This window comes from Protopterus annectens, chromosome 7.part1 (genome assembly GCF_019279795.1).
Source record: "Protopterus annectens isolate FY-2018-M chromosome 7.part1, PAN1.0, whole genome shotgun sequence".
Taxonomy (NCBI): Eukaryota; Metazoa; Chordata; order Ceratodontiformes; family Protopteridae; genus Protopterus; species Protopterus annectens.
In genome coordinates, this window is record NC_056740.1 from 172,744,511 (window position 1) to 172,816,599 (window position 72,089).

Consider the following 72,089-nt stretch of genomic DNA (forward strand, 5'->3'; position numbering starts at 1 on the left):
CAAACCTCAGTAAAAAACGAGTAATTTGGTATGGTTGGGAGGTATGACTTTAAGTATCCCTTTATAAATAGGGAATCCTTCACAACCTCAAATTTGCAGGTGAAGAGATTCATAGACTTTGTAAGCACAAACATCCTGGACCAGTTAGTGCATACACTTACTAGAGGTACAAACATACTAAACTTGGTACTCACAGATATGGGATAAAGTTGCATTCCCCTCAGTGCTGTGTCCCCTTTGATAAGGTCAGATGACAAAGCAGTGTTTTAAGAAAAAATAATTAATTCTGTAACACCAGCAAACCCTGTAACATATAGAAACTACTCCAAGGCAAACTACTTTTCATTAAGTGATAACTTGCTAATATTTCAAGCCCTTCCAAACCCAGACAACACAGCAGCTTATACAGAATTATTGACAGATGCTCTCTACAAACATGTCAATGACTGCATAGAGACTATTGTTCCTACAAGACATAAGCTCAAAATTAACTAAAAAAACAGACTGTCTTATTAGAATCCAGTATTAAACAGGCTATACAACAAAAGAAAAAGTCATAGCCAAAATTAGGAAGTATAATATGAAAAATGATAAAAACTTTCTCATCAACTGAATAAACAACTAAGAGGAGTAATTAAGTCAAAAAAATCAAATTTTGAGATAAAAATTGAGCCCTTGGCCAAGGACAACTATGAGACCTTCTTTAGCTATGTCCAATACCTCAAAAGCAGCATACAACAGTGTGCCAAACTGCTGGTAAATGGAGGCATGTTCATAAAACTGGGAGATATAGCAAATCTTCTGGCTGACAAATTCAGCTCCAACAACTCATTAAACAAACACACAGAACTTTTGATTTTTTAGTGGTAATTTGTGATCATAAATATATGAAATATCCTTCCACTAAAAATCTTTTTAAGACCCATTTTGTCTAACTTTAAATTTTTTTTCAGGATTTCAAACACAATAAAAACAATACGATTATTGATTCATCTCATAATCTATGTGAATTGTTCCAGCACTGCAGGAAGATGTATCCCACAGCAGCCTCAGTGGTCTTTCTATGTCACAATATATGACTAAGCAGTACATGGAAGCATTGGCTTGAGACTTCAGAAGTCCTGTCTTGAGCTGGATTCCATTGTCAGTTCACATCTTTTCATGGCAAGATATGCATTGGATATAACAAGTTAAAAGTGTTAGTATAAACTTATAACTGTAGTTTGACAACTGAAGGAAACATTTGATTCTCTCAGAATCTGCAGTTTTGCTGCTTCTGAATTGTTTGCACTTTCTCAGTAACTGGATTTGTTTGCACTTTCACCCTGACTGGATGCACACTCTTGGCATCTGCTTTAAGATGTAGAAATGTCGCTTAATTAACAAAAAATAAGAACTTATTCATTAACATTTCCTAACCTGGCTAGCACAACTATGCCTACACTATGCACATACTTATGGGTCTAAGTATATTTCGAGTAATATATCACTTAAACAAAACTGAAAAACTTCCCTGATGGTAATTTCAGAAGTTGGAATATCGACTAAGTTGATCCAAGCAGAGCAGGTATGAAGGACTTGTCTATTTACTTTACCCAGGGCTAATGTTTTTAACTTTTATTTTTCCAGTGATAAAACAGATTCAGAAACATAAAGTAGTAGAAGATAAGATAGGAGATGAACAGTTTAGATTCAGATTAGGTGCAGTACGACTGAACCAATGCTTAAAGTGAAACAGACAGTGGAGAAGAAACCAAAGATGAGCGAGTCCATCTGGATACTCCTTGTATTGAGAAAACATGACAAAGTCCCAACATAGCTGATTTTGGTAGCTCTGTAATGGTTTATGTCTTAGAAACACTAGTAGAATAAATGCAAGCTATGAACAAGCACCCAATGACACAAGCACAAACAGCATTTGGACTAACAGTGGGTTTCCCAGTGGGATTAGGTCCACATCCAGTTCAGCTCTGAAGCCTGCTAATGTTCATACTGGTAACCAGTTACATTAGTATACAGGTAATAGAGGACAGATCAACAGAGGTGATGTAAGTAGATGATGTGGAATGATAAGCAGACTCTGAACAGGGATAACAGTACATGGTAAGGGCCCGGAATGCAAACCTGAAGGCACACCATGAAACCAAGTAGAGACATGACAGTATTCATAGCCAGAAATGGAGGAAGTCAAGAGGAAATGAGCATTATGATAAGGGGAAAACAGAGTAATAGGTTAATAGCTTCAATTACCTGGGAGCTGTGTTTAAGAAGAAGAGAAATTTGAATGCAGAAGTCAAAGCCAGAATTAGAACTGCTATAGCCAAAAGTGTAAGGAGTAGTGTTTGGTGGAAAAATGCAAAAGAAGTTGAAAAGAAAGGTGTACAAAACTGTGATGTGTCCTGTGCTTCCATATGACAAAAACACCTGAGCAGTAAAGGTAGAGCAGTTGAGGAAGTGAGGTGATAGAGATGAAAGGCTTTAGATGGATAATAGTATGCACACTATGGGACAGACAAAGAAATGATGACATCAAAGCACAAGCCATAGGAGACCTCAGTTACAGTGAAGGTCAAGTAGAACACATTACGGTGGTTTGATAATATGTGTGGTAAAGCAGGAGATGACTTGGTAAAACAAATTTTGAAAAGGTAAGAAGGCAAGGGGAAATGAGGATGCCCAGCTGAGAGACGGCAATCATATGTGATTGCCATCTATCACTTACCAAAATTAAATGCAGATAAAATTCAACATTGTAAGCACCTTACAATATATATACTCCACTATTCTTATAACTATAGCATGGTTCTAAATGTAGTATACTTGTAATCATGATTTAATTTATTACTTATAATCCCACAATCTATTTTCTTACAATTATCTTATTGATGTAATGAGCTATTCTACTCAGGACTCCACTGAAGATGAATCCTCCCTACTTGGCATTCCCAACCAAAACATGTAGTCCAGTCCTGGGCCTCCACAGAAAATGGGGTTTTACACCCAGCCAGCATTTCCTGGTCAACAAAAACAAATAAATAAAAAATAAATAAGAAAATGATGTCCGTTTTGAAGGATGCTTTGAGAAGTAAACTGTTATATCTGAAAAAGCACTTATGAGTGCATTGTAAACATTTTTTCAAACTTTTTACTTAATATAATTTATCAATATGCATTGATTATATACAACTAAAAAAAAACAAAAACAGATTATAACAGACAACATCTAAAAATATTCCACTGCTGTTGTAAATGCCATAACACCTGTCATCTCAGTGGTAAATATTATAAATAACAGCTGCCGGTAACTGAAATTGTATTAAAAGTATCTGCTTCTATACCTTTCAGTATGGGTATTGATAGAGTCATTATATCTTCCACCTACTCAGTTATCAAGTAAATAAATAAATAATGTCCACTGCAAGCTTGACATCAACTTAGTGCTTGAAAGATCCATTGCACTTCATTTTAGGAATTATCCGAACACATTGCAAGTGTCTTTTTTTTTGAATGACATGATTTTACACTGCTTCTTCATGTCTTTTCAAAAGACTTATCTATTTATACAATCTAGAGAGCATAGTATTAGCTGCACGCACCACAGGAGAGGTCTGACTCTTTAGGAGAGAGAGTGCACTTTTGACTGCTTGATCTCATCAGTGTGTTGAAGAGGGGATGTTTCTGTAAAAAAATGAGATAAGAGAACTATGTGGAAAGTTGTGTGTTCTCCTCACATGAATTAGATACAGCAGCAAATGTTATGGACACATACACACACAAGTTTTCCATTTTGAGCATTAGTTACACACTCTAGAGAGCACAGTATTAGTCACATGCACCACAGAAAAAGTCTGATTCTCAATGGAGAGAGTGCACATTTGATGAGATGACCTCATCTGTGTTGCAAAGTGGATATTTCTGTAAAATGTTGGATAATGTAACTGTGTGGAAAGTTAAATGTATTCTCCTCACAGGAAGTGGATAAAGCACAAGCATTACACACACACACACACACACACACACACACACACACACACACACACACACACACACACACACACACATGTTCCAGTATTGAGCATTGAATCTCTTACCTATCTAGCTACACAATCTAGAAATTACAGTATTATTTGCAACTGCCACAGGAGATGTCTGACTTTAAGGATGTTGAAAAGCATATTTGTCATTTTTAAAAAGCCACTGTTTGGAGCAGAAGGCATGTGCATCACAGGTTTTGGAACAAATGCATATGTGTGCACAGGACAATGTAACATTACTGTAATTGTCTCATGTAATTACATACTTCCCTACTAAGATTTAGATACTGCCCTTCATGTACATTGCATTACTATGAGGGGCACATACCTGTTTCACCATATAGGATGCCAAATATATTTACAGTTGTAAATTAGTGGATTATCAATAAAACTTTCCTGCCACTTCATGATTGCACAGTTGTCTTGTCTCATACTTGCACATTGTGCATTGACAAGACAGACAGGTAGCTCCTACATAGGACAGTTCACTGCAGCATAACAGTGCTGGATTATGTGTGAATAGATTAATCAAAATTGATAGTGATGTGGTAAGGAAAGGTACAGCCAACAATTACAGCTACAGGAGTGTGACAAAACATTCTGAAACAGTTTTTCATCCATCTGTATTTGAACCTTTAGAAAGGTTTTTGAAACATGTTTTTGATTTTGAGACATGCTAATTATCTTGACATATAATATAGTAACTTATATTGTATTACATTTTAGTCTGTCCTTACTCTGTAGCCTCACAGTGTAGTGGATTTAAGCACATTTGCTCACTGCTCGCTGAGGATTAAAATGAAATCATATTTATTTGCAATAAGAAGTTAAACAGCATTAACTATCACACAGCATCATTGCATTATGCCAATCACTGCACAAATGCCAAGGATGTAAAGTGAAGTTTTTTCCATGGGACATTTCTGGCTGAAGTACTTTGTTCTCACCTTCTCCTTCTACCCCCTCCCAGCCTGTGCAAATGATAATGACTGTGCCCTGTCCCTTGCATGTGGCTTTATGACTTAGAGTAGTATATATGTCTGATGCACATAGTGGATAGCTAATGCTTGCTTACTCACAAGCTTGCATATGTCAATATGTATTGCAGAAGGAAATGTATTGTTTTCTGGTTCCTATTTATTTGTGAATGATTGCTTAAATTATTTTTGAACCTAATTCTCTTTTGGTTAGTATTGCAAATAAAGCAGGGGAAGCATCAGGTGCTTCAGTATTGCTTCTTGATATAGTTGTACAAATAAGAGTATAATTGACTTGTTCCATTTTTTATAGACAGTGATCAGTTGAAATGCTTAATGCACAGTATTGGTTAGAATAAGTAAATGTTTATCACAAAAAATCAGACATCAGGTATATTACTGACATAAATGTACACCTCAAGCAAATGACCTGGTTAGTGGCATATACATATTTCCATATGAGAGTTCTCTGTCATTTAACTTTCTTTTTTCTTTACAGGTTCCACACTTAGCCTGTCATTACTGCAGGAAACAATTGTGCTTTTGGGGGTTGTCACTGTATGATACTATCAGAACACAGCCATTACATGGTTAAGTAAAGGTTGTGAAGTTTGACAAGCCACAGTTGTCTTATATGTATGCGCACGGGATCCAAGACTTTGACTTAGGTAGCAATTGTGTGGGCTACCCTTTGCCACTTAGAGATGTGCACAGTATGTCCTGGCTCTGGCTATCTGCAAGCACCATCTGCAGCTGGTGGTTCTCCCTCAAATTCCTCATCTGTACCTGCTGCTGGTCCTGCCTGTGGTCCTTGAAACTGTGGTCTAGCCCCTTGCTGTCCTTGTCGAAGTAGTTTCCTTAGAGTTATATTGTGTAACATGGCGCACAATCTAAGTATTTTGGCAGAGGTACCTGGGTCATATTGCAGTGCACTTCCTGATGTGTCTAGACACCAGACCTTGACTTAAGCAATCTAAACACATGTTCTGTGACATTCTTAGTTTCAGCATAAGCTTTTTTGTGCCCTTGCTCAGTGTGGATGTGTGGGTTTTGCATGGTTGTCAGGATGAGCCAGGGTTGAGTGGATAACCTGCGTCCCCCAGTATATACCACTGAGGAATGTCACCCCTAGAAAATCTGGTGTACAGCTCACAGGTGTGCCATATGTCAGTCATGGAAACTGCCTTGGCTACTTGCACATATACTATAGATAATCCATTGGGCATACCAGACAACCTGACAGTTTATAGAATGGAAAACTTTTCTGTTAATGTACCTCCATCCCTGTTCACTGGGTGGAGCTTTTATTTCTATGTGTGTGAAATCTATGGCTCCCAAACACTGCAGGGAAGTGTGCAACTGCATGGAATTCCTGCATTGTTCTAACTCTTTCCTATAGAGTGCATGGGAAACAAATATGATCCCCTTGCATGTATTAGCATTGCATTTGATAATCTATAGGCTGATGCCTGTAATACCCCAAGTATATCCACTGTGGATCTCTGGAATGTACCAGTAGCTAGTGCATATAATGCTACACATACTTATATTTCCACTGGTGTGGGTTCTCCATAATTTCCCCAGGGTCTGAGGTGGGGACAGCAAAGGTTAAATATTTCCTCTAGTGATTCCCTTTCAGTAGTTCTGTGTCATGCAGTCCATGATAAGTCAAATGGAGTCTAAACACCCTTCTTCTTACTCGAGGTCTGGTAGCAACAACAACACTTTGATTTAAAGACTGTTGGACATACAGCATTATTATAGCAGTAGTTATCCCTAACATGTATTTTCCTCCAAGTGTAATCGTGCCTGTATTCCAAAGAGTTTTGGTGATTGGGGCAAATGGTTACACAGAGTGTGCAGAATTGCTTTATAGCTTCCTGAATAGCTCTGTTATATTGGATTGGTTAATTAGCATGTTAAAGCTGTTTAAGCTTTCTTTAGCATAGTCTGCTATTTCTCTTTGTTTTGCAGCTCTACACATCATGTAGACAATGAATACCAAATTGTACATTATCATGTTGGTGGCAGGGAGTACTACCAGCACAATAGCAGCACTTTATGTGGCTCTTAGTGAATCTGGCCCTTTGACGTTTTGTAGCAAACGTTTGTGAGACTAGCCCTTTATTGATCTGTGTAGTCCTCCTACTGAAATATGTATTATTTTAGTTCACTTGAGAATCTGCATTTACTTTCATGGATTTGCAGTTTGTAAAAAACTTGTTTACATTCCGGCTGCTGTAGGACTAGTATTAATGACAGACTATGAGCGCACGTGTGCATACGTGCACACACGTGCTCAGACAGACACACACCCAAACACACCCATACACACCCCCCCACCCTCCCACACACACACCCCCCCCCACACACACACACACACACACACACACACACACACACACACACACACACACACACACACACACGCGCGCAGACACAGTCACACACACGCACACACACACACACACACACACACACACACACACACACACACACACACACACACACACACACACACACACACACACATGTACATGCACACGCACACATACACACACACACACACACACACACACACACACACACACACACACACACACACACACACACACACACACACACACACAATTTTTTTATAAAATGCTTTTTGTAACATCATTGAGGAATGACTTACAAAATCTTGATATGTAAACAGAACATCCTCTATTTGTCTTCCATTTATGTTGTTGGTTATGAATCAGTTTTAAAAGACTCATGACCTTATGTGTATCCTAATACGCTCTATTAAGAAACATGAGATGAAGAGTCTAGGGATGAGTTACAAACTAAAAGAAAATAAGTATATGATGATGGGACATTTCCCAGTGACACTTGTGTTCACTACTACTATCCTGAAAATTATTTTACTTATTTCCTTTTAATATTGAGGTAGTCAATATGAGCAACGGGATCTTATACAATTGCTATACTTTTTGAGCTTTCCGACCTTTGCATTGTTAAATACTGGAACGCAGGAAAATCAAGTGCTCTTTTTTTTTCAGCTACATGTTTAGATATTGGATATAACTGTATTTTATTCTAATTACCATTTTATAAGTGTGATTTTCTTTCTTTCTCTTTTCTTTTGTTGCCATCTTCATTCAGAGCTGCGATTGGCTGGTACAAAAGCATGTGTGCTGTTACTGTCTTATGGCTTAATGGTCCTACAGAGCTACTGAATAATGCTAAAAAATACTATGCCAAAGCAGCACAAAACTTTTTAGTATGTTAAATTAAGATGAATTATTTAGACATGGGTTTGAGCAAGTAGGTTCCACATCAGAGATTAAAATGAATGCATAATGAGGTTACATAAAACATTTATAACATAAGCTGCTTTTTTATGCTGACACCCATAGTCTGGCTTCCTTGAATATTATCAAAGTCATTGATGTATATGATCTTACTAAGAAAAGATTGCCAGAATATCCAAGATAAAAGCAGCATTCCACACTGTAACACTTGTGAAACATAACAACATGAAATCTCAGTTATGGAGAAACTCTTTACAAAATACCGTTTACCACAACAGCAACTCTGAATGAATAGAACAAGGTCTTTAAGCTAATCATGCATCACAGCATGAAAAGAGGCATTTATAAAACTAATTTTGTTTCATGCATCTAAAACAGGAAATAAATACATATGACAGTATTATAACTTGCACCGAGAACTCTGGCTGTATTTGCAAGTTAAATGTAGTAGATCCGATGCTTTTAACTTGTGTCATTTTAGATGCATGGTTTAAAATGTTTGTTTTCCAGTTCATCTCAGATATTAAATTATAAAAGGCTATACATTTGTATTATCTATTTAGGGTTACAATATCTACTGTTGCAAATTTTCTTATTAGCACTTACATGTGAATGCAGCTCAGACCTGTCAGGCACTGTCTGTCAGAAGGAAGCAGGGCAGAGTGTAATGTTAAAGTGGAGGCACACCAATAATACAAGGCATGAGAGCCAGCTCCACTGGTGTAGAGGGTAAAGTGATGAATATAAATTGTGGTTTGGTCATCTGTTGGAGAGGGATGCTGGTACATCTCAGACTACTCAGGTCTCTCTTAGTGGAGGGATGAAGCACATCTGTGGGCACACATATGCACAAATTAACAAGTAGATACCAGCAAAATGTCCACAAGAGCATGATCTGTGCAGGTGTGGGTCATATGCAGGTTTATGCTACTTCTGGAAGTAGTCAGCAGTCTTGCACTTTGGCCATTCTTGTATTCCGGTATGAATGTCTACTTAGCATTTGCAGGGAGTTAGAGCTTAAATCAAAAATACCAATTCTTCATGAAAACAGCTCCACTCACAGCTCCAGGTCTAAACTTCATTAAAATGAAAGAGCTGAGGTTCTTTCACCTGGAGGGGAACAAATGAGTCTATAGGGTATAAGATGTATCAGGCTTGATGGTCAAGGGAGGAGAGGGAAACAAAAACAAAATGTAGGGGTATTGCTCTTATATAGTCTACTCCTTTACAGGTGTATAGCAAGATAATTAGCATCAAGCAGTACAACTTTTACATGAAACCAGCTAATCCCCCCAAAACATTCACATTGCTAAATGTAATGATAGAAAAACGAGCAGAATAAATATTAAATTTACATAACCATACAGGTGCTTTTTGAAGTTCATTCTTCTGTTGACTTTGTTTCCCTTAGTACTAACAAATCCATTTGCCTTCTACAGGTGCTTTTATAAATCATGTTGGAAATAGACCAAGCACACTGAGGAGCTGGTCAAATGCTCAGTGATATCTGTCATGACATTAATATTTCTCAGCTCTCACAGTTTACACTTAGGGCTACAATCTGTGGCTTTAACTTTTTATAACTCTGTAGAAATGTATTAATGTTTCTGTAATTTATAGATACTTTTGAGCATCATATGAAACTAAGTCAGCATAAAGACTTTTTATTAGTAAATATATGGGTCCTAAAAGTGCATTAATGTTATTATTACTTAGAATAAGGGTTGTACTCAGACAGAAATATCATTGGACCATGCTGCAGTAAATAGCATGTCTAAGATAGCATAACACAGCCTAAGAGGAATCCGTTATGAAAAAGTTCTGATGTAGTGCAGGCAGGGTGGATATAGTGGTACATAATGAAGCCTCATAGCCACAAAAAAGGCAAATATTAGGCAGGTGAATGAATCGTACTAAGTGACATGAGACCATTGGCATGCAGGTGGTGTACCTGATTTTATGTGCAATCACACATAAATAGGATCACCATAGAGCTGCAACATGGGTACAAATGAGACCCATACAAAGGCTACTCAGCAAGCTGTCAACTGCTTTTACTATATAAATGAAAAGAAAAGGGGGTGATAGGACAGTAAAAATGGGGGAAAAGCAAGCAGAAGAAAATACATAAGGGCAACAGGAAGGACCAGAATGGAATGTGGATGGAAGAAGAAGGATCTTTTTAGTGGCACAGGTGCTCATTCTTATTTTTGTAAGAAGGTAGATGGGGAAAGGTAGTATGAGTAAGTTATGGGTAGGAAGGAGGGTACAGAGATAGCAGTAGGGGCAGAAACATAGACATAAAATGCAGATAAAGACTGACAGAGAAGGTATCAATGCTAACGGAGGGAAGACAATTGAGCATAACCATTTGTAATGTCGGAAACTGCATGAGTGAGTCCTGAAATATAGAGACTGAATGGCTGAAAAAAGTACTTCCATATAACAAATCCAAGATGGCTATTTCTCCAAATATTCCCTTTTCTCCAAGGTATGGTGATCACAGAGTTGGTATATATAAGTTCAGGGGGAGTGGGGGATTGCTGTTCACAAAGTGGGAGATGCATGGGTCTTGGATCCATGCAAAAAAACAAGTTTAAAGGAGAAGAGTGATGTTTGAGATATGCTCGTCTGCTTTTTTGGCCTTTTTTTCAGTGTGTTGGAACTCAGCATTACAAGTGCCAGCATCTCAATAGAAAGTCCAGTGGAGATATACAGACTGACATTAGTGATAGGGATGATTAGGCTATAAACATGGATATGGTGTGACACACAAGGAAGCGAAGCACCATGATGAGAGATACAGTGAGATAAGAAAGGACAACCTGTCCAGAAGTAAGTGACCACTATGGTTGATGTCATCAGCAGGCTGTGTCTGTGGTAGCTTGATGTTGGGGACCAACCGGTTACATGAATCTATCAGCCACATGAGGAGGTGCTTCATGGTATCAATGAGAGTATTGAGTTGCTGGTGTAACTCAGTTCTTACCAGCTGCTAAGGTTTACACCAGTTGACCCAGGAGGGCCTTGCTGTACCTGTATCTTATAACGAGTCTGTGTTACACACCAATGCCTAACCAGTGCCTGTTCCACAACTAATCTTGCAAAAAAAGAAAAAAAAAAGAAAAGAAATGTAGAAAAACAAAAACAACAAGGTAACATAAAAAACAAACACAAAAGGGAGGAAAACAACACACAAATGCAATGGTCAAAATGATGTGGCAGAGTTGGACCTGAAGGGTGAAACAACAGCTAGTAAAGCAATGTAAAATTATGACAATAGAACTCACTTATCATGCAAACTATGATAACATAGAGAATAACAAACAGATACAGCTGGAACCATACCTCTCAACTGTACAGGTTTTCACAGACTGTCCAGATTTTTGTCTCATATTTTTGGTGTGTTCCTCCTAAAATCTGTTTCTTTCTGGCACATAGGTAAGGATTGTAGTCATTAGATAACAACAAACATTTGAGTTTAAGACTCCACATCCTTCCAAAACTTCATGCTAATGCAAAACCTATTATTCAATCAAATTTCTAAGTTTGTAAGAGCAATATTTAAAATCTGTCCCTATTTGTCCCCCCATTATTTTAGACTTTGTCCATATTTTTTGCTCTAGAAGGTTAAGAGGTATGGCTGGAACAATGTAAAACAGTAGCACAATAACTGGAGTAAAAATGAATTTGCAAAGCACATGAATAACTAGCAGGCATGAAACACTAGCATGCTTAAGAAATACTCCTGCTCAAAGATATGGTAAACAGGTTAAGCATGGTTATATGGTAATGGCAAATGCAGATATAACTGGAACCATTTAAGACAGTAGCTCAGCATGTGGAGCAAAATTATTTACAAAGCCAGTTAACTAAGTTATGGTTAAATACTAAAATGCAATAAAAATGCTCAGTTATGAACAGTTACATGTTAAAGCCAGCAGCAGGGTACATTTACCCTAATGTCCGGAGAGCCTGGCCTGCCACATATGGCAGGCGATCCTGTTCTCTGATATTTCTTGCTCTGCTGCAAAACAGCAAAATACATTAAAGAGAAAAGCATACCTATGAAGGCAGAAGATATAAACAGTTTTATTGTTCAGGCCTATTGTACAGTAACTCAGGAAAAATTGATTACTTATTGAAATGTGGAGGCTCTCTATCCCTAATCTCTTCTTCCCTTTAGTGAAGGTTTGGGTGGAACCTCTACAGATCACTATACTTATGCCAGTACTCCTAACCAGATCAGGTGATTCCATTGGCATCAGTCACTACCCTGGTATGCATGTGTCATGTGTCCTCTTTGTATAGAGGACTCTTATAATATCTCAGCAGGCACATCATGCTGCACTATGCAGGAGCCCTACCCAAGTCAGATCCTGTTAGGGGCATGTCCACTCAATAGGTCAATTTCAGGTGTGAAAATGAGTGCTGGGGTACATTGCCACACCTCACAGGGAACACATGATAAACATTAACAGGCACTATAGCACAATGCCAATGTATGGTAACATAATGTGTATGGTCAGTAGGGAAGGGTGACAGTATTGAGGCCAGGCTCCACAGACACGCACATTCAACATGATCTCCATGCCTAAGCGCAACTATGATGAGCAGCTATGTAGCAAGTTGACCATGTTCATTAGCATGATGCAAATCTGTAGTAGCATGATTGGGCTCCATAGGTGCTTGCATCGCATGAGACTTCAATGCCAGTACACAAACCAGACTAGGCCTCATAGTTCAGAATAAGGGTGACAACACACTATTTACTGGCATGATTCAGAGACAATTGCACAAAAATCACATCATTAGCATAATAGCTGCACTACAAGCTGCAATACAAGATCCATTTTATAATGATAAAAACTGTGGTTGACAATTTGTGAGAGATTATAGGTTCCTTACAATAAGGAACAGAGAAAATGTAAGGAAAGGGGATAGTAGAATGTAGTGTCATATAGGGAAACTGACATCAGAAAGGATGAATGGTAATGTATCCCAGCTGTGCAATCATTACTCAAGGGGGCATGGCTGTTAAAGACATTGTCACACAATGGTGCAGTATGTGTGGTTACACTCTACTAGACCTAACAGGGGTCTGACAGACTGGGGGAATTAAACTAACAAGGCACAAGGAACACAAAGGACAAACTGCAGTCCCAAGGGGGTCATCCTCCTTTGACACAGTAAATGGCCAGGGAAGGTCACAGCTCTGGGGGGCTGTTCATGTGACCAAGGCACAGGGAACAGGTAGGACAGGTTACAGTCTGGGGGGGGTGCCTCCAGCCAGGGCACAGCGAACACACAGGCTCGGTCATGGTTCTGTTGCATCACAGTCTTGCATATAAACACAGACAATAAGACATGCTACTAGGGATACCTCACCTCCAGTACACTACATACTCTGCAGCCTATTGGAAGAGGTGCATAGGACACCATATGTGGCACATGTGCCCACAGATGTGACACTATGGAACAGTGGAGGAACAGTCATTCTGCAGCAGCATCCAGGACACTGCCCACCGCAGAGACGTTAGAGACAGTGAAGAGGCAGCTGTTGTCCAAAAGTCAGGGATGGCGAGGAGGCAGGTGCTGGGTGGCAGGGATGATCCTGCATATTCGCACTGACCCCTATGTTTACCCAAAGGTATATCTAACTGATTTTGGGACAAAAAGAACAGCAATGTTTGAAAAAAAATTCACCACACATTCACACAGGAGACTGAGGTGCTCTTTGATACCCTATACACATGGCAGGCATATCCCGGATAAAAGAAAATTAGACATGTTTTCTTAGGACCAGATGGGGTAGGGATTGGAGCAAAATTTCAATGCAGTGGGTTGTCACAAGTGGATATTAGTACAGGTACCTGATCCCAAATGCCAAGAAAAAGGCTCAGAATGTAGCAAGGAGCAGGTTGACCACTCGGGCTGACACACAACACTGTGGCAGCTCATGGACATTGAGGGATTCCTGGCATCTCTTAGTGTTGACATTCAGAGAATCATCATGCCCAGTGGTGGATTGGATGTAGGAAAAGGACTTGTGAGAATGTCCCAAGTGTCTGTAGATGATTTTTCAGGTCAGTAGTGGCACATGACATTCCTGTTGTACTTTGCATAGCATTTCTACCTGGGCTACTCACCTAGGGATATAAGGGTTGCAATACAGAAAACCTGCACTACAAGCTATGACTGCCCAAATGTCTGTAGGGAAAGCCCCATGTAAATATTGGGACATGCCAATCCTACTACAGGACACTGCCTAGCAAATCTTCATGGTTTACTTTAACACACATATCTGAGTTTCTGCCACACAGGAACATCAGGGCTGAAATGAAGACAACCTTCACTACAAGTTACCAATGTAACTCTACAGATTGTATGTTCTTGGCATGTAACTGTCTATGTGTGGCACAGTGATCTACTAGCTTTAACACTGGTACATCACCTATATCTGTTTACAGGTTCCACTAAGACAAGATATGTCACAAGTTGGCACATGGCTGATGGCAATGGGTCAGTAAAGGCTAATGATGACTGCACCATGCATATGGCATAGTCTGGAGACACAGTGGCACTGTCGGAATTTCCATAGTGAAAGGCACACTCCCTTTTCCTATACCTGAGGAGATTGTGGAAGTTCAGAACAAATTGTGGATATCACCTTTGTTTAACATACCACGTCCTCTTCATGTCAACTTCAAAAGCACTGCCACAGGTGACAGCAGAGAGTCACACTATCTGCAAAGTGCACACATACATCACTGGAGAGAGGCACATATGTTGACTTAGGTGCTATGAGTCCCGAATGTTCTTTAACACAGATGTTACCCTTGACATCAATCAGCAGATATGCAAGTCTTTAATACAGGCACATACAGTCACAAATCAGACCATGAAAGAGGCTATCACTGTATTCTTCTCTCAACCGACTCTACCTCTTACAGCACTCTCTCCTTCTCCCACCTCTATTTTAACATATACTAGACACCTTACCTCAACTTACTCTACCACCTTACCTTCACATCCAAATGGCCCTAACACGCAAATATATTCACACAAACATACTACTCTTAACTACTATTCTAGTTTCTCTTACTCTTCCATACACACTAACCTTCTTTGAACATTTTTCTCTTCCTGAACACCACCACCCCTACCAGCAAACTCTACCAGTTTCTCACATACACTCCCTCAGCCGCATTAATATAACCTCCACTTCTATCTACATACTTCCAAAGTACCACAGATCTACCCATGTTACTAACTTCCATGACAAGAAAACCCCATACAACTACTACAAAATCCTAAAGTTAATACAATATCCTCAAAAACACCCCCTATTAGATGGTGATATTCATCCAAACCCCGGCTCCAATACAGGTGTTCCCAGTAACCCAAACAACCTAACATATCATGCTACCATTACCCCAAAAAGACCATCTAACTCCCTCTTGATAGTTCACCTCAACATCCGTAGCGTTAACAATAAAATCACCCACCTACATGCACTCTTAGAAGTGCATGCATTCGATATTTTCTATATTACAGAAAAATGGCTAAAGCCCTCAACTCAGGACCATGAAATTACCCCTCCTGGGTATAATATCCTGAGATGTGACCATAAAACTAAAAAGGGTGGAGGTGTAGCCATTTTGTATATATCAGAACTCCACGTTTCACTCTTCAATGTGCTTTTGCCCTCAAATACTAATGCAGAAATCCTTACTGCTAAACTTCAAATCAACAACTCCAAAGCTATCTAATTTGTTCCTATCTCCCCCCTGGAAACAATATCAATACTCTTGAAAACATACTTAGTTGCCTCTCTACCCACCTACCTCAGGAAACCATTGTGCTAGGTGACTTTAATATAGACTGGGCAACCTGTAGCTCCCCTAATCCTATCAATCACATAAATCTTTACGGATTCTCACAAATAATAACCACACCTACTAGAATCCATAAACAAAGCAGCAAGGAAACCACCCTAGACTGGATCCTTCCAAACAGCCATCATGATACTTATAAACCAGGAACCCTTCCAGATGATATCAGTGACCATGCTCTAACCTATATTATTAAACAAAGAGTTCATAGCCCTAATACTAATATTTTTAAAACCTCACATTCTAAAAAAAACTTTAAACCAGAGACCTTCCAAAATGAACTGAAAGCATGGGACTGTTCACCAATGCATCATCTTCAACTTGAGGAAGCAGTGACCTACTTTAATACTAGATTCCTACAAATCCTAGATTACCATGCCCCCTATCGCTCTTCCAGAAAAAGTACCAAAATTGCCCCATGGCTCACAAAACAAACTAGGCAAAAGATCCTCTTAAGAAATAAAATGTGGTCCAAATGGAGAGCCTCTAAAAGCCCATCAGATCACCTTTACTTTAAACAGTTAAGAAATTCCACCAAAAAAGACATTCAACAAGACAAAAAAAAAACTATTACCTCCACCTCCAACAAACCCACCAACAAAACCCACAAAAGTGCTGGTCAGGCATCAACAAATTACTTCAGCTGGGCCATTCTAAAACTCCTGCACCATCAGGATTCAACCATAATAACTCTAACCAAATTCCTGATGCCTTTAATAACTATTTTAGTGAAGCCATTCAAGCCCTAGCCAATACATTACCACCTATTACCACTTCCTCATTAAACACCATGAATAGTCCTGCTCCAACCTTTCATATACAACCTGTGCCTACATCCCTCATTTGCAACCTCCTTCAAAAAAGCAAACCATGCACCCCTTCTGCTGACTGTCTTCCAGCTGAATACCTACAAATCGCAGCTAAAGCCATTGCCTATCCCATCTCCATCCTTATAAATAGAACAATTTTAGAAAGCAAAATCCCTTCCATATGGAAAGTCTCCAATATCATCCCTCTACATAAAGGTGGGACATCTACTGAGCTTTCCAACTTTTGACCAATCGCCTTACTCTCTCTCCAATAGCTAAAATAATGGAAAAATGCATCCACAGACAACTACTTGACCACCTTCTCCATAATAATTTACTTGCCAACTGCCAGCATGGCTTTAGACCTTTCCATAGCACAACAACTGCCCTGCTATCCTTTTCTGACTGTATAAACAAAAATCGTAACAATAACTCTCTTTCCTCTGCACTATTTATTGACCTTTCAAAAGCCTTTGATATGGTTAACCATCACATGCTTATTGATGTACTAAAAGCCCAATCACTGGACCCGCAAGCAGTACACTGGTTTAAATCTTATTTAGAAAACAGACAGCAAGCAGTGCTTTGGGATAAAAATCTTTCTACACCCCTCCCTGTGAACATAGGAGTACCACAAGGCTCTATTTTAGGGCCGCTTCTCTTTTCACTGTTTATTAATGATCTATATGCAAAAATTCCTCAAGCCACCTGCATACAATATGCAGATGACTCTACTTTAATATGTTCAGCCAGGTCCATAACCTCACTCCAGACCCTCACCCAGACAGTATTTAACACTGTTGAAAACTGGTTCATGCAACACTGCCTCCTTCTGAACCCCAAAAAAACAAAATTATTGCTGTTTGCTCCTACTCAAAAGTCATCACAACTTCACTTCACAGTAACCTCTAACAATGGAACTAATATATCCACTGACATTACAACTCGTCTCCTGGGAATAACAATTGACAACAACTTTAGCTATGATGACCATATTAATACTACTATAAAGTCTGTCAACAAAAAACTAGGCACCCTTTATAGAATCAAACCCTTCCTTACCCCTATAGCCAGAACCACTATTGCCCAGACCCGCCTGATCTCTACCCTGTTCTATGCTTCTGCAATATATACCAATCTTTCTAAAAACAACCTTACCAAACTTTCAACCAGTTACAATAACATAGCCCGATTTGCCACGGGCATCCCTTTTAGAACTCACCACTGCCACAACCTAAAACAACTGGGATGGTTAGAACTGCAGAACCAACTACTTTGTCAACAACTTCTTATCACCCAAAAGATCCTTTACCACCCTAATAATACCCCTATCCTCACTAATCTGATTACCCCCTATAAAAATCTTGCAACACTCTGCTCAGCTAATAAGCTTCTAGTTTCCATTATTAAATCCAACCACAAAGCTGGGGACTCACTTTTCACCAACACAGTGGGAAAAATCTGGAACCAGCTTCCTAGTGAACTTTCTACCCTTGCTTCCACACTGCGTTTTAAAAAAACATCTTAAAGAATATCTTTAAACTCACTGGCTTTGTCCCTGCTCTAACCCTGACTGATATCTCATTTCCCCTTCTTCCTCTCCCAATGCTTCTCTACTCCACTGTTCTTTGTTGCCTACTTGTAATAAAGATTTCTTAAAAAAAAAAAAAAAAAAAATTTTGGAATCTCCATATATTTTTTTCTCTCTGTATGTGATCTTGGCTTAAACACACTGAAGAACTCTGTACAAGTTTATCGTACCTATAATTTAAACAATGTACTATAACTCATTTTACTATTGATATATATTGTATGCGTTGTCACTGCCGATGTTTGGAACTTTTCTCCCCGGGCCTCTACTGAAAATGGACATATATCCAGCTAGACTAGCCCAGTCAACAAATGTAAAATTAAATAAATAAAATAAATATATAGGCTGCAAGAAAGCCATCCACCATTTCAGGGACTATGTGACATTCAACACTGCAATTAGAGTGACACTGTGTATAAGGGCATGGAGCAGACATGCCTGTTGAGGATAGGGGCATCTGACTTGGAGCCAGTTAGTGCATCCATGTATCTGCATGCAACTGTTTGCTGTACCTTTGCTGGGGGTGCACCGTAGGTGTTCAGAGCAAGTTAACACAGAGGGCATATGACTTACAAGAGACAGACATACAATTTCCATGGTTGCCTCCACCACTAGCCATGGTCACTTAGCTAACCACGGCTGACACTTATCCAGTTCTACTATGGTCACCACACCTGGCTGTTGATGTTAACATTGATATGCCTGATGTTTATCTGGGTCCACTCTCCTGACCATATGCAATGCTTGTCTGCAGTGGCAGATTATAGTGGGGCAAAATGGGCCATCTCCCAGGGTCTACAACTTTTAGGGAGCTCATGGCCATCCAACGCAACAATGCTGCAGAACAAAATCTTAAAAAAACTCTTTTCCCTATTATTTTTTTCTCAACCCCCCCCCCCCCCTGCATTCCAGATTATGTACAGGAAAGCATGTGATCCAGATCTCTACCTTCCATGTACAGGAAAGCCCTGAATTTACTTTGGTGGATCCACCGGGAAATTAAGTAAGCTGTTTGCCAATCCAAAATCACTTCTTTTAAGTAAAGAGGTGTGTGTGTGTTTCTGTAATGCCACAGTTAGGGAGCACTATCTGTTTAAGTGACTTGCTCATAACACTAGGTAGAATCAATGCCTGTACCTTAGATAAAGGAGGAAGGAGCCCTTAGTACTTTACACTAACTGGCAGACCACAAATATTTGTTTTTCCTTTGGCAAATCACTGGTGATTACAGTCAGTCAGTGTCATTCATTAGATTAGCGTTATAGTTTTTGTGATTCACAAAATGCATCCAGATGCAAACCTGCTGTTCTGTTAATTTGTTAACTAATGTAGAATAGTCTGCTCTTGTCTGTCTCCAATTCTGCAGAACATCTCTACTGTTACCTCATAGTTTGCCCAGTTATTGAGCAAGTCACTTAACTAGACAGTGCTTTAGCACAACCAGAAATTGGAGCCAAGCTCCTCAATAGTCCCGTAGACTGCAAGCGTGGTAACTACCTATGAACCGGAGTAGTTATAGTGCAAGGAAGGAAACTGATTATTGAAACAAGAGCTTCATTATATGAGCTCTATTCTTTGGATGTAATCTTTGGTTTAAGTCCTTATTCCGTTGAATGTTTACAGTGTCTTTATTATTTAGCTGTGAATAAATTAGACAGCATGACATCTATGAGTTTCGTGTTAATATTTTAAATACGGATATGTTTTTAATTTAGCTTGTTTTTTGCAGGCACACAGATGTAAAATGGACTGTTTGGGCAACCACAGTTTGTCTACCACCTAGTGCAGATGAGTAAGGTTATTTGCTGTTAAAGAACTGCTTCCTGTTGTGCAAGGTTTGATTCCCTCAGCCTTTATCTGTCTTTTATGTGCCTCTGGGCAAGTTATTTAACCTGACAGTACTCCTTGGTTGTTCCTGAAAATGGACACTTGTCCAGTTGGCTGTCCCAGTCTATAAGCAAATGCATCACACTTTTGTCTCTTGAAGTCCTACAGCTTTCACATAGCTGGTAATTAGTACTTCACTATATGCTATTTAAGTATGGATCTCATCACATCTCTTAAAATTTAATGGATTGCCAGATACATTTCCAAGCAAAAAGTATTTTGTTTTGTTCAGAAAATGGCCATCAGTTTTCTTCTGTAAAATTTGAAATAAAAGTTTTAAATGAAATCCAGATCTACATGATAGTTGTAAAAGTAAAGAATAAAATAGTACGTACACTGACAGGTTTGTACAATGTTTATGCTGATTGAGGAGAGACAGACAAATAATGAGATATTTGTATGGCTGGCCTCATTTTGACTGTAGAGGTGTATGAAGAAACAGCATAACATTATCAGAAATGCATGTAAGTAAGACCTGTACTGAGTGATATCAGATGGCATAGCTCTATTCCTGATGACAGGAAGGACATAGGAAGATCAAAATGAGATGTAGGTGTCCTGCAAGCTTTTAAGCTCACCCCCACATGCAAATAAATAAATAAATGAACAGCATGCTATATTCAGTAATATTTCTGATTTTGTATATGTGGTTGTGGGTTGTTAAACAAAAGCAGCTGAATCATTTATATTGTCTTTAACTGTTTTGCTTTATTCATTGAACTAAAGAATTAGGTAATTCATTAACAGGCCTGTACTGTGCAATATAGTCTAAATATGTTGCATTTTAGTTATATATTTTTGTAGTACCTTCTTTACAGTCTCCAACAACTGCAAGGGTGTTGTTGATGCATTTCAGATTACATAGCCTACATTTAGTTAATTGCTATTCTGGCCATTAGTGTGGAGGGATAAAGTTCTGACTTGTTGAAGAGCTGCTTCCTGCAGCAAGGGTACAGGGTTTGAATCTTTCCACCTTCATTTATCTACTGTGTGGCACTGAGCAGGTCACTTAACCAGACAGTGTTTTGGAGCAATTGAAATTTTGACTAGGCTACTTAGTTGTATTCTGGACTGCACACCTAGTAACTGAATCGGCTGTTGTAGTTTGCCAGTCATTTCCTATTACACCGCGGATCTAGTTGAGGAAATGTTTGTGACAATATTGCCAGTGCACCAATTTTTAAAGGCAACATAGACAATTTATTATTCAAAAGCAGCAGGCACTACATTTGTAGATGGAGCACTGAAATGCAAAGTTGTTTACTAACAGCAACCTCTAAATTAGTAATAGTTCTCTTTAATGTGGATTTATTTGGATGACTTTTAAATCTGCAGAGACTGTACATATTGACATATCTTACCAGGGTATTAATATTTCTTATGCCGTCATAAATGCTGTTTTATATAAACTGTAATATACCTGTCTTGGTCTTATTTATACAATTGCATCTTTGTCATTTAAATCTACTAATAAAGTACTTGTAATTTATTTCTTCATAACAATAAGAGGTGTATGCAGTCAAAAAAGCATCTGCAACTGCTGGTGGGGATGGGGACTATCTGTGGATGAAAGAACCTTATGATCATATTATCTGACATTTTTAAACAGTCTTTAATATGCTTTTGAGGACAAGTGTGTAAGTGTGTGTATGAATTAAATTGGAATACTTTAACCACTGTGTGTTTGTGTGAAATAAATTTAAAATATGTGACTTTGGTTATTATAATTGTTACTAATTTGTGACAGATACATTTGAGATGGATGCAGTAAACAATGCAGAGATAATTACTTGGTTTGCGGGATGTTTGTGGATAAAAATGACTGACCCTGCTGAGTTATTAAAGTTCAAAAGTCATTAGTCTGCCTTTGCAGGACTAGTGTCAATTTGTGTAAATAAAATTGGAATATTTTTCTATGTGTCATTTTTCATTACAATCAGTATATGATGTGTACACAGTCAGTAAAGTGTCCATAATTGTTGAGTATAGATATTGGTAGATTAGTGGATTATACTGACAGCAGTTTGATTTACATTTTATGGTTGAAATGCTGTAAAATGAGTGCTTTTGTCATTATAGATTCATACATTTAGTTTCATCATTTGAAAAAAGTGCTCAAAACTACACATTTAAAATGCTGTAATAAATATTTATGTATTAAACAAGAAATATAATTTAAAACAATCAGGAAGGTGAATCAAGGAAGATATGCATTTATGCATGGTCCTTAAAATGTGCATGAGGTGACCCATGGTTAAAAACAGTCTGGTGCCCAAGGTACACTTAATCCATCACTATTTGTCTGGTCCTGTTTTAAGCACACCACACACTGTAACCCAATCAGGGTCCTGGAGTTCAGCACCAGCCTACTCCATAGCAGCCTTACCACAGATAACACCTATCCGTGCCCAGACTCAGCATAGTAGATTCCTAGAATCTGCTGCAACACCATGGTGGGACTCACAGTAACAATTCTGAACATGCATCCAACCTGTACCATCTGCTTGGACTAGCTGCTGGACACTGCACAACCACATGGCAAACCCTGCTAGTGCTTCACTTGTCAAAGCTTTACCCTGTCACTGAAGGACATAATGACTGCTAGTCTGCAAGCCTTTAGTCATGTGTATACTTCCAGAGACATTGCCCAGGACCCTTCCAATTATGGTAAGATTGCCATCTCCTGACACTGTGACACCAGTCCTGTGCAAATGTATGATTAAGTCCTGTCATCTCCTCATCCCCTCTAGATAATGTGCATATTATTTATTTATTTATTTACTTATTTATTGACCTTTGTTGACAGGGAAAGTCCACTGGGCCAGAAAGTCCCATTTTCAGTGAAGACCAGGGGAGAAAAGCTCCACAAATTACAGAAAAAATGTGATCATTTACCTTGTACATTACAAAGTATATTAGGAGCAAAAAAGAAAAGATTAACCACTAAAAGCTCCAAAACAGTTTCGACGTTCTTTATATTTTGGAATAAAACATTTACATTTTGAAGAATAACATTATAAATTGTGACACAGCTGAAACAATTATTGACATTCATAGGATTTTGTAGAGAGTCATTATTAAATTGTAACAGTGTCACAGCTGAGGGAAGAAACATTGTAACATACGTCTGTCATGCACTAGCTACAGCTTTATAATCAGTATGCTATGTTGTAAGACATTGCAGGAAAAATATTTTATGGAATAGTAATAGATTACTTAAATAGTAAGTAGAGGGGAAATGGAGACTTTTAAAAGGGCAGTGGATCATAAAGTAAGAGCAAAAAGGACATTGCAAGGGTATGTAGCATGTAAAATTAAGGAGGTTTACTCATCTTAGTACAGGAGCCGTCTTGGTTATTGAGGTATAGTTCTTTCAGAGCTTTTTTGAAAGTTACTATAGAGTCAAGCATATGACAATATCTGCTGCACAGTATGGCCAGTCATCCTCTCAACCTCTTAGAAGAATTCTGGACAAAGGCAAAATCTGTCGTGGGACAAAGGTCCCAAAATAAGGCCAATTTTAAATATCTCTCTTATAAACTCAGAAAGATCTTAAAAATGAAAGGTTTGGCATTACTACAGATTTTTCTGAATAGTATGAAGTCTGAAACTCAAATGCCCATCATTATTTAGTGACTGTTATTCCCAATAATTTGTCAGAAAAACATAAATTTTCTGTGGAACAGACCAAAAATATAAGGCAAAAATCTGGATAGTCTGGGAAATTCAGGACAGTTGAGAGGTATGTCATTCACTGCACTGTAATGGATAGCCTGGGTTTGTTATTGCAGGAATCTGGTTTATGCAGTGTTTCTCTTGTTATCACCCACAGCTGTGTATCAGATGCCACCTATTTACTAGTCCCATGATGTGTTGTATTCCCCTCTGTCTCAAATGAAGGCCCATTGCAGCCAGTTCCTCTGATCAATCCTCCCGTGCCTCCTCCTCCACAATTGGCAGGTGTGTGTCAGCCAATGTTATGGGCTCATCATGATCTGGTGGTTTCCAGAAGACCATATTGTAAAGAGTGGCATGTTCTGGTGGTTTCCAAAAGACCATATTGAGTGGTACATACTGCAAACATTTTGCTGCAGGACTCCAGGGAATCCTGCACTGAACCAGCAGATATAACCAGGCAGTGGAATCAGACCTTCAGCACTCTAAACACATGTTCAATAATGTTTCATGTCTGTGACTGTGTTGTGTTGTATGCTATCCCTGTCCCAGTCAAAGGGCTATGGATGAGGGTTATCATCAATGTCATTCAAAGCACACCCAGCATCACCTGCAACACACAACAACTAACACTAGTATGAGTGATCTTTGACCTAAAATCTTGGGAATAACCTCTACAGTTGGCAAAATGCGCACCTCCCCACATAAAACAATGGGAAATATATCAAATGTGCTAGATTTGGGAATCATGAGAACTGCCTGGATGGCACAGAGAAGCATTGTATATAATACCCAATACACTGCACACCATCTGGCAGTTGATGTGTTATAAGACTTTTTGGTTGATATAATGGATAGAATGCAAACAAAGAGGGTCTTGATAGCAACGTAGTTGCATCCAGTGTCCCCAGGAACTCAAGAAAATGGGCTTTGTTATAGAATGCCCATAAAGTGGTGGTTTTCTTTTCTGCTAAAGTAGAAACCAAATATCCCCTTCTACATGCATCAGCATCATGACAAGGAAATTGTGTAGGATTTTTATGGCTGTGGCCTGAAAAACTTATAACATGTCTCCTGTTGGATGCTGAATGATTCCCCAGAGCAAGGATGGTTAATGGGATTCATGTTGATTTCTTGAAGGCAGTTTCAGTGAACACAAAATACTCAAAACCAGCTCACCAAAACCACCTTCAGTGAAAATTAAAATAAAATTTGCAGGGGGCAAGACCCCTTGCTCTCCCCATGTGGGAAAATACCCAATACACACCCTCAGAATTATATATACCAACTCCAAGGTTACACAACAATGGAGAAAAAAGGCAAGCTCCACTTTCAAAGATAGTGGTTTCAGCAAACTGCCATTGATTGTTTTGTGTTCAGAGAAACTACCTTTAAAAAGATGAAATGCTCCCCATTTAATGTTTGTGTCCTCTGGGATAAGACGTAAAGCATTCCATTTGATCCAGTATGAGGTAGTTGATGTCTGCTATCCTCCATATGATGTCTCCATCGACATGGGAGCAGTCAAATTTGTCCTGGTAATAGAGGTCATAGTATATCAGCCTCTGAGAGACTTATCTGTGATATGGATGGTAGTGTTGATGCACAATATCCATCATGACCATTGGTTCCCAAGACAGACAGTAGCACATGCAGAACAGCTAGAGCAGATGTTATTCCTATCATATTACTCCAAGTGATGCACTTATTTACTGTAAAATGATAATGTTCAGGCTGATCATTGTAGTTCCTCATTCAAATTTAATGTACTTCTGTGTCATGCCACCATGTCTGATTTCATCGTTTGTAAACACAATGATTCTCATTACCAGTCTGACACTCATTGCATTTTATTACATTCTGGTCACACTATGCATGGGTCTTAGCACCACCACCCTCCCTTTGCATCACCGTTCACTGCACTATTTCACTTAAGGCAATGTGATATCTGTTTCAGAATACCCCTCCTACCAAAAAAAAGAAGTGCTTTTCTTTCTGTTCACTATACATTGGAACAGTTTGGATTAAATAGGAAATGGAGGAGATGAGGTTGAAACTAGCTGTAGCACTTTTAAGCCATTTTTCTCAAAGCTTTATACCCTGTAACCACAATGTGGGTCTGTCTTACCCCTAGTCTTTTGCTACTTTTATGTCATAATGCACAGATTGCTATACATTACAGTAGGGAGATGCTCCATGATACCGCATTCTTGGAACTAGTATATATATTCCTCCTGTTCACTTTTACTGTCTTGGTCATCTGAACATCAGTTAGTGTCCTTGAAATAAGAGGCATTCCATATGAACAGGTACAAACTAGAAGAGACCTGTTTTTGCTTCTGGTCAGACTTTTTGTTGCTCATCTCTACATAAAACGTCAGCCTGCCTAAGCAGTGATGTCTTCATGTCTGACATTTGTTTCTCTTGTATAAATTAGGATGCATTTGTGGCTTCCCAATGGGAAGTTCAAGCTGAAGACTAATGAAGCTTGTTGGAAGGTTGTTATTTTTGGGGAGGGGGATTTTCTTCTTCTTCTTCTTCTTCTTCGTCATCATCTTTTTCATCTCCTTCTTCTTCCCCTTGCTATCTTCAGGTGCTTATTTGGTGATGTCATTTAAGGATACGGACAAGTCAGCTCCCTCATACTGTTGATAAGAATAAAAAGTGAAAGGAACTCACCATGTAATGTAAAAATATGTTTAATAGCAAAGCTTTTGGGATAAAACTCTCCATCAGTGCTTAAAATCATACTAAAACATGTTTGCATATATACACCACATGAACAAATTCAAACTTATAGAAGCACAGCAACAATAAAATAATCAATTCAGTGCTTGTTTTATGGAAAAGGAGAACTTCTCTTGAGAGTAGGTTTTAAACTCAGTATCATTCAACTCAGGGGACATATCTGCTTGAATGTAATTAATCCATCTATATTCAACATTTTCAGTATTCAACACAATATCCCCTCCTCTAATGCTTCTTTCAATGCTTTTTATAAACCTAAATGTAAAACTATGCATTTTATCTGAACTTATGATATGTTTAGCTAAGGCATTACTCTCCACCTCCCTACATATTTCGGGCTATCCTTTCTTTTAAAATCCTATTGTTTTTTCCAACATAAAATTAAGTATATTTTTTCACAGGTCGCTAAATAAACCCCATTCTTGGTTTTATAAGTGGCAAACATGAAAATACAATGTTTTACTTGTACTAGGGTGTACAAAAACATTGTTCTTATTTATATAGTGACAAAACTGGCAATCATAGCAAGGCAGAAGAACAATACAACAGCACGTAGGGCAATTGCACGGCTCACCAATCATGGAATATAGAACAAAAATACACAGAGCCAGCAAACAGTGTCCAAAATAAGATTGTAATGAATGTTAAATCATTACAGAAAAAACAAACCGGTTTTGGCAGGAAACCACAGCCTTCATCAGTGTTGGTTACATACATAATGGTGAACAAAGGTATATATACACCCACATATAAAATCATTATTAATTAATTAGATTCAATCAGAGGTTTTCATTGAGACCAGGTGGGAATAATCCCCCTAGTTTGATTATCCACTTTTTTTCTTTAGTATTAAGAATGGAGTGTAATCCAGTTCTGTTGTGCTTACTGCCAACTATTTTATCAATAATGATGAAAGTAAATTTAGCAGAAGCATGTTCTAAGTGATGTTTGTACAAGGCATTGTTTTGCCTTTTGTTCTTGATGTTACTAATATGTTCAGAAATCCTGATTTTGAGTGGTCTAGATGTTTGTCCTACATAAAATGAGCCACAATGACAGGTGGCTAAATAAATGACCCAGTCAGTACTACAGTTTGCAAAAAACCTCAAATCATAAACTACTGGGCAGTTTCTGCTTGAAAATTGTTTGGACTTATTGATCTTGTCGCAATTAATGCAGTGTCCACAAGGATAGCAACCTGTCAAGGGTTCCCCTGTTAGTGTAGTTTGGATGGTGTTAGAATCCTGGAGCCTGTACCCATGTTTAAAATGATTGAAAAAGGAGCCCAAATTCTTGCCCTTCCGAAAGGAAAAAAAGACATTTATCTGGTATGAAACTAGTTATATCTGGGTCATATTTGAGAATATTCCAATGTCTGTGCACACTATCTATCAGATGATTGGAATTCCTAGCATATGTGGTCGTGAATCTTAAGATAGGATCTTTGTTCCCTTCATGCTTATTATATTTTAACAGATTGTCTCTATCATAGGACTCAACCATATTACTGGCAGCTAGAACATAGCCCATACTATATCCCCTGGTTTTAAATCTGTTGATAAGGTCTTTCCTATGGGTTTGATAAGAAGAATCATTTGAACAAATACGCTTGGTTCTAATAAATTGGGATTTGGGAATGTTACGTATGACGTGGTGGGTGAAAACTAGAGGCATGGAGAATGGTATTGTACTCAGGGTGTTTTCTAAAAACCTCAGTAGATAATAATTTGTCAGCTAGCTTGGTCACAGCAACATCCAAAAAAGTAATGTGTTGATAGTCATACTGAACAGTAAATACCAGGCCCCAGATGTTGTTGTTTAAATATGTGAGAAATTCATGTAACAAATGTATTTCACCCGTCCAAACCAACCAGCAATCGTCAAGGTAGCGTCTCCAGATGTCTATATATGGTAAAAATATATTAGTCGTGGAGTCATAAATAATATGGTGTTCCACGAAAGCCATAAAGAGATCCGCATAAATGGGGGCAAAGGATGCCCCCATGGCTGTACCCTTAACCTGCCAGTAACATTTGTCCAAATAAGAGAAAACATTACTGGTGAGGACCAATCTGGCTGATTCTATCAAAAAGGAATTGAAAGTAGATGGATATAAATCGGCCTTATTCAGTCAAAAAGCCAGGGTCTCAAGTCCAGATTCGTGTGGAATGTTGGTGTATAGAGCGCAAACATCTAGGGTACACAGTAACCAATCTTCCTCAAGTTGGCTGTCAGAAACAATCTGAAGAAAACTGGTGGTGTCATGTAATCTTGATCTTATCATACCCAGTAATGGTTTGAGATGTTTAGTAAGGAACAGTGAAAGAGGTTCTGTAATATAGCCCTTTCCAGAAACAATTGGTCTGCCTGGAGGGGATAAAGGATCCTTATGAATCTTTGGCAGGAAATATATATATTGAGTGGATGGATCCTTGACAATAAGTTGTTGTGCAGTGTCATAGGTTATGATGCATTCATCCCTAGCCCAATGTATAAATTCCTCTATTTGTGTTTGAAACCTGGGTGTAGGATCAATCCCCATCAGGGAATAATATTTAGGATCAGACAACTGTCTATTTGCCTCTTTGTTATAAGCACACCAGTTCAAGATCACAACTGCACCCCCCTTGTCAGCAGAAATGATGACAATGTTATTGTTATTCTGTAGTTCAAAAATTGCTTCACGTTCAGCTCGAGAAATATTATTGGATTTAAATTGAATATCAGAACCGAAAAAATGGAGGTCATTGAGAATGTTTTTTTGAAACTGTTGTACCAGTGGATGCATGGGTGGAACAAAAGATGATTTGTGGTATGTGAATCGTTCGTCCGTGTCATGCCCAGAATCCCCAAAAAATAATCTCAAGTTCATAATTCTACAAAAGGAGGCAACATCCTGAGCCAACAAATCCTCAGAAACCATGAAGCCTGGTACAAAAGACAACCCTTTATTAAGGACCAACAAGTGTGTTGGGGATAATACAAAATCAGATAGATTGAGCACATTACTGTTTGATGAAACATCTAATTCTCCATGACCATTTTCAGTAAACTGTCTATGTTGGTAATTCTTCCTGTGTTTTCTCCCCCCTCGTTTATATTTAAATCTAAAGGGACAGTATTTGGATTTCGTTTCGGGGAAGGTGACCTAGATATGCTTGGAAATTCACTATCTGTACCAGATGAAAATTCTTCAGTGGAAGATACCGGTGGATTACCTGTTTTTTTCAAAATGGACCGAGGTCTTTTCCTCTTAGGGGTTCTCTGAGCCCTCGGAGTGAATCTAACCTGTTTGGTGTTGGTTGCAAAAGGATTATTGCTAAGGTAATCCCCTTCATCCCTCTGGAATTTTTTCAACTTCCTAGTCCGTAATTGTTCCTCTAAAATTTTGAGATCATTAGCTACTTTATTTAACTGTGTGTGGAAAAATGTTTCCCCTTCAAAAGGTTTGAGTTCACCCACAAGCCTCGAAACTGTTTGGATCTCAGAATCGATGATTCTGTCATGAAATTTGGATAGGGTTTCAACAAAAGAAATAGAGGCTTGCTGCTGGATGGCGGACCACTGGTCCATAAGTTCCTGATCTGGATTAGAGACCAAGGGTTGAATCCATATTCTCAACCCTCTGGGAGTGATACCCTTTGCCAAATAGGCCTTGAATAATTTCGAATGCCAGATATTGGATCGTAGTGTTTTAAGATGACCAAATAGATTCTGAAATGCTACTGTGCATTTAGTTTCAGAATTGCTCTGATCCATAGTCTGGGTTCTATCAGATAAATTGTGACCAAGACCAAATATCCTCAGGTCCTCCCTGTCAGCGGATAGACCTGTTATAAAGGAAGTGAAGTCCATATCTGTGGATAATAACTGACAATATCAGTCAACAACAAATGTTATACTGAGTCAGTTCAAATAAAGGGGACAATTACAGCCCAAATGGTGAAAAGGATATTACTGGCTGTGGCCCCTCAAATGAATACTTAGAAAGGGTCAATACTATTGAGATAACCCAGAGTATCCACCAAACAGCAGACCAATTAATATACAGTACTGTGTAACCAAATAAACTGTTTCGGGATTGAAGGGTGAAAAAATGAAATTAAACCACTTGGGAAAAAGAGGGCATGTGGAAACCAATGAAGTGCATACAAAAATATTTACCACATTGGTTCCACTCAGATATATGAATGCTTAAGAAAATAATTCTATGTAAAAAACAGATGTTCGAAAAATGTTTGAAAAAAAGTGGATAATCAAACTAGGGGGATTATTCCCATCTGGTCTCAATGAAAACCTCTGATTGAATCTAATTAATTAATAATGATTTTATATGTGGGTGTATATATATACCTTTGTTCACCATTATGTATGTAACCAACACTGATGAGGGCTGTGGTTTCCTGCCGAAACCGGTTTGTTTTTTCTGTAATGATTTAACATTCATTACAATCATAGCAAGGTACAGCTTTTTTAGTTTTAATTATAGCATTCTTAGAGCACATTTGTATGTCTTTAGTACAGAGCTGTTGTTTCCAATTCATACACTTCCTAAAAGCAAAAGGAGGTGATGAACCTACAGTTTCTTTAATCACATCAGATGCACATAGTATAGACCAATTTTGTCCAATAAGTTGTTTAACCCTATTGGTATGTGCATTATGTTACATAATATATCTAATCTTATTTCTGGAAGTACTATTCATAATATTGTTTAAATTCCCATTAGTTGGGCTTTCCTCTATATCTGAGACATATGGTCTAGCTAAGCCATCCGTTTCACTCACGTTTTTTATTTTCTTCTAACAGTTTAATACTATAGTCCCTATCTTTAAACTCTGTGACCATCTCATCTAGCTGTTTGACACAGTCAGATGGGTCTACTTCATATCTTCAAATTCCCACTTACATGATAATCACAAGATGACTTTACCAAAAAACTTATTTTAACAAACACCCGGATCATCGAAGTTGTACTCCGGAAAACTAACCACTTGGCCACCACAAAAAAAAAAAAAAAAAAACACCTAAGTGAATAAACCCCCCCAATTCCACAACTAAATATACCAAATTCGAGATCGCATGGTGGCCAAGTGGTTAGCTTCCTGGAGTTCAACTTCAGTGATCTAAATGTTCATTGAAATAAGTTTTCAATGAAGTTGTCTCATGAATGTAATTTTTGGGTAAGTGAGAATTCGATAATATCAGGTTCACCTCAGTCAGATATATCTATATATAGCCGACTGGCTCTAAGGAACTGACTGCATACAATGCCTTTGTATATATGAAAATAAATACACTAATATCCCATACATTTATTTCTGATTTTGAATAACTAGATTTAAACTTCAAGAAGGTAGTAGTAGAATCAATATAGGTAAAAAAAATTCTAAAGTTTCAATACTGCCCTGCCACACTAAAAAAAAAAACATCATCCACAAAGTGCTTAAAAAACTTTATGCTTCTAGCAAAAGTGCTATTGTCAGAGAATATATTCTCATCTTACCAGATGGAGAGTGCAAGATTAGCATAGGTCTTGGCAACGGCTGTACTCATCACCACTCCTTTCACCTGATGGTATAGGATTTTATCAAACAAAAATACATTATTACATAGTACACGTTCTGCTACAGCACACAGAGCTTCTACCTGAGTGCTACTCTTGTCTGTGTACATACATAGATGGTGTCTAACAGCTTCAACTCCATAGTCATGCTACAGTATAAACAAAAAATTATTATTTCAATAATTAGCTGAGTTTTTGGTGTCATTCAATGGGGATCCATTTCCTGTCAGCCTGGGAAACCATGGTCAACAAACCTCGCTGCTTTGCCAGAGACAGTTTGCAACTGGCATCTCTAAGCCTTCAGCTGCTGGCAAAGGCTCTTGCCTCCCCCATAGTGCCTTTTTTAAGCAAGGTCTCAAAAACAGCATTACTGATGTGAAATTAACCAATCAGAACAAAATAACGGTCATGCTGCTAAATGCTAGGAGCTTAAACCAAAAACTGCACTTCCTAGAAGCACGTCTATCACTAGATGATGTAGATGTCTGTGCAGCAGTGGCGGCTGGTGACTTCAAATCAAAGGGGGGCTGCAGGAGACAGCTGAATGGGTGGGGTCAATGGGAAGGGGTGTGGCCAACTAGAAAGGGGAGGAGCTATGTTCAAAACCACAAAAACTAAATATACTGCCCTGGGTGCCAAACCGTCATTATGAGAGTCCAATCAAGACAAAATGAAGTGTAGAAGAATAAAAATATTTCAATGCATTGACTGCATGACAGCTTAATATCTAGATGGAAACAAAAAAGGTTGTGAGGCATGAAAAAATAAATTCCTTTTTTTTAAATACATTAATGGAATGCCGGTCAAAATCAAGTATAAGAAAAACAAGCAGCACTCAACTCAAACCACTTCTTGCACTGCAGTTCTAATTATAATTTATATTCAGCTTTATTAAAGTACCAAGTAACATGCTGAAAGTAGAAATCTATGATGCCCCCACTTGTAAAAATGTTCCTTATCCAAAAAAAGACCTGCTGCCTGACATCTACTTGTTTCATGGGGAAAACATGATCAAAGTAAAAAATGTAAAGCAAACAAGAAATAAGCTCAAGATACATTGCTTAAAAGGATTACTGTACAGGTTATGGACCACACAATTGGCATTCTGTTTACAGGTAAAGCCTGCAGAGATGACTGGAAGTCTCCAAGTGTAATGAGACTCTTAAAATAATGTAATCCTGTCCTTTATTACAAATACTGGCATATGCATTTCAATACCCAAGGCTTATACATTATCTAGTTAAGTATTCTCTACATGGCAACAGAAAAGCTTTCAATGTTGGGAATTCTTTAACAGTATGCTTATTAAAGCTTACTTGCATCTTGCAATCTCAGCCAAGCTTAAGCTTACCTGATGGTCATTAAAGTATTGCTACTTAAACACAGAGCAACAGGCACTTTGAGTAATAAGCATAAATCAACAGTACAAAAAATATGACAGAAACCAGACCATTCTGTAAAAATCAAGGACAGAAGAAAAGCCACTCTAGTACTTGTGTCTACCTTGGATGGGGGGGGGGATACTCTGCACATTTACACTGCATAACTACTCCTTGCCTTGCTTCGACACATCCAGAGTCACTACATGGGAGAGTGGGGTGCAACAAGTATGTCACAGTTTGAAATGTCTCTGGCTGACTTGTGATGGCCCTGAAACATTTGTCATACCTCTCAACCTCAGAGCAAGAAATCTGGACAAAGCCATACAAAGAAATGGGACAAAGGCCCAAAAATAAGGACAATTTTTAAAATGTTGCTATTATAAACTTAGAAAGATAATAGAGGTCTTGCATTAGTATGAATTTTCTGAATGGTATGAAATCTGAAACTCAAATGTCTGTCATTATTTTGTAACTTCAGTCTTTAATGATTTGTCACTAATTTGCCAAGAAAACACAATTTTATGAAAAAATGGACCAAAAATGTGATGTAAAAATATAGCAACACAATACAGCTGGGAGCCTGTCAAAGAAGGGACACTTTAATATTAGTACTGCTAACTTGAGCAGCTGACAAAATAAAAGAATCTACATGCATTTCTGAAATAAAAGTAATCTAACTGATTATTACAGTTATTTCTTAATTATAAACCCTCCATGTTTTCTTCCAAAATTGCTATTTTGTGGAGGGATCATTAGGGGAAGAGCAACATTTTGAGCCAAAATCAGGGACAGTTGAGAGGTTTGGCTATGCCTAATTCTATAAAGCAATTTATTTGCATGTACCTCTCAACCTGTTAATGCAATAAATCTGGACAAGGCCAAATATATTGGGGAACATATAAACAGTACTAAAAATTGCTCTTGTATAAACTGAGACAGTTAATAGAACAGGTCTTACTTTAGCATGCATTTTTCTGAAGGTTATGAAGTCTGAAACTCAGTGTGTCATTATTTAGTGACTTAATTCCTAAATGATTTGCCAGAAAACCACAAATTTTATGAGGAACAAACCAAAAATAAGAAGCAAAAAATCTATTCATTCTTTGAAAACCTGGACAGTTGGGAGGTATGGTTCAGCTGGGACTGCCTAAGTTTGCCGCCCTTCCCCCTCACAAAACCATGGTCGAATGGAGCCTCTCCCTGCAGCCATTCCAATGATCCATTACTTGGCTATTTCACTTCATTTACCATAAACACTAATGTGCATACTGATTTACTTCTATGATGATTTGGACTTCATTTGAAGGTTTTATTTAGCATTTTACAGCACAAACACTAAGACATCTGCTAAACAAACTTAGCATTAAAACTTCTCTGCCCTTGAAACTCACATTCATTGAAACAGCATTGAAACCCACATTCAAAGAAAATACATTTTACCCGTGGCAGAAAAAGATTAATTCTGGGCTGTTTTCAAATCATAGGCCCCTTGCATATGAAACATACATGTGCTCTTTGATACACCTTCCTATTGCTTTGAACATTTTTCCAGTAAACAATGAAACAAAACGCATGCACCAATGACAAAACTGCCCAATTCAGAACATTTCCATCATAAAAGTCTACTCAAACATCTACAGTCCACTATTATCAGTAAATATGCACAATTCTACAGTCCACCATTATCAGTAAATATGCACAATCTCTGAAGTAGTAAAAAAATCATCTAAATAATTCCACGTTAAATAAATCTGTAATGAAGAGGTTGCTGCTAGCAATCTCCTTTATATTTCATGGTTTCATCGAAAAATAGTGTCTGATGCCCCTGAGGAATAAATTGCCTAAATTAGATTAAAAATAAGCTAGTAATATTGCAATAGGAAATGGATGCTAAACTGATAACAGGCTCATAGTTAGTATCTTAACTTTCAGTACAGCAGCATTCACCCCTTATGGGAGTAGAACCAACAACCTTCTGCATCAAAAGCAAGTACACAACCTGTTGTGCTATTAGCAATGTGAGCTGACTTAGTATAATCAGCACTAAACTTCTCTTCCCCTGCAGCTCTCAGCTCCTTGTAAAATCTACTCAATACTCAACTGCATCTCAACTTCGCAGCACAAGAAATCTGGTAAAAGCCAAATTTATTGGGGTGGGTCAAAAGGGCAAAAACCAGGGACACATTAAACATTACTTGTATAATCTTGGAAAGCTGCTAGAATAAAATGCTGTGTTACCACCATACATTTTACTGCCAAGGTCCCTGTGCAAAAGAGTCAGAACAACATACCACTATGCCAAATCACCTGCTTTGTGAAAGAAAAATGCTGTGTTACCACCATACATTTTACTGCCAAGGTCCCTGTGCAAAACAGTCAGAGCAACATACCACTACGCCAAATCACCTGCTTTGTGAAAGAGAGGAAGGCTGAAACTTAAATGGCTATCATTTAATGAATTCAGTTCTCACCATAGCTGTCAACCTCTTAGCACAAAACACCTGAACAAACCCAGTAATGAGGGAATACAGCCCTCAAACATATTCAGTGAATTCAGTTCTTGCCATAGCTGTCAACCTTAGCACAAAAAACCTGGACAAAGCCAATAACAGGGTAATACAGTCCCAAAAATAAGGACAAATTTCAAATAGTCATCTTATAAACTTAGAAAATTGCTATAATAAAAGGTTGTGTTACTATATATTTATTGCTAGAATAAAAAGTTGTTTTATTATGTATTTTCTGAAGAATATGAGGTCTGAAATTCAAATGCCTGTCAATTTTACTTCTGACGGAACAAAAACAATTTTCAGCAGAGGCCCAGGGAGAAATACTGTAGACACATGTCTTTGTAAAATGGCAGGACACCAGAGCAAATCCACACAAACACAGGGATAAGACGCAGACTCCACATAGAAGGCACCCCGGCCAAGAATCAAACCAGAAAACCTATAGCTGTGAGGCAACAATACTGCCACTGCATGACTGCACCATCAAATATGTAAGGAATTAAACATTCAGAAACCTGAAGTCTGAAATTCAAATGCCTGTCAATTTTATTTAACATTTGCTAATCAGGACAGTCTGACTTGGAACAAAAAAACTATTTTCAGCAGAGGCCCAGGAAGAAATAATGCTGACATGTCTTTGTAACATGGGAGGACGCAAAAGCAAACAAACACAGGGAGAAGATACAGACCCCACAAAGAAGGCACTCCAGCCAAGAATCAAACCTGAGAAACTGCAGCTGTGAGGCAACAATGCTACCACTGTACCCTCAAATATCAAGCATTGCACCATTTACAAACCACAGATACTATGAGGAACAGATCAGATCAACTATGAGGCAAAAATCTGCAATTTTGTTACAAATGGTGGTGGGTAGGAAATTCAGGTCTTTAACACCTGCATACAAGGTACAGGGTTCAAGCCTGAGGTATTCCCTACCACACCACCAGTATAACACACAGACACACACACACACACCTGTAGTAGATCTTGTAGCAAACCACTGCTGCTGAGTAGATCTTGTAGCAAACCAGTCTACATCCCTATGCTACGAAAACCCACGCAAATTCAGACCCCAATGCTGACATCCCCAGCGAGCTGGGAGCTCCATTCTTCCCAGTCAGGACTGCTGCTGAGACACTCTGTGCATGCTCCAGACTGTCTCAGCAGCAGTCCAGACTAGTGCGCATGAGTGAAAGTCCGCGATTTTTTAAATTTTTTTATCTTTTTATTTTATTACTTTTTCTTTATTTTACAGTTGAGGGGGCTGCAGTCCGGCAGTCCAATAGCACGGGCTGCCCCTGCTGTGCAGTCACAGAAACCTGGTTCAAAGCTTCAGAGAGTACCCCGGCCTTGCAAGGCTACAATGTCTTCACATCTTTAGACCCCAAAATGAACATGTGAAAACCAAAGGAGACAGTGTTTCAATTGATATTGTAGATAAATTCACTTCCTGTTTAGTTAGACTGGCCAACCCCATGGAGTTACTCCAGGTCCAGCTTACAATGGGTAAGACCTCCATTTCAAGTCATAGCCAGTTATAGATCCCCCTCCATGGGTCATGACACCCATGAAGCCTAATCGACCAAACTGGAGACAATCTAAATTTTACCAAACACACTGGTTATGGGGGATTTCAATTATCCCACCATCAGCTGGGAAACCTACGCTAGCCCTAACTCGCTAGTGCAAAAGTTCCTTGACTTTGTTAATTCAAATGCCCTGGAACAAATTGTCCATACTCTGACAAGGGGAACAAACATTCTAGATCTGGTCCTAATCAACATGTCAAAGAGATGCACTGCTGCAACAGTTGGACCCGTATTCATTAAAACTGACCACAAATCAGTCACCTTTGAGCTGACACTAATGCCAAAACTCACAAAGGGTGAAATCAGACTAAAAATCTTCACAAAGGCAAACTATACACTCCTAGGTGAAAGTATAAATGCATTCCAAGTCCCACCATAGTAACTATGCTGAAGCTTACACTAGAGCCCTGTGCAATCACTTGGGTAAGTGTATAAACTCGGCCATGCCAGAAAGAATCAAAGCTAGACCCCCAAGTAAAAACAAGCTGCCATGGTGGACATCCAGCATCAACAAACTTTGCAATAAACACAAAAAGTTACTGTCTAAGAAAACAAAGGCAAGGCCCCAACAATGGGAAAGCACCCTCCTCAGCCTCAGCAAGCAAAGAAGACAACTTGTCAAATTCTCTAAGGCCTTCTTTCATTGAAACTTAGCAAGTACAGCCAAGGATAACCATGAGACCTTTTACAGCTATGTACATAACCTAAAGGGTAGGACCCAAGCATGTGCAGAACTAGAGGCCAACAGTATCACACATACTGACCCCACAAAGATAGAAAACTTGCTAGTGGATATGTTAGCTGAACATTTCATTCCCTTATCCCCTCCTATCTTACAACAAACCTTCCCCAACCCCCCCCCCAAATCCCTACATATCTGAAGTGCAGGTCCTATGTCTTTGGAAACTGATTTTCTCAATACCCATCTTGTTTAATTACTGCTGGTCAAAGGGAACAGCAAAAAAACAGAGATCTGCACCACACTGATAAGGCACCAGACTGCACCAAATTGTTCAATTGGTTGCACGGTGCGCTCGCTTTCAACAGTAGCGAGCATCCCGAGGTATGTTCTTAAGGCATCTCATAGATAAATTTGAAGATACGTTACCTAGATGCTGCAAACTTCAGTTAGAACATGCCTACTTGCTTGACTGCCTTAGAGTGAGGATAATTCCTAAGGGACTGCAGTGTTGGAAATTTCCTACGGGACTTATTCCCACCTCCCTGCTCCATAAAGAACTTATTGAACTCCATGACAGGCACAGATGCAAATTATTGAAAATCTTGGTTAAACATAACCAAACAGATATTGATTCCATAGTTACCAAGGCCAACAAAATTGACCAACTCATTACTAATGATTTATTATGTGAGCAGAATCTCAACTACTACCATAATATTTTTTTCAAAAGTTGATAAACATATTTTTGACATCAAAAGGAGAAAAGAAAAAAGTACACAGGGATAAAATCAAGTTTGAAGAGGGGTGTGTATATCCCAAGCCACCCAATAAGAATAAACTGGCTTCAGCTATCAAGGATACTTTTGGAGGGAAGGATGGGACTGCCAGTGAAGAGGCAGTCTCCCCTTTAGAACTTGGGCATGTGAGAAGATCAGAAACAATAAAAAAAGAAAAAAAGAAAGAAACTCGGGTCTACCCCCAGACTTCAGGAACAAGCACAGGCAACATAATGAATGGAACAGAACATGGACAGCCCAAAACCACCAGAACCGTCCCCCCCACCCATAATCGGAGGAGCTAAATATTGCATTTCAGACTAACAACTTTCCAAGACGAAGAATTACAAGTGGTTCTTAACCAAGCAGGTGATTTCAAATTATATAATTAGACATCATAGGTTCATAGGTAGGTACTAGGCTATTGGCCCAAGGGCCTAAGTAAGCCTAGCCAACAAGGTTCCCTGGCGTACGCCATCCAAGAAATCTATTTTTCTATGCCCCTGTTGAGCAGAACCACAGAAGTGATCCCCGGGGTGTATTTCCTATTTCCCATCCACTCATCAAGATTTTTCTTGCAGAGTGCTAATGAGGAACTTTGCTTGTTCCAGAGTATGGGAAGTCTCTGGGACAGGAATCTCTCCCTCCAGCATGTCCTGTTTATTGTGGTGAGAAGGTGTAGGTCCCTAGAACGTGTAGCCTCGGAGGGATTGGGATTTCTTTAGGTGTAGCATGTCCAACAGCTCTGGGTTTGACATAGCTTTATATGATCGGCAGAGATCACCTCAGAGTAGGCGATATGCTACAGAGTAAAGCTGGAGTTTTTTGAGATGGTCAGTGTAGGGCATCTGTTTGAGGCCAGTAATCCTCTTTGTGAGGTACTTCTGTGGTCTTTCCAGCTGCTGCAGATGTCTTGTGAGGTATATTCCAAAAGGGGCATTGTGCTCTATAATGGGTCTAATGAGTGTCAAGTAGAGGGGGAACAATGACCTCTTTTTTTCCTTGATGAGAACCCTTTTGTGATGAGGTGTGCAATGTAGAAGGATTTCCTGACTACTGTGGCGATGTGATTATCAAAGGAGAGACTACTGTCCACCTGGGTCCCAAGGTCTCTTATCACACATTTGTTTTGTTCTAATAGGATTGTAGCTAATTTACTCAGTAAAGGGCAAACATTTGTCCCTACCGGGCATATCAGAACTGATAAACTATTCATTGACTATAAAATGTATCTTCATAAGTTGAATTTGAAATTGCTGTTTGATGATAATGAATCTGATTACGGTTTTGATGCCTTGCGTAGGAGTAGTATTTTCAACCCCCTTTGCCTTACTATTACTTTTATTTGAAAAAATATGTGAAAATGATTTTACACACATGTGGAAGGAACAGAAATATCAGAGTGGTTATGGCAACTTAACTAAGAATAAATATGCCTTGTTGCAGCAACTTTCCAAAAATTGGAATTTGTGTATTGAAACCAGACAAGGCGAGTGGGGTGGTAGCTTTGAACAAGAATGATTACTTAAACAAAATGAATGTGGTTGTTTTGCAAGGGAACTTTTATGAAGTAGTGTCTTTCAATTTTATCAACAAATGCATATAGGAGGGTTGAGTTTTTATTACAGGATTTGGTTAACCAAAAACATATTAAGCCTGAATAGCTTGGTTTTTATACAAGTGAAGTTTCCTGTGGTACCCTTGATATTCGGTATTCCGAAGGTACACAAAAGTACCACTGATCCACCAATGAGGCTTACTGTTAATGCCAGAAAATCTAAGACTGACCCTTTGGCTAAATTCTTAGATTTGAAACTTAAAGGTTGATCGGATGTTTTTTCCCACCTCTGTCGTGAATCATGGGACTTTTTGCTGAACTTGAAAAATTTGGAATATACTGACAACTTTTTGTTTAAAGATTGATGTTGTCAAAATGTTTAACACCATTCCCCCTACCACCAGGCTTGAATTGTTTCACAACTTTTTGTTTGAATCCACTACCCTGGATAACAGTGACATAAACTTATTGGATTTGTTTATGGAAATGGTGCTCAAGTATAACTTCATTTACTTATAGGGATAATACTTCCGAAAAAAGCAAGGCATGGTGATGGGGGCATCTTGCACCCCCATTTTCATGAATATTGTTCTTAAACAATGGGAGGCAAACATTTTTGCTTAATAAATTCAACCCGGTCTCTTGGAAACTATATCTAAGATAAGCTGGATGATATAGTTATCATTTGGGACAGGGCTAGTGATGAAATTGAGCCATTTATTGACTATGTAAATATGACCACTTCTTTTTTAAGATTTACTTTTTCCTACCACAATTCAAGTGTCAACTATTTGGATGCCAAAATTTCTAAGGATATCCATAATAAGATAATGGCCAGCACCATCTATAGGAAACCAACCTATTATAACAGCTTCTTACATTAAACTAGTAATCATCCTGAACACCAGAAAAGGGCATAGTCAAAGGATAATTTATTCATCTGGCTAGAATGGTCTCAGAGGATGACCAATATACCTCTAAAGGTCATATTTTTACAGACATGTTTTGTGCCCGATGTTATCCTATGCATTTGGTTACAGATATTCAGGGCACAATTACTCAAACAGGAGTGAGGGTGCCATTGTACCTTTGTTCAGAGGTTCTTACAACTGTGTGAAGGACCTTTTTGTTTGTTTGTTCTGATAAAAGAGAGAAGACTCATTCTACAGCCTTCATTTTGGATTACTCCCCTGACTGTAGATTACTTAAAGAGTTACTATTCAAACATTGGTTATTTTTTTCTGTTTTTGACAACTTGTTCAACAAAGTAGATGTTAGTCCTGCTGTAGTTTACCGCAAAGGGAAATCTTTGAAAAATATATTGGAACAAGATACTACGATAGGGGGTTACCACCAATCATAAAAAATTGGGTACTGCTAAATGTGGCTTTTCTAGCCAATGTAAACATATCCTGGTAGGTACATCAATAGTGGTTAATAAGATGAAAATCAATGCCACCTTTCACTGTAATAACACTTTAGGGATTATTTACCTGGCTAAATGCCAGAAATGCAAATGTTTTTACGTCTGTGAAACCCAAAGAAAATTCAAACAACATATTTATGAACATGACTTGGACATTAGGAAACATAACATTAAAAATCCTTTGGCCAAATATGTAACTCAGTATATTGTTCATTATTTCTTGTTTTTTGGTTTGGAGCACATAGAAAAAAATCCAAGGAGAGGACCGTAGGTAGGTTTAATTGAAGCATGTGAGTTGCAGTGGAAACTCAGCTTGAATGCCACCCACGAGCCTGGTCTTAACGATCACGTTTCTATCAGGAACATTTTAAGGTTAAAATCTTATATTATTTAGCAATGATTATTTTTGTGGCTATAAACCTTCTGAAGTTATTCACAATAAGATAAAACAGAATCAAAGTTGTATCATAGTTTTCCCATAAGCCTGACCAGCTTCATCTGTAAGGCCATGGAACATATCATCATGGACTTCATAAATAAAGACCTAGGTGACCTCCAAACCCTGGACCTAAGCAATTTGGCTTCATGAAAGGCAGATCCTGCCTGCTAAATCTAGTGGATTTCTTTTTAAAAGTGTGACCAAGGCCATTGATGAGGGTAAATCTGTGCACACAGCATACCTTGACCTGGCAAAGGCTTTTGACACAATCCTACATTCAGGCATTACCAATAAACTTAGCAAACTGAATGTAAACCTCTTCATTGTAAGACAGGTTGCCAACTGTCTCACAAACTGGACAAACACTATCAAAGTGGGTGTCTCCACATCAAGCAGCAGACCTGTTACCAGTGGGGTACCTCAGGGGTCAGTGCTGGGCCCCCTACTGTTTGGTATATACTTCTCAGAAGTTCAGATCAAAACTAAGAGGTTGTGGTTGACCAAGTTGGCAGACAACTGCAAACTAGGTGCAATCATTGAATCCCCAAATGATATCAGTATACTCCAGGATGGTCTCACAGAGACCAATGACTGGTATATTAGTCATTGTTTCAAGATAAATGCAAATAAATGCATCATCATTCCCTTCAGCACAAACAATATCCCCTCACACTATCAAATCAACAACAATATCCCAAGTACCAATAAAGTGATAAGCGACCTACGATCGCAAGCTGACTGCTATCTAAACTTTGACCACCATGTGTCTACTTTCTATGTAGTAAACTTGATTAGTAAAGGCATAGCCTTGAGAGCAAAAGAAGTTTTAACCCTCCTATACGCTGCACTTTTCCGGCCCTACAGTTCTATAACGTCCCGTTTGGCATGTACCATATTAAGCATCTGCAGCAATTAGAGAGACGTCAGAGGTTTCAAACAAAGAAGATCAAGGGGCTCTAACATGTGCCTTACACAGACCAAGTAAAGTCCCTGTCACTATACTCCGTAATGTATAACCTTCTTAGGGGAGACTTATGTCTGGCCTGCAGAGCAATCCAAGACCCAAACATAATAAACTTGCTGCATAACTGTAAATCAAACACGACTAGGGCTACCCATTCCAGGGACCTAAATATGGTCTGTGACTTAACTAGGACATGCTGGAGGGACAGATTTATCTCCCAGCGACTGCTGCTTCTTTTAGAATAAGCTTGCAATTCATGTGAAGCAGAGCACCTCTATGACACTGTTAAAGAGACACCATAAATTCTTAATAGAGATAGAGCCCACAACCCTTCTGGACATGGGTAGATTAACGTTTCTATGGTATTACATTGGGATGAAACGGTTAGGCTTAAAATGACCTCCAGGTCGATAGCCTAGTAATCTCCTATGATCCTATGATTCTATGACAGCAAATAAGGAGTTTACATCTAGTGTTACAAATGCTATTTCTTGGAATTTATCTGTTACAGATTCATCTTCATTGTTTAGTTGCCATTTATGTAATTGCATAAAAAAGTCTAGAAAAATGGATATGAACTGTGTTATCCACCCAGTACCTGAAACAATTGGCCTTACTGAGGGCTTAGCTGTATATGAAAGTGATCCATCCTGTTATACCTGTTATTTATGATCTTACTAAGATCCATAAAAATTTAGCTAAGCCCCCAATGAGACCAATTATTTAAGGCAATGGGTGGGTGACACAGTTCATATCCATTTTTCTGGAAAGAAACCTGAACCCTTGTCTGATGTTTGTTAAAAGTTACATTAAAGGTACAAGAGACTCGGATGGTGCAGTGGTACAGTGTTTGCATTGTCACCTCACAGCAAGAGGTTCTCTGGTTTGACTTTTTGGTGGAGTGCCTTCTGTGTGGAGTCTGCATGTCCTCCCTGTGTTTGTGTGAGTTTCTCCGGTTGCACTAGTTTCCTCCCACGTTACAAAGACATACATCTGGAGGGTTTCTCCCTAGGTCTCCACTGAAAATTGGCTTCATTCCAAGTTGGACTTTCCCAGTAAACAAATGATAAATAAATAAATTTATTGTGCAGTTACATACATGACAACTAAACAATTAAGCTGATTTTGTAACAGATAAGTTCATAAAAATAGTATTTGTAACACTAGATGTAAACTGTGTATTTACTGTCATACCTAATGACTATGGAATTGAAGCTGTTAGGCACCATCTATGTATGTACACAGTCAAGAGTTAACACTCAAGTAGAAGCTCTCTGTGCTCTATTAGAACTTAGAATATGTAATAATGTATATTTTTATGATAAAATCCTATACCATCAGGTGAAAGGAGTGGCGATGGGTACAGCAGTTACCAAGACCTATGCTAATCTTGCACTCTCCATCTGGGAAGACGAGAACATATTCTCTGACACTAATTCATTTGTTAGAAACAAAAAGTTTTTAACTGTGTTGTGCATGATGTTTTTAGTGTGGCAGGGCAGTACTGAAACTTTAGGATCTTTTTTTACATATATTGATTCTACTACTACCTTCTTGAAGTTTAAACCTGTTATTCAAAATTAGGCATACATTTTTGGATATTAATGTATATGTTAAAGATAATACAGTAGGTACTAAAATACGTAGAAAAGGAGTTCACACTGCTAGATATTTATGTAACACTAGTATACAACCCCCCATATATACAAAAACATTGTGCGCGGTCAGGTCCTTAAAGTCAGTCGGATAAATACAGATATATCTGACTGTATCAAACAGCTAGATGAGATGGTCACAGAGTTTAAAGATAGGGGCTATAGTATTAAACTGTTAGAAGAAAATAAAAAAACATGTGTTGAGTGAAAGAAGATGGCCTAGCTAGACCATAGCTCTTAGACATAGAGGAAACTCCAACTAATGGGAATGTGAACAATATTATGGATAGTATTTCTAGAAAATGGTTTAGATATATTATGTAATATAATGCACATGCCATTACGGTAAAACAACTTATAAGGCAAAATTGGTTTGTATTTTGTACATCTGATGTGGTAAAGGAATTGTAGTTTCATCACCTTGTTTTGCATTTATGAAATGTAGGAATTTGAAACAACAGCTCTGTTATAAAGACCTACATTTGAGCTCTAAGGATACTATAATTAAAACTAAAAATGCTGTACCTTGTTATGATTGCCAGTTTTGTCACTGTATAAATAAGAACAATGTTTTTGTACACTCTAGTACAAGTAAGACATTTTATTTTCATACATTTTCCACTTTTAAAACCAAGAATGTGGTTTACTTAGCCACCTGTGAAAAATGTACTTAATTTTATATTCAAAAAACCAACAGGATGTTACAAGAAAGGCTAGCCCAACACCTATCTGACATATGTAGGGAGGTGGAAAGTAATGCCTTAGCTAAACATATCATAAGTTCAGATAAAACTCATAATTTTACATTTAGGGTTCTAAAAAACATCGAAAGAAGCATTATAGAAGGGGATATTGTGTTGAATACTGAGAATGTTGAATATAGATGGATAATTACTTTCAACCAGATATGTCCCCTGGCCTGAATGATGTTGTGAGTTTAAAACCTGTTCTCAAGAGAAGATGTCTTTTTCAATGAAACAAGCAATCAATTTTATTTTACTGTTGCTTCACTTTTATTGGTTTGAATTTGTTCATATGGTGTATATATGCAAATGTGTTTTAGTCTGATTTTAAGCGCTGAAGAAGAGTTTCATCTCAAAAGCTTTGCTATTAAACTTATTTTTACATCACTTTGTGAGCTCCTTTTGGACTGTTCTGTTTGGAACTATGTACTGGGTGTTTACCAGTTTGTTTTTTTTTCTTTGATACTGCAGATAAAAAGAAGCTACTTTTTTTAATCTCATATCCAGTTGTACCCCCGTCTTGCTCATATCAGCATTCTACTTCTTGTGCCCAGAATGCATAATGCTAAACCTGCTTCCCTATTACAAAGATGTGGAATTTCTGATTTTGGAGTTACATGCAACTTCTTGGTTGTTAGTTTAGCAAAATCAAACCTTGAATACAGCTCTTATGTTTTGCCTATCATAAAAACAGATGCCCCCCACCTACCTGTAATAGCATGAAGCCAGAGCCAGATCATGGTCAAATGGGGTCCTAGGTAGGGTACTGGAACAGTCCCCAACCCCATATCCCCACCACCCCAGCATCCCTACCCCCAACGCATCCCCACTGAGCAGCCATTCCAGTGTCTCATTACATGCCTCCCCTGTACCATAAAATACTACTAAAACCTGTCAGTGTGAATACTATTTTCTCCTTTACTTCTTCAGTGATTACAGATATTTGGATTTAATTTAAAACTTTTATTCCAAATTTTATAGCAGAAACACCAATAGTCATTTGCTAAACAAAACAATAGTCTTACAATAAAAGTAGGCATGACCAACAGTAAATTTCTCTGCCCTTGAAACTCACATTCAGTGAAACTGCACTGATAACCATATTCATAGAAAATGCACTTTGCCAGTGGCATATTAAGTGTATATTTGGGTTATTTTCAGATCATAGGCCCCCTGCACACATTTTAAGGTCCATGCATAAATGTATATATTCTCTGATTCACCTGCATGATTGTATTAAATTATATTTTTTGTTTAATACACCATCACTTGTTGGAGAGTGTTTTAAATGTATAGATTTAACATTTCTCCTGTAAGCAGTGAAACAAAACATGTATGAACCACTAATGACAAAGCAACCCGTTTCAGAACATCTCAACCATAAAAGATGACTCAAACTGCTGTTATAATCCACCAATAACAGTCAATATGCAAAATCTCTGCAAAAATAAGTCATCTGAATAATTTCACATTAAACAGATCTGCCAACTAATGAAGAGGTTGCTACTGGCAAACAGCTTTGCATTTCAGTGCTATATCTACATCTTTATTGTTTGCTGGCCTTGAAGAATAAATTGCCTATGCTACATAAAGAAAATGATGTGTTGATGAAATACAATAGGGAATGCCTACAAACAGACAACAGGTTCATAATTACTAGGCATCTCATCAAAATGGGGACACACACGCAGGACTGCAACATCCCCCCAAACTACACTGTAGTGTCAGCAATCAATCTACTGGGTGTGGGAACAGAACCCATAGTCTTCTTTACTAAAGGCTGGTATACTACCTATTACATCACTGACACTAATCATAACAAGTTTGGAACTTTATGACTGACATTGACAGACTGTAATTCTCAGAGATTTAAAAAAACAACCAGCCAACCAAACAAACAAACAAAAATACACTAATGGAGTCCTGGCAATGGGTGTGGAAGTTTAAGGTACTTGCTTCCAAATAATCAAGGCACAGGGTTTGACTCTGAGCAAAGTCAGTTAACAAGAAAGCCCATCTGACTGGAGCATTACACACATGCACACACAAGTCTCATTGCTGCAAAATAAATAAACTGCTTGCTGTACTCACCAGTTTCCTGTGCTGCTGTTTCTCGATCCTTCTCTTAAATCAAGAGGGTCTTGCTTGCTGCACTCACCAGTTTCCTAAGTTGCTATTTCATGATCCTTCTTAAACTGAGACTATCCTGCTTAGTTTGCTGAATTAAATCTTCTGTTGCTGTTAAACTCAGTCCTGCTTCAGTTTATTTTAGGACAACATCCTAATGCTGAAGTTTCTGGGGCTTGCTGTTCTTTGCAGATGTCTCCCATGAGGTCCTAAAACCATGAGGTCCTAAAGTGCTGCCCTGTTTACAGATGTCTTTGTGCTTGTTTTCTTTTCCAGAAGAGATTTTATTTTTTTATCAACCCCCCCCCCCAAGCCAGCACTGGAACCCCACCACCACCAACAACACAGGCCCTAGGCAGCTGCCTAGGTTGCCTAGTGCTGGATCTGACTCTGCATGGAGCCCTTACTACCCCAAACCTTATAAATACATTTGTAGGTCATCTAGAACCCGCGGCACTGTTCTGGTGATAACCTGATCTATTTTCCCACTTCTAAATATTTTCAAAAGATATTAGACTCGCCTAACAACTCCAGTCCTATCACTAATGATCAAAGTAACATCTACCCTAACCATACCTCTCAACCTTTTAGTGCAAGAAATCTGGACAAAGCCCAACTAAATAGGGAGACGAAGGCCCAAAAGTGGGGACATATTTTAAATATTGCTCTTATAAACTTTGAAAGTTGCTAGAGTAACAGGGTTTGTTTTAACATACATTTTCTGAAGGATTTGAAACCTGAAACTCAAATGTATGTAATTATTTAGTGACTTCAGTCCTCACATCATCCCAGTGATTTGCCAGAAAACCACAAATTCTGTGAACATTTGTACAGTTGAGATGTGTGAGTCTCTAACACATACTAGGTCTGTGATCATTAAGGTATTCTAAGGTTTCTTGATGTTTAATTGACAGCTACATCCACACTTACTAGAAATCAGAGTTCTGCAACTGTCTGCCTACACCATGCCTCATCAAAAGTCATAATTATGAGCCTTCAGTCAATGATCATAGCTCCAACTGTTCAGACCCAGACCACTGTCGGTAACTAGAGCAGCCTCTTATGCAGATAACTTGAGAAGTGGAAATTAATGCAGCCTCTGCTTCCAAATTCTATCCAACAGCAAATACTATAGCACCCCCCTCCCCCACCACTATGCTGCCTCTGACTTGCATACAGCATTGAATTACTACTGCATGTATACCTTCTAAGGGTTTCAAACTGCATGCTTACTAAGGTAATAAAGTGAAATTCTTTCAGGGATCACACCTCACTGGCATAAAGATGGTTAATGAGTTAAGATTACCATACTGGGCACCCTATGCTATTCTGTCTTTACATTTGCTCTCTCATCCACATCTCCTGCAGCCCACTTTCCAATCTACAAAGCTTACAACATAGAGAAACAAGGTTTCATCAGGCATTTCACTCACTCTTCCTTGTTTAGATTAGTGCGGTACTCAGAGAAAACACTCACCCAAAATAATCCCAAGGACCCATCTTAGAAGGAGTCTATTGAACAATTTGAAACATTCAATTATATATGCATCTGCATTATAGCATCAGGACCTACATAAGTTCATATGTTCATAGGAGTTTACTAGGATAATGGCCATAAGCCCTTTACAAGCCTAGCCATGTTATACTTATGTTCCCTAATTGACCTTGGTTAGATAATCATTATTCACAGATCGAGCCTATGATCAACAGCAACTGCCCCTGTCCATAAGGGACATAGGTGCCACACCTGGAGTGAAATTACAGTCTCCCATCCAGTTGTCTAGGTTGTGCTTGAATAGGATCATTGAGGAGCTCTGCTTCATGTGAATTGGGAGTATATTCCAGAGCAGCGGCAATCTCTGGGAGACATATCTGTCTCACCAGAATGTTCTGTTAATGTCACAGGCTAGATTGAGATCCCTGGAGCGGGTGACTCTTGTCCCATTTGATTTGTGGGCATGCAGCATTTCCATTGTGACAAGGTCAAAGGCTGTTCTCTAGGTCAGGCACAAGTCACCCCTCAGCAACCTGTAAGATACAGACTACAGTGATAGAGCTTTCAGCCTTTCAAAGTAGGTCATGTTTTGGAGGCCTTGAATTTTCTTGGTGAGAAATCTCTGTGGTCTCTTCAGCTGCTACAAGTGCTTGGTGAGGTACATGCAAAAGGGAGTGTTGTACTCTATTAGTGGTCTAATAATGGTTAAATACAGAGATATTATAACATCCTAGTCTTGGATGCAATGCCTTTACTTATGAGAAGCACAATGTAGAAGACTTTCCTTATCACTGTAGACACAAGGCGATTGAAGTTTAGATTGCTGTCATTCCTGTGTTCCCAAATCTCACACCACTGAGTTTGAGCTTTGGAGGGTGCTGTAAATATTGTAATCTTTTCCAAAGGGAATAATAATGCACTTTATTGTGCTTAATTTTAGTCTGTGGCTTTTGCACTAATCATTTGTCTGTGTTAGTCCTTTTTGTAAGATGTTAACATAATTTCAGGACTCAATGATTGCGCCCAGTCTGCAATCATCAGTGAACTTGGTAAGCCACAGGCCATCTACTTTTGCCTTAACTTCTGAGAAATAGATTCCAAACATTAGAGGGCCCAGCATAGATCCTTGTGGTATGCCATTAGTAACTGGTCTACTGGTATAGATGGAATCCCCAACTTTGACAGCATGCGTTCGATTCAGTGAGCCAGTTGTCTAGCAATTTAGAGACTTATGGGTTAATCCCCAGCTGGGAGAGTTTCTCAATGATACCTGAGTGAGGGATTGTGTCAAAAGCCTTGGCGTAGTCAAGACAGGCAATACGTACTGTTTTGCCTTCATCCATGGCTTTGGTGACATTCTTCAGTAGGCATGATTTACTTTTAGCTAAGCCAAATTGGGTCAGGTCAAGAGTTTGAAGGTTGTCTATGTCCTTGTTGATAAAGTCCACAATGATTCTTTCTATGCCCTTGCAGATAAGGCTGGTTAGGCTTATGGGTCTATAGTTCCCAGACTAGGTTGATAGACCCCGTTTGTGCTAAGGGATTACTGTTGCTGTTCCCTATTCTGCAGGAACAAAGCCAGTGCTCAGGCTGAGGTTATCCACTAGGCCTTATTTTATATTGTTTGTTAGCAGCCTGGGATGTTATCTGGTGTCATAGAGGCTGTGTTTTTGGCCTTGAACGGCATGGATATGACCTGCTCTTGAGATACTAGGTAGAGGACAAGTGTCAGGTATGCTTTGGGAAATGGCTGCAGGGGACAGTGGGGGAAAATTTGTGTCAAATCTGTCAGCTAGCAGGTTGGCAATTTTCTCAGGTTCAGGATTAGAGGTACTGTCCACTATAAGTTTGGCACATAGTTGGGTATTCCCTTTTAGATTTCAGATGTAGCTAAAGAATGCATTATGATTATCCGTAGCTAGGGATGCTAATTTAGCTTTGCAACTAACTTTAGAGGGCTTTACAAGGTATCCAATTTGCTTGTTCATGCTGTGGAGTGTATTCTTCATCTACTAAGTTCCCTCTTGTTCTTAGACATCAGCTTCTTCCATTTGTTATATAACCTATTTATACCTGAGGTCCACCAGTGTAGCCTGTTTTTTGGGAGGACATGGTTTTGATCTAGTCAGGTACAGCTGAGTCTATACAGTTGTTTAGGTAGTTATACAGGGCATTTCTGTATTCCTCGGCAAAGGAGTCGGCTGTCTAGCAGGGGGTTTTAACATTTTTATTGCATTGTTTAGTAAGCTGTAGTTTGCTTTTGAGAAATGTTTTCATTTTTTTTCTTGCTCATGTGGGGGTGTCGGGTCTGATTGTTACTTCAAATTAAATAGATTTATGGTCTGACCTTACCAGAGAGGACAACACACAGCAAGTAGTGCGGTGACTCCCCATGTTGGTAAATACTAAGTCTAGGACATTTGAGTCCCTTGTGAGGGTGCAGACTAGCCGTTTCAGGGCATTTGTATTGGAGAAAGTCCAGAAGCCTCAGGGTGAGCATGCTTGTGCTCATGTATGTTGCCCGACTGATGGAAAGATAGTTGAAATCTCCCATGACCAAAGCATTTGGCTGTGTAGTGAGTGACTCTAATAAGTCCAGGTAGGTGGTTTGCCTTTTTTGGTTCATGGTGGGGGACTTGTAGCTAGCAATGATGTGGCAGAGTATATTACCTGTAGTTAGTTGGACCCGGAGTAGCTCAAGAAAGCCAAAATGTTTAACCAGTCACAAGGTATAGTTGGCTTTAATAAAGATGGATACACCTCCGTCTTTGGTTCTTTCACTCTTGTTTTAGGGTCTGAACATGTGGAAGGCTTTGTTACCTTGCATGGCTGGGGCACTCTCTGCGGCCTTGAACCATGTGTTCAACTGCACAGACACCAGCATCTTCCAAGGTGGGGAGTGCTTCCAGGGAGTGCAGTTTCCTGTTTAGGCTCATAGCATTAAGCAGCATAACCTTGACCTTTGGCAAAAGTCTTCAAACATTGAGCAGCTCTGGTTAGATGACCTGCAGTGATACTGCCCTGTGCACAAAATGGCAGCTCTTTGAGCAGCTGTGAATGGTGGGAGACTATTGAGAGCGCTTCTTATGTAGGATTCTAAACTTCAGAGGGTGTTTATATACAAGGCATGATAAACCGTATCAAGGCTTTTATACCAGCAGGATAAGAGACTTTTGCACAGTTAATCCCTTAGGCCAATCAGATAAAGACACAATAAACTTTTCAGCAGCAGTTTTCAACTTGGATGGGTTTAATTTAGCTCTGCACCCACCAGAGTGCAAAAGAGCCCTCAATGTAAAACAAACTGGTTTTGAGCTCAAGTGCTATAACAAATGCTTTACAACAAAATTCAGAATTCCTGCAGAATCAAGAATCTTTGGAAATCAAACGGTGTAAGAAACTTCTCTGTGTGAAAGGTTTTCAATCCATATATCTCTAGTTAATCACTGTATATTAATCAGATCAGACAATAGTAGTAGAAGTAGCGAACTTAAACTCATCTTAAGTCAAAAAAATCAATAAAAAGTATATAATTGTACAGAATTACTAAGTATTCGAAAGAAATCCAAGCAAGGCAGTCTGTTTCCAGTCGAAAATCCATAATTTTCACTAACCCCAAGAAATGTTCAACAAAATACAGAGTGCATAACATAAGAGAACTACAACAACATGGAAAAACTTTACTTTACATAACTTAGAGATATTTTGGCAGACTGCAGAGAAATTTGGCGCACTCAGAACAGTTTTTGTAGTACTAGAGGAAAGTTAGTAAATATTAGAATACAGTTAAAATAACTTGAGAGGTACAGTAACAAATAGCATATCTTTAACATGTGCAGGCTGCAAAACAATAATAAATTCAAACTAATCAGTAAATACAGCACAGAAGAGTTAAACAGCAGTGACACAGTTAGAGCAAGTGCAAAAACATACTTATATCAACTGTGTAGATCCAGACGGTTTTAGAACACTTTCCCAAAATAAACCCAGAGACCCATCTTAACGGGACTTTTTTGAACAATTTGCAACCACACAATTATATGTGCATCTGTATTATAGTGTCTAGACCTATAGAAAACACTCACTCAAAATAAACCCAAGAACCCATCTTAAAAGGTATTTCTTGAACAATATGCAACCACTCAATTATGCATGCATCTGCATTATAGCGTCCGGACATAAAACAAGTTTTCATAGCACCACCTGGATGCTGAAGCTACTGTAAAATAACATTTTTTTTGTTACCCAAGTTCTCCACAACTCCTTTTCCTCTTTTACCACTGTAGAATGCTGTGAGCAATATTTCTGCATACATAGATAGCTGTAAAGTTTTGCCCATTCATACTGTCCTGCTTATTTGGACAAACATCAAAATTTAATTAAAAATCACCTTTTCAATAGGTGAATGCTTACAGATTTGTAGTTTTGGCTAGACTGTTGCATGATTGTTCATAATACATATTCACTGATTGTTTTGGGAAAAAGCTATGCTATCCTCTCTGCCTCACCAAGCATGGTAATTAACCCTACATCTGCTGGATCCTCTTTAGTTCAGACAACTAGCATCCTTCTTGCATATTATATACTACTCACTGTCTCTCTCTTCTCTCTTATGACTCATGTGACACTCAGGGTAAGTGTATTACTTTACTTAGCATCCCAACTGATTAAAAAATGTTTCAATCACCTTTAAAACTGCCTGTTTAAAACTACTACTGTATTACAAGAAATGCACTTGTAGCATCACAGAACTACCTGTGTACCTAGTTATCTAGTTAAAATCATGCAACTGCTGTGCTTTAGTAGTTTTAACATAAATATTTCTATGAATGTTACAGCTGCAGACCATTTCAAATTATGTCTCATTGTAGGTGATTCTCATTAATCTGTAACTCTTCCATGACAAATTAATGGAGAGCTCTTTATTTAGTGTTTTTATTTAGAACACATAATGCATATGCTCTGCATAACGGTTGTAATTGCATTTTTAAATGAATACTGATGCCTGTAATTTGCTAAGTAACACTTTTATAAGGATGTGTGCACAGGTGACTGGTATCACTACAAAGTATAATGTTGCAGTGCACAATGGCAGTTGTTTTTTAACTTCAGTAGAATATTGAAACCTTTGTTATTTGCTTCAAGTGTTTTTGAAGCGGATGCGAAGATAGTTTGCAAAACAACTAGTGTTATGGCAGAATTGAGGATATCCCTGTCACAGGGAGATGTCATATTTCTATAGTAAGAATGTCATAATTATTATTTTTCCTCTTAATCTGGCCATCATTTTTGATTCTTTTGCTGTAACAATCATTGTTATTGGTACATAGGCAGTAATATTAAGCTAATATTGATATTTATTCCATTTCCCTCCATTTTTTTATCCTTGACTGGAACCCTTATCAATATAGCTCTGGTACAAGTATTGTGAGACCTAGTGCCTTTGGGAGACAACATTGCCACTAACTCTTTGGAATCCAACTTCTCTTACCGAATCTTTCCATATTTACTTTCCGCCTCCTGTTTTTTCAATTTCTAATTAAGTAGGATCTTCAATTCTTTTACTTAATTATGGCTGTAATGAGTTAATTAGAAAGATTTGATACATTTCTCCTTCCCTATAATGATATAAACTGCCGTACTGAAGCAAATTTCTCTAACATTTGCCTGATTTGATTTAAAACTACAGGAAATAGCTATTAAGAAAACTGCAATTCAGTCACTTACTCTCTTCTCCCTTTAACTAAGTTCTCATGTTTTTCCATTTTATTTTGAAAGGAAAACTATCACTCAGAAAAAAAAAACCCTGGGCCTATCTTAAAAGGACTCTCCTGAACAATTTTCAACCTCAGGAATTATACATGTATTACCATTTTAGCACTGGGCCCTACCTGAATGCTGATATCACTGTAAAATAACATTTCTTTTGTTATACGACTGCTGGATGAGTCCTTTTCCTCTATTTTACCACTGTAGAATGTTCTATGCAATATTTCCACATATCCACATATACAGGCAACTGTAAAGTTTTGCTCATTCATACTCTCCTGTTTATTTGGCTGAACATTAACATTGAATTAAATGCATATTTTCAGTAGGTGAATACTAACAGCTTTGCAGTTTTGACTAGACTGTTGCCCAGCTGTTTATAGTACATGTTTATGGATTGTTTTTGGAAAAAGCTTATAGGAGCTGGCCCTACTCCATTCAGCAGTGCTGTGCTTAACATCATTCCCACCCTATCCCCATTCCTACAACCCCGATATCATCAAATGTATACTTCAATAGCAACTCCTCCTCCCATCTACCCGTGCAATTTCCAACCAATCCCTGACAATTTGCACTTCTACTCCACACCTCTTCATTCAAAGTGTTATTTTCCCTTCTAAGCTGTCCTGTACATATATTTCTCTTACTTCTTATAAGACTAGAAATAAGATCTACTCTTATTATATACATCTTCTTTTACTCTTCCATACTCAAACTCCTTAATAGGATTCAGAATACTCAGATTACCACTCCATTTTTCTCCTCTGGACCCTTCCTCAAGTATTAAATAAGCTCCCAATTTCTCTCCCATCTTATTTACATAGATATTCAATCTTCATTACTCTTACTCACGTCCCCCATTTCACAACATTATTCTCTTTAAATTCTCACTTAAACTCTCAATCACTACTATGCATACAACATTCCTTAAGCCTTTCACACTTCTCACTTTATTATCCCTAACTGTCTCATTACTTTTAATAGACAATTTCCCTATCAGCACTACTTCTCTAGCTTCCTCTTTTACATACACCACCTATATCTCTATCAAAATCCATTTTAATGTATATCATAACACTCAATACCTAACCTATATTACAAGGAAACAATGTATTTTCCAAACATACAACCTATAACAAGTTGTAGGCTCAATTACACTTAACAAACTCTTTCAGTATCTGAAATGCCTTCTACAACAAAAGTTTCTAAGGTCGTGGGGATATACAGTCCAGCACCAGCCCTCCCATACAACCTAACTTCTCCAGTATGACTTCTACTACAACTAGCATCAACAACAATACCATAATAAGGTTTAACAATCTCATAATAAGTAACGTTAATTCCTGTTCTGTCAGCAGCAAACAGGCCTCTTTAGAAGCATGGGTTACCAAAGAACAAAGCCATATATAGCTTGGCCATCACTCAAGCTCAGAAAAAAAACTGCTATCGCTCAAGCTACCTTCAAATAAACTATAGTATTCCATATAATAACAGGTCTAACAGGTCAGTAGAAGGAACTTCAGGGAAGTTATGAAACTTATAATTACAAAAAATCCCTTAAAGAACTTTTCTCCTCCACTAATATAAGCCCAAACAAATGACAAAGCACCTAACTGGATCAGAGCAAACATTTCCTTTGGCAAACACACTCACTTTGACATTGCTATTCTATACATCCCCGATCTTCACCTACCACTATAAAGGCTACCCTCTCTGAAATATTCCCAAATGATTGCAATGCAAATAGCATTTGTTTAGATGACTTTAATGTGAATGAAAAAAAGGAATGCTTATAGACAACTTAATAAAAAATGAATGTATTTTAATCTAGAATAATTGCTAAAATACCCAACTATACGTCATGCTCAAATAGACAAGCACACCACACTTGATCTAATACTCTCAAATATAGCACACCACTGCTTAGCTATATCCCCATTTCCCAGCTCCTTCAGTCACCATCTACATGTACTTTCAGCATGGCCAATCAAAACACCTAAGCCTCATCCCCAAATAGTATGTGGCAAACCTTTTCCTGATCTCCAAAATCCCACACTGCAACAATTCAGTATTCTCACCTGTGCAGTTCTATGTTATTTCCTGACCCCACAATAGCATTAGACTACTTCATTAATGCTCCCACAGCTATACAAAACAATCTTTTCCATATTGTCCACAAAAGACCAAGGGGCCAGATATGTCCATAGTTAGCATATGGCATTAAAAATCTCATGAACATGCAAACATAGTCGCAATCATGTAAATTTTTAACAGAATTATCTTTAACATTATAAAACAAACCAGAACAGTAACAAATGCTGCAAAACCCATCTACCTCAAGAATAAGCAGGTAGCTGCTTTATCAAACCCCAAACAAATATGGAACCAAATTAAACAACCGACTGGACATATACATAATAACATTCTGCAACAAACTTTTGACAGCTGTTGCAAATGAAATACATACTGAGAATTTAAAGTTTTTCTCCTATTCTCCATCCATGAAATCACTAACACTTACAGCCTCATTAAAGTAACCCCCAGCATCCACAAAATATTAATAATAATGAAAACAAACTTTGCCACCTAGCAGAGTTGGCAACCACTTAAGAAATCACCATAAAAGAAACCAAAAGCATGTATACCAGCCTTAAATAGTCCTCCCTTAAACGCTCATGCTCCATCTCACTTTTCTAGCTAAATCAGCAAAATACATAGCAAAGCCACTTTCATACATATTTAATTTATCAGTGACCACCCACATTAAAATATGCCATCATTATCCCTCTCTCAAAAGTACCTGACACAAAATTCCGCCAAGGACTGGAGAAGGACTGCAAACCTATTTCTGTGTTATATCCCACTACTAAGATATTTGAAAAACTACTATACAAACCACTGCAAAAATATAATAATAATTATGGTCTCCTATCAGGTAAACAATATGGCTTCAGAAATACCTTTAGAGAGCCTTTGCAGCCTCACTTACTGCCACTTACTCTATCTATAGCAATTTGAACAAAGTCCTCTTTATAGCAGGCATATTTTTAGATATGTCCAAAGCCTTTGAAACAGTTGGCAATAATGTCTTATAAGCAAATATAAGATTTAAACTTTGGTCAAACTACTATTAATTGACTCAAAAGCTAACTAGAAAACAAAACATCCCAGGTTCACATAAATGGTCTTGTGTCCTCAATCGGTACTCTTAATACTGGTGTCCCACAAGGATAAGTACTAGGCCGCCTTCTTTTCTCCTTGTTTATTAATGACTTAATGGCTGACCTTTCCTACTTAAAGCTTGCACTCTATACAGATGACATACTCCTAAAAGGAGCAACCAGACACCTTAACAATCTACAAACCCAGTTACAACTGTCCTTCAACACACCCTGCCACTGGGCCACATCTAATAAAGTCTTAATAACCTAAAAAAATGCACTTCTGCACAAAATAGAAATACCCCAAATACCAGTTTACTATAGAAGACACCAAAAATAATGTCATTCCGCAGTCACTAAAAATAAATATCTTGGTCTTATTCCTGACCATTCTCTTACTCTGTTCAACCATACAGATATAATCATCCATGTGATCTTCTCTTAACTGAAACTCTGTTATATAATCATGCATCTCTTAGCCCCTGCTGCCATAGTTAAAAATGTTCTGGTCTCCAAAACTGGATAATACCTTTCTCTTCTATCCTTCCGTTAGTTGCAGAATACTAGAAAACATCAAAGTACTGCAAACAAAATTAATAGATTTGTCCTTATTTCAGCTAGCATCAGTCACTACTATCTTCTTCTACAAAAATTAAATTGGCTGCCAGTAAATGAAAGATCTATCTATTTACTTGGTTCACTAATTAAAATATTATATGAAGAATTCTCTCCCTCTAAATAAACTGATCCCCATTAAAACTCAAACTACTGCCTCAGAAATTCACATTTTACTCATATTACCATTCAAAGACCCTGATTTAAAACTGCAGTTGGAGAAAGAGCCACTTCAAGATTTAGTCCTGCCATTTTGAACAATCTCCCCACTGAACTTAAGGGTAACATCTCCCTAACAAATTTCAAAGCATCTCTGGCTGGGCAACTCCATAAAGACACACTGCTTGCCAATGTTTCATTGATAAGGGCTGACAATTCTGCCATTTGACACTCTATTGTTCCCTGATCAAATTTTGTTATCCTACATCCCTGATAATATTGTATATGTATAGGTATTTCTGAACATCTTCACATGTCACTTAAAATCTTTGTATATTTATAACTGTATTTTATTTGTGTACCTGGTTTTCTTAATTTGTAGCTGTATCACATCTGTATTTCATGTTTTACTCATTGTTATATGTACATAACTGTATCACGATATTTGTCCATCTGGGTCCAGACCATGGCTGAAAAGGATCTTTGGATCAGTCTACTCACGCAGATAACAAATAGAAAATAAATAAATAATAAATAAATAAGCAAACCACCAACACTAACAAACCACAGCCGTAGACCTTTGCAACACATTTCCACTTATTTGAATAAGAAATTACTTTGTGATTAATCAGCATTATACACTAAAAGGTTATTATTATTAAAAAAATGTATACACTGATTGGATAGCCCAGCCAGCATGCCCACTGTAAGTAGAGCATACACCAAAAGAAAAAGGTCTGTCTGCTGAAGTACCATTGAGTGGCCAGACTTTCTGTTGGTACATGTTGGGGGGCATAGCAAAATGTGAAGAAAAATCAGGTAAATTCTGCAAAAATTAAGAACAGAAACATTCATGATTTTCTTTGTATTTTTGCTCCATCCCTATTAAAATGTGATTTTTTTTAAATGAAAAAAAAAGAAAAAGAAATGAAGGCAACAGAGATTCTCTTTTCTCCATTGCTTCTCCTGCACTGTGCAAGTGCGGGAATGCAAGCCCCATATGTATGTGCAGGGGTCTACTTTAAAAGCCCGAAACGCTACTTCGCCGACACAAAAATCACCGACGCCAGATAACCGACAACGCACAAAACCGACAACGCAAAACACCGAACACCATAACACCGACACACCGAACGTAAACAACACACCACACTATATAACATACCCACTAGCCCTAACCCAAACCCTAACCCTAAGGTCCGACACTATTGCACACTCACCCTACCTGCACCCTAACCCTAACTCACTTAACCCACCCCTAGCCCAAGGTCTGACACTATCGCACACTTCACCTACCTGCACCCTAACCCTAACTCACGTAACCCATCCCAAAACTACAGTCCCTCACTATCACACACTTACCTTACACGAACCCTAACTCCGACACTTACACACACTCACCTTTCCCACAACCTAACCCGAAATCCCACAATATCGCACACTTACCTCACCGCTCCTAACGCTGTCACTGTCGCACACTTACCGAGTCGCGATCGCACATTACCCTTGTCGGTCTTTCCGCTGTCGGCAAATCACCCTGTCGGTAAACTTACCTGTCGGTCGTTTGGTCTTCGTTTTCCGCGTGTCGGGGAATCATCGGTTCGGTCTTTAGAAGTAGACCCATGTGCAGCATATCAGCTTACGTAAGATAACACAGATGAATACTGAAGTGCTGTCATGTTGTTGTCTTTTGGCTTTTCCTGGTTAGGGGTTGCCACAGCGGAACTCCGGTCCGCTAATGATTGACAGTAGATTTTCACGAACGCCGAGGTGCCAGCTCGACGTTCAACCTTCAACGAAGGCACGCCCATATACAAAGACATAATTTAAGAAAGGTAAGCAATTTCTTTCTTAAATAATATTATTGTACAATAGCAATAATCTGCTCCTGATTGTGGGTATATCCACACCAACTGTAGTTAAATCATGATATACATATACCCATTTGTGGATTATTGCTTAATGATTCCTTGCATTATTGTCTTTTTTTACTCAGCTGTAAAGGTACACATCTGTTTCTATGTACCTATAGTTGTCATTATTGACTTTTGGATACATAAACAGGAACTTAACCAAAGTCTTACTGTGTAACTGTTATCATGTTAAACAAAAAAATCCTTCTAAAGATTGTAAACTGTGAAATATTGAGTTGCATGCTTCAGCTTTTAGGCATTTGATTACTGAATATGGAAAATAAAATAGGCAACCCTAAACAGTAATGAGCAACCCTTTTTGCCAGCAAATGCTTTGTATGCCAGCAAATTCTTATCAACCTTGGACTCACGTCAGACAGTGTCTGATGATTTAACGGCAATTTTTTTCTGGCATCATCAAGATAAGAGTTTGAATGATAAAATGAATTACAGTCATTCTTTAGATATATTGAAGTAACCTCTAAAATATTCCCTGTCCTATGCTGCCAAGGTTAGAGAAATGTTCAATTCTTGGCAAAAGTCTGTGAAGTATTTGTGCTGCTTTACTGTGCTGACTTAACTTTGTAGCATTTCAAGTGAAAAATTAGGCACAGACATATAAACGCTGCTAAAATGTTGTCTCGGTGTGTTCTACATTGTTTTAATGCCAAGGTTACAGAATCATTAAAGAGCCAAAATGTAATTTATAAGTAAATCATAGACAGATCATACAATTACCCACGTAGGACATGAGCTTAATAGGTCTTAAATCATTAGATGCATTCAAAAATGACAGTGAGAATGGCACTTGTGATTAATATGTCACACTGTCTTCAAAGATGACAATGAAAACATACGTTAGCATTAATTCATGTATGTGATGTCTTACTCCATTGTACCTTACTTATTTATTTTCACATTTGTGGATGTCTATTTCCATTTTATTAAAAAATGGTTAAATAATTGGATTTACTAAACAGCATGCAGCATTTCAGGAGCTTTACATTTTTTGTCATCAAATTCTTTAGGACTGTATTAAAGTACCATTTTTGTCGGATATACAACATGCTGCTGTTAATTGAAATTATAAAAATGTGTCTGAAATGAAACTACTACTGCATGTGCTTGGTTAGATTACATGATTGTTACTGTTATAGAATGGCATCTTAGATAATATCCATTTAGCTTTCAGTATTTCTCCTCTTAACCACACTACATCATATGGCAACATTGTCTGGCAGCTAGCTCAGAGAATTAATGAGCTGTTTCCTGTAGTCCAGTGGTACAAGGTTTGAATCTATCAGCTTCCATTGCCTAACTCTGTGACACTGAGAAATTGACTTAACCAAACAATGCTTCCAGGCTGAGTCTGAAAAAGGTCCATTGAGATCAAGGCTCTATTCTGGAAAACAAGCACAAATAAATAAATATGTATGTTTTCTTCAGTATGCTGTTTAATTATTTAGTCAAGTTTGAATCCTTGCGACCTGAAGGAATTTTGCACACCAGTCTGTCAACAAGTACCTTAAGATCTTGCAAATTCATATTCATTGCTTATGTAATAATGCCTATTGATTTTATTTGATACCACCCATTTCCTCTTTAACCTTTGAACTTTCACAACATTGGTTTCTTCTCTGGTGAATCTTGTCTTTATATTATAATGCCAAAGTATCTCAATTTCAGTTTTACTATCAGAGCTTCCACTGAATGGTCTGGGTTCATTTCCTTAACTGTTTTAATCTGCATAAAGTCCGCAGCATTCCCAAACGTTTTCTCTACTGCCACATTCCAAAAGCATCAATTTTTGGCACCCAGCCTTATATAGCATTGACTTTATATGTCTTTGTTGACAATGAGATGTCTTTGCTCTTTAAAATCTTATCCAGATTTGCCAAAGCTTTACTTCAAGCAAGTGTCTTAATTTCATGGCTGCTCTCAAAATCTGCAGGCATCTCTGAGCTCAAGAAAATAAAATATGTTATTGTATCCACTTCTTCTCCATCTGTTTGTAAAGAATTGACAGGGTGGGATAACATAATTTGGTATTTTTTGACACTGAGCATAAGGACAGCTCTTTTAACTTTCATTAGCAGTACTTTCAATTTTTCTTCACTTTCATTCACCACAATGATATAATCTGCATTCATGAGGTTGTCAATGTTTCTCCTAACAGTTTTGATTCGAGCATCTGACTTGGCTAGCCTAGCCTCACACCTGATAGATTCACTGAAAATATTGAATAAATAAGATGGCAATCTACAGCCTTACTGCACTGCCTTCCCAGGCTTGAAAATGCCAGTTATTTTGGTTCTATCTGTTGCTTCTTCTTTTGCATCCAGATTCTTCATGAGGCAAATAAGCAAATGAGGTGACCCAGTATACTTATTTCTGTAAGACCTTGCCACAGTTTGTTATCTAACAAACACAATCAAAGGCTTTAGAGTAGTCAATAAAGCAGAAGTCAGCATTTTTCCTGGAACTTCGTTGCTTTCTCTGTTATCCAGTGGATGCTAGCAATGTGACCTCAGGTACCTATGCCCCTTCTAAAACCACCATCTATATCTGGCAGTTCATTGTCCATTTATTGCTAGATTCTGGATTGCAGAATCTTGAGATTATGTTGCAAACCTGTGAAACGTGCAATTATTTGATAATCTAAGCAATCTCTAACACCACCATTTTTGTGATTTCAAAATAAACTGACATTTATTAATCCATGATCACTGCTGTGATTTCAAAATGTGCTGCCAAATTCCAAGCAACACTGTACCAGTGTTATTTTACAGTATTTTAAGCAATTCAGCTAGAATTTCACCACATCTTTTATTACCAAGATTTTCTATTGTCCATTTAACTTTACTTTTATTTACATCTAGCCCTACATCATAGAATATACCATCATATCCAGGACTTAAGGAAACTCTCAATTTAAAATGTACATTGCGGTGGTATCAGTGATCTCCACCACCCACTACACATGATGTAACTGTCTGTACCTATACTACTGTCTCTTGATTGGTTAGTGCAAACTAACCACCCTTTTTGGCATTTTTTCCACAACACTGTTCTCTTATTTAAAATCAAATGTAAGCACTGTATGTTTTCTGAAGAAGTTCTGATATTAAAAGAACAAAAGCGCTCAAACTATACACCCATTCAGCTTTCATTTCTTTCTGGGTCAAGAAGTTTGTTTTTTATTTGTTTCATACCAAGTCCTTCTGCCTTTTGTAGTTTCCTTTCCTATATTTATCAATGATGTTTTTGTCTTTCTATTTTGGTTAATCTTTTTTTAATATCTTCTTCTAGATATCTAAAAAAGAATATTAAGATTTACCAAATATACCATCATATTTATCAGTAATGTTTGGGTCTTTCTTTTGTGGTACATCTCTTCATAATATCTTCTGCTAGGTGTCTAAAATTTAGATTATTAAGATTTACAAGTTATTGTATACAAAATTAAAAATACACCATGATACTGCAAACCCCTGGTATCCACGGGGCACACTGCAATTACAAGTTACATCATTGTGATCACTGGCTTTAACATATACAAAAGAGGTCCGTGTGTCAATAAGGTTAGCAAAGAAAAAGTGGTCATGAACACTTTGCTAAGAACTAAAATACAGGATGTAACAACACAAATAAAAAGATGCTAGAATCAAAGTAAAAACTGTTATGTATTCACTGCCCAAATAGGGGCAAGTCATCTTAGGTGTTCCACCTTCCATGAAATTCATTGAGATTTTGATGTTGCATTACAAATTTATGGCTGGGAGTTATAATTCAATATAGATACAAAAGTGACATCTGAGGTGGTGGACAAATTCTATTATATAATGAATTAATATAGACCCAGACTTATTCAAATAAGGTAATACTAAAACTAGAATTTCAATAATAATCCACCTACCTGAGATCCATTATACAACATATACTGTATGTGTAAATACTAAGAATAAGAATGGCAGTGCAGCATTCCATTGCAGGTCTTCTTCTACTGTGTCACTGGGACTCAGAAAGGCTTGGCATGATGAGGAATTCTTAGTTCACCAGTTTTCCCCATTGTGCTAAGATTTTCCAATTCAGACACTGCTCATGAGGGCCTCAGTGGAAAAGGATGTTTTACAGGCAGAGCTGCATGATAATATGGCAGGCCAAAGGAGTGTCTATTGCTAATTAGCTGTGTGCTGTGCTCCAGAAATATGCACAGCTCATGATTTGTTTAGCCACATGATTGAGAGTCATCTGTCTGAGTAAAATTTTATTCTAGGAGGAAAGCATGACCAGCACAAAAACATGACAGTTACCAACTCACTCTTCTAGGATTACTAGGTGTGCAGGGAAGTTCAGTGAAGATGTGGGGTAGTCACACTAGAGGAGCTGGTAGGGAATAGAGAGTCTTGAGGTATCTGTGACTGTCATTTACTTTGGGTGGATCTTGTTTGTTGCTGAATATTTGTGGGGTCTATGTGTGCGAATGCCTGGGAATGTATTTGTGTGTGTGTGTGTGTGTGTGTGTGTGTGTGTGTGTGTGTGTGTGTGTGTGTGTGTGTATGCATGTGCATGTGTGTGTGCGTGTAGGACTCTGCCTATCTGAAAGCTATGAATGGTAGGCTAGGGAGAAAATTAGCACAGTCAGGTCACACAGAACTAGTGTATAATACAGAGACACACTAATGAGGCCTTTCTCATTGTAGCCAATGCTGGCGCTGAATCACATTTTTGCACAGTTGTGCTAATTGACCAACCTGCACTAAGCAAATGGTGTAACAGTGAACCATTTTTGAATACTAGGTTATATGAGTTTTATTGATCTTATTACTTGTATTCTCTTTGTAAACAAATATATTATTTAGCTTTACTTCCTGGAATATAGCTGAAATGGGTACCTTGTAGACTAGTCCACTACCCTGGTTAATAAACAGAAAGAAATAAATAAACTTTGCAATAGAAAAGATTGCTGCATAGCTTCTAAATTTTCCAAAAAAAAAATGCTTGAAACCGAATAAATGAAATATTAAAAAGCTGTAAAAGAGTTAGCCAAAGATAAAAATAAACTTTGACACAAACCACATTATCAAATCAATGACAGCAATGATGTTTTCAACTAAATGAGAAGAGTGAAGGATATGGTTAATGAGAGTCATATTTTCATTTAATGACATTAAATAAATTTTGACTCCAACCACATATCCAACATATTCTCTTAAATATTTACTAAAATGTTAAAAATTTAAAAAAGTCAATAACAGTAATAGAATGTGTGTATAATATTTTACTTGTTACAAAAAATAAAATATTGCAAAAACAACTTTATAAATCACTTGCAATAATATGGCATGATGTTCCTGTATAAAATAATAACATTCACTGACCTCTTACTTGCTAACAGGCAGGGGTGATTCCTAATTATAAGGGTTTACTCCAGATCCAATTAATTACCATATCACCATTTTCACTTTACAAAGTAAAAGACATCAGAATCAAGAGCATGTTACAGAAAAAAAATGATAAAACTCTTGCTTCTTAATCAAGGGCAGTATACATTGTGAAGGGGGTAGTGCTGCTTTCAAAATCTGAAACAAGTCACCATCTGCTGTCTATGAAGATCTGACAATTCATACAAAAACATGAGGCATGATATATTTGACATGTCAAAAATGATTAACAGTAACAGTTATGCACTACCTGAAGTGCTGTGATTATGCTGCAAAATGTGTGAAATGGGAGTTCTGTTAACTATCCATATAGCTCCATTAAGCAATAGTCTCATGCTTAAGGGTCTAAGTGATCACAGCAGAAGAGCAGTGGGAAGCTGATAATCCAACTTAATGCTTCATTCTGACTTCCTTTTTATAATTCTGAATGAAGTGTTTACAGGATTCCCAATGCTTTTCTTGAATGGCTACTCACTGTATGAGAGTATTGTGTTACAGCTGTCTAAGCTATAAAACATGGCTACTGCTCTGTTTTGTTTTAATTGGTGCAGTGGTAACATTGTCGCCTCACAGCAAGAGGTTCTCCCGTTCGATTCTCGGCTGGAGCACCTTCTGTGTGGAGTCTGCATGTCCTCCCCACGGTCGAGTGGTGTTCGAAAGACATGCGTGAATGGGTGTGCCTTCATTGAAGGTTGGGCGTTGAGCTGGCACCTCGGCACCGTAAAAATCTACTGCCAATCATTAGCGGACCGGAGTTCTGCTGTGGCGACCCCTAACCAGGAAAAGCCAAAAGAACAGCAACATTAGAGCAAGTAATGCTCTGTGCTTTGCAATGACTCATGACTTGTTCTTTCCAATCATTGAGGTGTTATGTGTTCTGAACATGGATGTAAAGGCTCACCTCTTGAGTTTCTCTGTCAACATGAATTCCTTGACATCCATGTTTCAATCTGTTATGTCCTGATTAGCAATGGCGAGTCACTCATGATCCTCTTTATAGTTAGCTGAATCAAGTACTTATAATGTCAAAAAAACATATATTTATTTGTGTAGAATATTGTCAGGTTAAGCACACATAACCAGTGGAACTGTCAGTTTTTGGTGTAGAGTACTGTACTGCACCATACTGCACTGTTCTATACTACCCTGTACTGTACTGGTCTGCACAACACTGTACTGCACTGCACTTTACTGTACTGCACTTCTCTGTACTGTACTGTTCTGTTCTGAACTGCATTGTACTACACCATTCTGTACTACACTGAAATGCACTGTACTGTTCTGCATTGTACTGTACTGCACTGTACTGTTCTGTTTTGTATTGTATTGTACTGTACTGTACTGTTCTGTACTGTACTGTACTGTTTTGTGCTGCATTGTACTGTACTGCACTGTACTGTTCTTAGTATTGTATTTTACTGTACTGTTTTGTACTGTACTGTACTGTTTTGTGCTGCATTGTACTGTACTGCACTGTACTGTTCTGTTTTGTACTGTATTGTACTGCACTGTACTGTACTACACTGTATTGTACTGCACTGCTCTGTACTGTACTGTTCTGAACTGCATTGTACTAAACCATTCTGTACTACACTGAACTGCACTGTACTGTTCTGCATTGTACTGTACTGCACTGTACTGTTATGTTTTGTATTGAATTGTACTGTACTGTTCTGTACTGTACTGTTTTGTGCTGCACTGTACTGTACTGTACTGTTTTGTGCTGCACTGTACTGTACTGTACTGTACTGTTTTCTGCTGCACTGTATTGTACTGTTTGCTATTTTGTTTTAAGAGGTAAAAGTGGATGACATATATGAGTGACAAAATAGGCAAATAACTGCAAGGACATAAGCTGTGCTGCAGGGGGTCCCAGATGGTGCACAAGTATGGTAATATAACAACATCTTGTATGTATTAGAAAGAAAATCATCCAGTGCTTTGGGGAGATCACTGACTAATTTGATTGTCAGACTGATGTTGGTATTTTCAAAATGTTGACTGTTGTAAGGGAAGTAGACAAACTAAAACATGATGGTTTTAGCTTTGATCAAAATGTCTCTACATTGGTTAGAAAGTTGTTTTTATAGCTTATATAGCACTAAATGGAACGTAAGAGCAGTCAAAACAAACAAGGGATTCACTGTATAGGGCATACTGACTTATCCAATTACACAATGTTAAAGAAAGACCTTTTAAAACTAAATAAAGATCAAAGGTTTCTCACAAACTAATGGGGCTATATATGTAACCTACACAGACTGAGTCAGCAAAATGTCACTATACTCATTGCAAAAAAAAAAAAAGAAAAAAAAGAAGCTCTTGAGGAAGGATGTCTGCTTGATTTCTCTAGACATTGTCGGATATAGCATTTACTGAAATTCTTTGTCTATAATGCACAGCTCATGGCGGTCATGGGGATAAGGGCGGGTCTGGTACCTTGCTACTATAACTAAGTGCAAATAGCAGCATTTTTCTTAAAAAGTTCAGACACTCAAGTAATTTCTTTCTGTCATTTGTCATGATTCTGTTTTGTGAATGAAAAATGTCTGCTGCCATATTATGCATTTGGGTACTTTAACTTCTTCCTATAATTTGTTAAAAAGGGTGGTCACTGCATTTATTCATTCTCATTCAGAATTCTGGCACAGATTTTGTCAAATCCCAGTAAACTTTTCAGCTTCAGTTTTTTTTGGGTTCATTCTGATATTTTTCTTTTGGAAACGGCTTTGGATCAGTACCATACTAACAAATGTGTAATATAATTTCTTCTTCTCTTACTTCACAAATACTGAACAAAATAATTAACTATTCTCCCTGTTTTTCCCTTGTTAGTCAAAGCCTTTTACTACTTATTTCATTAAGCCTTGCTATCACTCTGTCTTGATACTTTCATAAACACATAAAAGGCTTTGTCTTCATTGTTCTCTTCAATATTGGGTTGTGTAAATCAGACTGTAGCAGATCACTAGACTGTGGGTTGTTTGACAGAATAATTTATATCAAGTGATTTTCAATATAAAATAATTTATCTAATGGCAGTACAATTAAAACAAAGGAGTAACCAATGAGTTATAGAACAATTTATTCAGGGTGACTTTAGACATGAAAATAATTTAGCTAAAGATTGTGCAAACTGATTTTTGTTTGTTAAAGGGACCGGTCAGTGATTACATAATGCAACAATAAGTAGAGAGTGACTTTGTTTATTATAAAGGTTTAACATGTCAATATGATGCAAGCCCGTGAGAGTAGAAACAAACCTAAATGGCAGGCCGTAACTGGAAAGTTAGCATCTTTAATGTTATAGTAAAATTCTAATCAATTTATACTGACAAAGTGGATCCTCTGTGTACTGGTATATGTACAGAATGAAGCAAAACTTTAGTCCTGCTTATTGTAATGGCTCTAGCAGTGATGGGCTTTTACACAATGTAGTATTGCAGCAAGCATGAGTAAGAAAGGTCTTACAATACTGTAGGCCCATTGCAAAATCTATTAAACTTGAAACCATTGTTCAGCAGAGTGATTTCAAACTCATAACAGGAAGCAGTTTGGAAATAAAAAGCATATCTTGAATATGAAGCAAAACATGCACTTGAGAAGAACACTGCCAGTTTAGGATGGAGCTGTCTGTTGCATTATGAGATAGACTGACATTGGCATGGAAACAGCAACAAAATATAATATGTGGATTACTAAAAAGGTGATGGAGTAGGTGACAAAGGGAAATACTGCCAGCCCAGCTATCTGGAATTTTGTAAATAGTTATATGTCATTTGTGAATATCACCATGATGCAATTGTTTGTGTTATCACTATATTAGAACTGTATGTTATGTGTATATCAAACTGCTGTCACAGAAGTGCGTGTGTGAAAAGGGTTTATACAGTACTGAGCTTAGAGGTATGACCACAGTGTACCCTGCTGGATTAGAACAGAAATGCATATAAACTATCGTAATTGTGTAAATGCATATGTTTTAACAGTGGGAACTAAAACATAGTGGGTTAACTTGCAAAACACCAAGAAAAAAGTTGAAATTAAATTGTTTTATGATTGTGCTATAAAAGTTAGTTTCAATGCAGCAAGGAGATAGGATGCCTAGAATTAGGGTACCTTCTGCATTGTTTTGTAAGTGTTTTATTGTTTTATGTCTTCCAGCAGTTAAAAAGATCTAAGAGATATATATTTTTCACAGGGAGATGCTAAAATGCTGGCAGTTTCTAGCAATGGGGAGTTTCGCCTGGGATAGTCAGATAACAAAAGTGGTGTCATCCTACCAGTATCCCAGCAGCAATATTTCAGATATTAATTTAAGAACTCTCTAAGAGCGGGGGGGGGGGCATTTTGTATTTTGTCTTTGACCTAACAAGAACATCCACTCAACATTTCTGCAGTTTTCCTGCTATAAGTAAGTTAAGTAGGGTGCAATACTTTCCTTTAGATATAGTTAAGAATATAGTAAAGATTAGTTTAGATTTTTTTTGTATTTATTTGAGACTATCCTGCAATGGTGTTTTAAATGTTTCCTGTGATTTTGAACTTTGAATTTATTGTGATGATTTATTGAGTATTTTCTTGTTCTTTTATTATTTATTATTAAATATATTTAAACCTTTCAATTGTGGCTTGTCTGTATAGAGATATTTAAGCTCTTAGAGTACTTGCATATCTATTTAGTGATACTGTGCAGGGTACTCCTATAGCCTGGTGCTTGGTCAAACTACCATTTGGATTAATAGTAACATTACACAGTAAGAATTGGACACCCTTTGTTAAGGACCTTAAAATAGCTGACAAGGAGTTGGCTGGTGGCAGTAAAAACTACCTTATAATCTGGGCAGAAGGGGGCATAGCTAGTAAACCTGTGCCAGCCTTTCCCAGGTGTGTGTTTGTGTATAAATCAAATTTCAAAGTGTGTGCGTCAGCTACTTGGGCAGGGACACAAAGCACTGGTTGGACAGAGATGGTGCTGGAGGTCTCAGCTTGGCCACTTAACTGAGATCTCAACACTATAGCTGTGTCTGTAGGGAGTCTTATTGGGGATTTGGAGAAAGAGGATGAAGCCAGCCCCAGGCTGACTGTGATCTCTGTGTGCTCTTAAGTGAAATTGCACTTTACTGTGTGTGGACTTGTCATCCTCCCACTGTGCACATTCCCCACTGTTGTCAGTGGTGAGGATTGAGGCTCCTTGATTACT